The 72,089-nt window shown below is 42.2% G+C and overlaps 1 protein-coding gene and 1 long non-coding RNA gene across 3 annotated transcripts; one reads left to right on the plus strand and one right to left on the minus strand.

Moving 5' to 3' along the window:
* Positions 1 to 22,810: 22,810 nt before the first annotated feature.
* Positions 22,811 to 47,930, minus strand: TBX18 (T-box transcription factor 18). 2 transcript variants are annotated; one of them, XM_065056475.1, is made up of 8 exons: positions 47,240 to 47,930; positions 46,350 to 46,596; positions 44,715 to 44,816; positions 41,628 to 41,799; positions 35,009 to 35,176; positions 33,768 to 33,832; positions 29,903 to 29,997; positions 22,811 to 26,527 (listed from the first exon to the last, which is right to left on the minus strand). In XM_065056475.1, the coding sequence occupies exons 1-8, from the start codon at positions 47,922 to 47,924 to the stop codon at positions 25,803 to 25,805; spliced, it is 2,259 nt and encodes a 752-aa protein (XP_064912547.1). In that variant the 5' UTR covers positions 47,925 to 47,930; the 3' UTR covers positions 22,811 to 25,802. The 2 variants fall into 2 exon arrangements, with proteins under 2 accessions (XP_064912547.1, XP_064912546.1); XM_065056474.1 differs by having other exon boundaries at positions 46,350 to 46,533; positions 47,228 to 47,928.
* A 122-nt stretch (positions 47,931 to 48,052) lies between these two features.
* Positions 48,053 to 51,141, plus strand: LOC135579004 (uncharacterized). The gene is made up of 3 exons (XR_010471226.1): positions 48,053 to 48,629; positions 49,537 to 49,831; positions 50,209 to 51,141. It is a non-coding gene; the product is annotated as an uncharacterized LOC135579004 (long non-coding RNA).
* Positions 51,142 to 72,089: the final 20,948 nt, after the last annotated feature.

The raw sequence follows: 72,089 nt of genomic DNA on the forward strand, positions 1-72,089 counted from the left end.
GGGTTTTATGACATAGGGCAAACTGAATCACTAAAAATGGGAACCTGATGGCAATTCCTGCCTGTATTTCTTCTTGAAAAGCTGAAAAATTGGCAAATGGACTAAAACCACGCTTAGACAGTAATGAGGGAACTATAGCAAATAACTGCATGTGAAAATGATCCCCCAGTCATGCAGTGTGTACACACAATGAAAGCTGGGATTTATGTACATACATAGCCATTATATGACAACACTGTAAGTGCTGTAGAATTACAATGCTGGTCAATAAATTATTTGAATTTCTGGTAGAAGGCGGCAGAGTAGTGCTACTGTACTGCTTAACATTTTAGGATAAGGGTTGATGACCTAAAGGGGATAAAAACTGAATAGTGGACAGGACAAAACATTAGATCCACATAGTTAGCTGTAAATAGTAAATTTTTATGGTCTGACCTTTGAGTTTAATTCTTATGAAGTAAAATTGATTCTCAGAATAGATGTCTTCCCGGAAACAATTTTAGCAAGTGAGACCAAAAGAAAGATGAAAATAAGTTTGGGCTGTTTTAGTCATTTCCCTTGGTTCACCAGCAGATGCTCACAAAGGGTCCTTGGCCCTACCCAGCTGCTGATACATGGAGCTCTTAGACCAGTCTGAGCTGCTTTTCTCCCTCTTCATCAATAGATGTCAATAGCAAGCTTCCTACTCCCAGAGACTTCAGCCATTTCGGGGCTTACACCAGAACAGTGAGGCGGAAATAGTGACTGCCTTTCCAGCAAGGGTTTGGCTTGTTGTGTATTTTCAGTTTGTCCTTACAAGCCTGTTCCTGATATGACTAGGCATACTTAAATATTTCCTGTTCTGAGACTCTGAAACTAAGCCAACACTTGTGAGATTCAGTCATCTCATGACATGTAGAATCTTCAAATTCAGTGAATTCAAAAGCATTTTGCGAATTTGCAGAAACATGACTCCAAGTATCTTCTTCACTTTGATGAGTACTAAAGAAAACATAAGCGATGAAGCTGGGCAGGGCACACATTCATACCTCTTTCTGTTTCTCCTGACTTTCATTGGTTTTGGTTTTTTATTTCCATGCATGAAAAGTTCTGGCCAAGGATGGCAGCTACATGCAAAACAACCTTGCTGAAAACAAATGACTACATTCTCCAGTCATGTATACTGAATGTGAATGAAATGCACATAGATTTTGCTTATAGAATCATAGAATAATTTGTGTTGGAAAGGCAATTTAAAGGTCATTTAGTCAAAGCCCACTGCTATGAGCCCACCTTCAACTAAATCAGGTTGCTCAGAGCCTCATCCAGCCTGGCCTTGAATGTTTCCAGAGATGGGGCATCTACCACCTCTCTGGGCAACTTGTTCCATTGTTTCACCACTCTCATAACCCAAAAATTCTTCCTTATGTATAAGCTAAATCTCCCCTCTTTTAATTTAAAACTACTACACTTTGTCCTATTGGAATAGGCTCTAGTAAAATGTCTGCTCCCATCTTTCTTCTAAGCCCCTTTTAAGTACTGAAAGGCTGCAATAGGATCTCCCTGGAGCCTTCTCTCCTCCAGGCTGAACAACCCCAACTCTCTCAGCCTGTCCTCACAGGAGAGGTGTTTCATCCCTCTGATCATTTTTGTGGCCTGCTCTGGCTGCTCTCCAGCAGGTCCATGTCTTTCCTGTACTGAGGGCTCCACAGCTGGACACAGGACTCCAGGTGGGTTCTCACCAGAGCAGAGTAGAGGGGCAGAATCACCTTCCTTGACCTCCTGGCCACCTCTCTTTTGATCCAAACAAGATGCAATTGACCTTCTCATCTCCAAGCGCACATTGCAGGCTCACATAGAATCTTTCATCCACCAGTTCTCCTAAGTCCTTCTCAGCAGGGCTGCTCTCAGTTCCTTCATCCCCCAACTGATATTGATACTGGTGGTTGCCTTGACCCAGGTGCAGGACCTTGCACCTGGCTTTGGTGAACCTCATGAGGATCTCACAGTCCCACTTCTCAAGCTTATCCAGGCCCCTCTGGGTGGCATCCCATGTTAACCACACCACTCAGGTTGGTGTCATCTGCAGACTTGCTGAGGGTGCAGTCAGTGCCTCTGTTTATGTCACTGGTGGAGATTTTGAACCGTACTGGTCGCAACACAGACCCCTGAGTGACATCACTTGCCAACGGTGTCCATCCAGACCTTGTGCCGTTGACCACTATCCTCTGGAAGAAATTATCCAGCCAGTTCCTCATCTGCCAAAGAGTCCACTCATCAAATCCGCATCTCTTTAATTTAGAGAAAAAGATGTTGTGGGGGACTCTGACAAAGACTTTACAGAATACATAGTATTAGTGTAGCAGTGCAAAGAATCAGAAAATCCTCTTTCTGTCATTCCTCCCTTCCTGTCTTGCATTGCAAGACAGCAATCCACAGGCAATATCCGTCATGACAAACTCCAAGAAACAGTCTGGTAGCATACCAGATGTGAATCTGCTGGGTAACTTGCTTTGCCACTTTACTTTCAGTCTCAGCTAAAAATAAATAACTTGGTGGTGGTATCAGCAGCCAAGAGAGCATAAATGGTGATACACTGACACTCTTATATCAGCCAGGGATTTGGATCGTGAGGACAGGTGCCCACCCGCTAAGTGCACTGCCTGCGTTGGCCTGCCATTCACCTGCCCAAAGAGCAGATCACAAATCATCCCAGTTGTTCACAGAGGCATCAGCAAATGTCAGCATGCTTTAAATGCAACAACCAGTAACCCTGCTGAAGCTAGCACATAGCTGTGGTGGTAGGAAACCAGTGTCACAGCCTTCTTCTGAGAACATGTTTTTGGATTCTTTTTTAGATTGGAAGTTGAAGAGTGAATTCCTCAGAATTACAGAGGATCCGACTACTGACAATTGCTGAAGTACAAAGTGTTAATGTCTGGGAATGCAAGGAGCTCACATTAGAAGAGCTCTGTGCCATCTCCCAGTGCCCTCTTCAGATAAAATTGCTCTAATTTTTTTGTTCTTCAAGGCAAGAATTTAGCAATATATTCTCAATTCTCCTGTCTTCAAGAATTCTTTACAGAGAGGCAAGGAGAAGAGATATCTAAAGCCAGTTACAGCAGTTTATTATAATCAGGTATCCTTCTGGTACAGAACAGACAATACTTCAGTAAATTCACTTTGCATAGATCACCAAACTAAAGAGACACAATTTAGGACCATATGTACATCACTATTGTCTCCCATTTGGTCTTGCAACACAGAATTTGGAATTATTATCAATACAAACTTATTACATATTATTCTCTGATGTTGCTATGTGGCAAAACAGAGCTCTTCTAGAAGCCAAAGTAGGTTCTTGGAAATTGTAAACCAGAGATTGTCAGAAAAAAAAAAAAAAAAAAAAAAAGAAAAAGACACAAGAAAAAGACAAGCTCAAGAGCTTGCATTGAATCAAATGTGTGTTTTAGCTAAGTACTCAACCTTGGCTTAAAGTTTTCTGGAAGAAAATCTTTACTACATCAGCTATTTCAATGGTCAGTTAGGTTTCTCTCTTTCAGTTTGTTTTTCCTGAGCTTCCAGCCATTGAAGGATGCTGTATGTTTTTATCTTTCTCTTACCAGAGTTGTATTCCCGTAGATTGTAATTAAATGACTGCATTGTTGCTTTCTGATAAACTAGAGAGACAGAGCTCCAGGGGAATGTCACAGTTAACACATTATTCAGATCCTAAATAATTATTGTTAGAAATGAGAAGGAAGTAGTTACTGGTGGTATAATCTTTCTCTTCCTTCTCTCTTTCTTATATTGAAAGATACTAAGATCTTCAAATTAATTTCTGATTTTAAGACAGAAGAAAAAGCAAAATATTATATTTTTTTTTCTCCAAGAAACAATACAAATAAAGTGATATTGGATTATATTTAGCTTCAATAAAAGGCATTTGCACCTGAAAAAATAGTAAGTGCAGATGTCTCCCATTGATGACAATAAAATAAGAACTAGTGGAGTGGAACTTCATAACCCAGGATTTCCTAACAATTTTTGAGTTTTTCTGGGACTGACAACACAGCATAGACATGCAACATCAGAAATGTCGGGAACAGATTATGCTGCAGCAGACAAATTTGGCTAGGAAAAATTCCAGTACGGACTTCACAGTGGCACAAGGCTGTGTTACTTCTAAAAATTTCCATCACTGATGATGGTTTCTGCCACATGAGTTCTATCTTTCATTCCTGTTTCGCTTCACACTATCCCTTTGCATGCATTTTGTCTAACAGACATCCCCTGGCTTAAAGATGTTCTGTAGGGATGCATTCTGTCTGCCTGCCAGCTGAGAACTCCTTATCATCACAGCCTGTCAAAAATCCCCCTGTGTTTAGCAACAGTTGCTCTTGTTGCTTTTCTTTCTGGTTGGTAGCGTTGTTATCTCTTCTGCAAGGAAAACGTTCTCGTCTGTCATTTCAACGACTCTGAATTTCTTATTTTTGTCAGGACGGATGGCAGTGCTGCTATTCCTGTTTGTTGTACACTCTCCAGGACTGAGTCATTCCTGTGTGCTCTGTGATTGCCAGGTCAAGTTCTTTTTGTATAGGGGAAAGGCTGTAGAAAGATTGGATAAGGAATATTGCCCAACTAGTGCCTTAACGTAGCTTTCTGTGATGTGACTATATTTGTGACTTTCTGTGATTTGGCATATAAGATTAATTTATTTTAGTAAAAAATGGTAAATGGAAAGAAACAAAAGTTTTTACAGGGACCCAAGGAAGTATTCCTGTGGCTTTTCCAAGAGCATGATTAAAAACACTGGAGTGGTTTGATGCAGAAGAGAAATATGAAGATGAGTTTATTGGGCACGGAGGGAAGGATTCACAGTAGTTGTCTTTGTTTTTCCATGTGAAATCCAAATGCTCGAAGAAACACTTGTGACCATCAAACTATTTTATGATTGTAAATTGCTATCTAGCTGAACTTAGATAAGAATTATTCCAGAAACACTTGTTGGGGTTTTGTTGGTTCAGGGAGAGGGCAAGCATTTTTGTTTTTCCTAGTTAAAGGTTCACTTGTCATCTGAGATATAACCAAGCTAACATAGATCACGAATTGTGAATATAAGAATATAAGTATAGTCCAACTGGGCCACACCAGAGCTCCACCTGGCTGATTGTCCTGTCTCCAAGTGTCAGTGGCAGATGTCTAGAGAAGGCAGAAAGAACAGGGCAAGTCTGCAGTAATTTTTCCTCAAAATACAACCTCAGTCCCCAGTTGTTTGTAATTTAGGGAGTATTCTAGCCTGGAACTGCTTTGTGTGTGTGCGTTTACATACCTTCAATAGGGTTTTATTTCATTTATTTTTCCACTTGTTTTTTCAAACTAACTGTTAGCATCCAAATTATCTGTTTGCAAGGTGTTCCACAGTTTACCATTGATTTATGGAGGAAGTATCTCCTTTGTTTATTTCACACATGCCACCTCCTAGTTTCACATAAGGTCTCATTGTGTTGGAAGAGACAGTGAGTGTCTATTTCCAGGTTGCCTTCTGTAGGAGAAGCACAATTTTAGAGACCAGTACTGTACCTCTTGTCAGATATCTCCTGCTCTCCTCAGTCACTCTTCACAGAAGCTGTGCCTGATTTTGACAGCTATTTCTGCCTTTTGCAAGACCTTTTTCCAGCTCTGTTACATCCTTGTGGAGGCAGGGAGGCCAGAAATGCATGCACTGTTTCAGACACCACCACCACAGGCTGTATGGTGGCATAATTGTATGTACTTTTGGTCCTCTGTTTCCTACCAGTACCTGACATCTGCTTTATTTTATTTACTGCTTCTGCACACTGAAATGGTGTCTCCATGGAAGGGTGTCTTGCAAGACCAAGATCTCATTCATGAAAGACAGTGGCAACAGACCTTGGGGCCCACCACTGAATAGATAAAACTAGAATTGTTTTTTTCTTTTATTAATTATTTTACATTTACCTAGATCAAATATCTTTTGTTTACTTGGTTACTTAATCTTGTCAAGTCCTTCTTCAACCATTAAGAGGCCCTTGTCCTTACCACCTTAAATAACTTACTATCATCAGTGTACCTTGTCACCTCATTATTCACTCCTTTTTCCATATCGCTTATGAACATGTTGAACAGCACAGGCCAGAACACACATTCTGCAGGATTTCACTCACAACCTCCCTCCACCTTTCATTCCTAACCTCTTATTTCCAGCTTTTAATCAGTTATTTAGTCATGTCAGGGTTTTGGTTCTCATCCCATGGCAGCTCAGTTTCTCTAGCAGGCATTGGTGAGGAAACCTTGCTGAAAGCTTTCTGGATTTTCAAGAAGGACAAAACAGCTAATCCTTCCTGATTTGTGTGCTTCAAAGAAGTAATATGAAGGCTCATATCTGTAATCACATATTAAACAAAATACAGATATTTTTTTAAATCAAGATCACTTCTCACACAATTCTCCTTCCAGTGATCAGCTCTGCCATGTCTGCTGTGTCTACTTAGCTGACAGAAGACTGTTACTTATTCAGCCTTGGCAGTACCCTTTCTGCTCATCCAAATGGTATCAGAAGCTTGACTGTTTTTAAACTGTGACTTTTTTTGTATAAGGCAATTGATAGCACGATTGACCCAAGGCCAAGAAGTGTGTGGTTTGGTTGTTTGAATGATACCTCCTGGCAAATAATCATCTCTTCTACTTGTTATTTTGAACATAAAACACACCCTGCATAAAAATCCTCAGTCCTGAACTCAGTTTGAAAATACACATTCCATGTTAAAAACGTGTACTAGGCTAAAATATTTTTGACACGTATATCCACTCAAAAAGTTATTAAGAAATATTCAGCTTGATATTACTTGAAATGAGGGAAACACTGAAGTATGAATATCAGGAGTTTTCATCAAAATTCCATTTGGATTTCAATTTGAGATTGAAGCTATACAAAATATTTGCATCTGAAGCAAAATCCACAAATATTTGGATTTTCATCAGTTCTGCTTGGATGCAAAACTGTCAGACACTGCGGTTTTGGCAGTCAAAAATTGCTTTTCCTAAATGTTAACTGCGTTTCCCACCCATTGGAAAAATTACAGAAGACCCAGGGGGGCTTCAAACTCATATAAAGCCAAGTGCCAAAGAAAAGAACTTCTCCAGGGGTTCCTTGTTTCTCCCCAGGGGTAGTCTGTCACCTCCAAACCTATGCTTCATTTTCGCTGAGGAATAATTCCTTATGGCAACTTTCCACAATTCTGCCTAGGAACAGGGAAATTCCCAGCAGCCATGGATGCTGCAGTCATACAACTTTTTTTTAAACATATGCTTATATTAAGAAAATATTAGCACAATACTGGGCACAATGGTCTTTCCATAAAAGGACTTTAAAATGTCTCTGCTCACAAAGTGTTGTTTTCCCCAGCACACAGGGGAGGGAACTGATGGCAGGTGTAAAATTTCAATGTTCCTATGTATTTTCCCAAAATCCTTATGAAAAAAATGTCACAGACTTATGTGATAGCTTCAGAGATACAAAAACCTAATTCCTGATGATGGATGTTTTGAAACCTTATTGCATGACAGAGACACTGACTCATTCTCCCTTCTCAACTTTTCTCACATATAAGATCTATCAGCAAAGTCATCCTACTTTTATGTGGTTTTATTAGCTTGAGAGACTTTTTTAATAACAATAAATTATTTAACTAATACTGTTAAGCAATTAACAAGGGAAAACCCACCTGCTTTTCCTCTTTCTGTTTTACATCTTTCTAAGAACTACTCTGTTTATATCCACTTCATGTTTTTAGATATCTAGAAAGTACATTCCACTTAGAAATAAAGTTAAGAAATGAATTTGTTATTTGTAGTTGATTCCTCCAGTAAAATATTGTGTAAATGTATGTTGGTAGTGAGATTTGCTGATGTTAACTGTGTGCTGAGACTATTATTGCAAGAACTTCTTTTCTTGTCATTGACAACTCGGGCTCTGCAGGTGACTAAAATAGGAAGCATCCCTGTGTCCTGCCTGAGGAGATGAGTCCTGAAACTGCAGAGTTATTAATATTTCCAAGATGATTATTCAGAAACTTGGTACAACTGTGTGCTCACTAACACTCCTCCTTCTTTGAAAACTTTCTCATTGGCACAAACACACATGGGAAAGGAGGGAACATGCAGAATCTAACCACACCAACACTTCTATCTAAAGAAATACTCCTGGCTACTGCATGGATGAGCTATTTCACACCCACATTTCCCCTGCAATGTTATTAGAAGAATAAAGTAGTGAGATTGTGCAGTGGAAGAAACAACATGAAGAAATAAACATATAGATCCTTCCTATATACACAGCAGATCAAGGCAAATCCAAAGTTGTTGCACTGACTTTAGTAAGGTTACATTCTCACCAATAAACAGACTTTTTTTCTATTTTTTTTTCCTTTTTTTTGGGGGGGGGAGGGCGCGGGGAACTTCTCAGCAATGTGAAATGTTTGTGTTGAAAATCAAACCTTACTCTAACTTGCAACCGTAAGATCATCCCTTCTACTAAAAATAAATTGACCCTGGCCTGAGCAAAGTATTGGACTGAGTTTTGAGTTAGCAATGAAATCTTATAGCCAGCAAAGATTTAAGTTTCATTGTAAACCTTTCACTCTGTTCTAACTTCATTATTCTTTGAAAACCTAATGCTGAAATATTTTTCCTTATCAGTTTATGTGTTTGTGTATATATGTGTAAATATGTATATGTACTCACATAAAATAATAACAAGTTATATATGTAAACATAATATATATAATGTGAAGGCAAGATTGTGTGGATATTGGTATGAAATAGAAAGGACTAGATTACTCATGACTGATAAAACTATGAATGCTTTGCCCAAATGAGTGCAAATACAATGTTTCAGCCAAGCAAAGTTTGTATGAGATTAAGAACATTATAATTAGATATAAAAGTCAGAGTTGTAATGGAAAGTTTCACTTCAGTCATAACTGTAACAGTCACAACTGCTGCAATGTGTTTAGTTCAGCACAGATAAGTAAATATACAGGCCTGCTTTACTGCTGAGTGAAATAACCAAGTGAAATAACGACTCTCCACTTGATGTTAATTACCACGATATTGATAACAACACAACTTGGTGTCAGTACAGAGGGGGGAATAGCTCAATTTTTTTGTCAAAAAAAAAAGGCAAGGGAGAAAGAGACTGGCCCACATGTAATTCTTCATTATACTAGTGCTCTTTGCGGTCTTTGACAAAGGAAAAGGATTTTAACTTTGCTGAAATTAGGGACCTCATCTCCTCTCAGGTCTGTAAAAAGGTAGTGAGTACCAGCAACAGTCAAGGACTGTTTTAAGAACAGAGATAGCAGCTAAGTTGTGTTGTTAGCGTTATTTTCCAGTGACATGCCTGAACAATCAACCCTCAGCTGATGTTCAGAACACTAAAGTTTTCAATTTCTGAACAGGCTGTTGTGCACCTCCAACACTGAAAGCATAATGGTCCTGAGCATTACTTTAGGGAGAGAAACAGAAAGGGCTCATGTTTGGTCCAGCCAAGTGTAGGCGGTGTCAGTCTGAGCTGGAAGGAACAAATCTTGGACAAATGACAAGCAGTTACAGTGCACAAAGACTCCCAGGTGTCTAACGTGGCTGTGCATACGCAAGGAGATCCAGGGGAGGTTAGAATCATTAGCCCAGTGATTTTAAATAAGATTCACCCCACCTAATTACAGACATCTTGCTACTTATGAGCTGGGATCCCTAGGCAACCTTTGCAACTCTGGGAGAGTTAGCTGTGCTTGTAGAAAATAATTTATCTCACCTGATTTACATGCCTTCTTCTGGGAAAAAAGAGGAGTGGAAACCTAGAAGTTCCACTTTTCTGCCATGGGCTCCAACATAGTAATTAGACCACCAGTTCATGCATTGTAGGTATCTATGAAGAATATGTACGAAGCCTGTGTACACACACAGAATCCAGTCTTTGGCAAACAGTGGCTGCTCAGGTCATGGTTCCCAGCCTGCCTTCTTGGTAGAGCTTCCACTGCACAAAATGACATGACTCAGGCATGATATGCATGAATGTATGATACATTCACATTTCACTCTATTTCTGCATTGTTCCATCCTCATTCCAGCCTTCCCTCTGCTGAATTCTGCCCTAGAGGTATCCTAGAAGGTTTAGGAAAGGCAATGACAGCGAAGCAGCTGAGCCTAACCTTGGTTGTTCAGAGAACCACTTTTGTGTGTCCCTTTGATCTCCAGTTTAGGCACCTTGTTAACTAGAAAGGACAGGAAGAGAAGCAAAGGTGGTTTCTGCTCAAGAATTTTGCATGAGAACAATGTCTCCTTCTACTCCTGACTACTTTTCCATTCATGCTTGCCTCTTATATTGATTCTTAGTTAAACATGGGATCCTGGATTAATGCTTTTGCATTTTAAATCTGAAGTTTTGCAAGCATCATGATTGTCAGTCATATTCTTATGAAAAACACAGCATGGTTCTAATTACTTTTTTCAAACATCAATATCTCAAGTCTTTAAAATATTTTTCTTTAACAATGGTAATCACCAAAATAATAAAAAAAAAAATCTCTGTGTTCACTGAAGCCTTATGGTCAGAAAAGATTGAAAATCACCACCAGTTAGAAATCTGTCTTTTAGTAGTTTTTTAAAAAGTTCTTTGTTTCCTTTTTTTGCCGCTTTTTATTTGTGGGAGAAGGTATATGGAAGTAATGAACAGCATGTTAAAGAAAAAAAAGCAACAAGGCTGACAGTTTTTTGGGCAAGTTTCAGCTCAACGGGATTTCAAGTGGTAAAGATTTAGAAACCCTCCCAAATCATGGCTGAAAAGGGAAGACAAAGCAGTATCTGCTGAAACACATTCACTTTCCCAAAACCTTTGTGCCTGACATTGCAAAAGATTGCAAAGTTCAGTGTTATGCAAAATTTTTCTATTTTACCTCACTAGGGTAAGACACCAGCTAATAATATACCATATCAAATATACTTCTTTAATATGAAACCCCTTTAGCATAATTTGGTCTTAACACCTGGTGCATAGAAAGAGCAAACCCAAGAGCAACAAGATCTTAAGAACATGTGGACAAAATCTGTTCATGTGCTGGCATTTTAATTATGTTTGCCCTGACCCTTTTCCCATGTTCTATAAAACAGACCAGCAGTACAGAGGGGGGGAACCCACCTCAGTAGCACCACCTCAGCTAAACCAGATGAGTGCCTTGCTCAGGATATTATTACCAAATAAAACCAAACCAAAAGAAAAATATTCTGGAAATGAATAAGGAAGCTGAAACTGACACTTAATAGTGTAAAGAGCTGTCACATAGTTCTTCTTAATAGCTTCAAGGACACCTTCCTCAGAGTTTAAAGCGGGGTCACAAACAGTGTTACATGTTTTTATGGAGTCAGACCATTTCTCTTCTCATCCTCCATGCAAAAGGCGAATGGGGTGAACTGGATTACAGGGATTACAGATGCTTGTGATCGAAAACACCACTGAATTGAGGGAAGCAGCCTCCGAGGTGATGAATTCCAGCCCCCCAAATTGAAACCTGAAAACAACTGGGCTGGAATTATCTCATGTGGAGCCTGAATGAAAGAGCCAAGATTCAGAGTAGCCAAACCCTTCTGACGACCAGGGCACCTCCCCAGGCATGAGCACTGTACAAGGAACCCTGCTAGTAATGTGCCAAGGAGGGGTCGACATCATTTTTTTAATGGAGAGATTGTACTGCACACAAAATGATACCACACTGCAAATTCTCCAGAGAGCCAGCTGAAGTTGCCAAAATGAAGGTGTTTTTTCTTAATGTTCAAGTATTCAAGTATCATAGTTAAAGCTTAATCTTATCACTGAGAGCACTGCTGTCTTCTGTTGGCAATCTATTTCCAAAAACTAATTAAAAGAAGCTGGTAGCAAGTACATCCAGGCCACACTTTTCTCTCTTGAATTCTGTCATTTAGTGGCTGAATGAAGTCACGCAGATTGCATCTAGGAATATGAAAATCAGTAACCAAAATAGCAGCACAGGGAAAGCTTATTTCCTCTGATGGTAACTGGTCACAACAAGGGGCTGAGCAGATTCACTGCTCTGAGCCTCCAAACAGCAAGAAAACGAGAAAGTTAGCTGCACCCCAGTTACCCAGGACACAACTGTCCATAACGCTGTCCAGAGCAGCAGAGAAGAAAGGGTAAATGCTGGGAGATGGTCTGGGGTACCTGTAGGCTCCTCAGGGATGATCGAAGCCTCTTCCACAAGGATGGGCTACTGCAGACCATTGTAACCACAGTTTGCTCTCAGGCAGATCTTACTGCAATATCCACACTCTCTCTGCTCCCTACCCTGTGTCAGCAGGAGCAAGGCAACACCTCATGGTCTGATAGTCAGAGAAAGTGGTTACCTGCCCTTACCCCTCTATTGCACCTCGCTTGGAGAGTGAATCCACAGCTGCTCTAGTACTAACATAAAACACATAAGTCTGAGCGGAGGAAGGAAGCTGAAGTGGCAGAGACTATGACAGATGTTGTGAAATGTCGACTTATTCATAACAGAAATTCAGGCAAATCTTTTGAAAGCTTTTTTTCTTTTTTTCCCTGACCCCCCCTCCATTATTTTTTTTTTAATGTGCAGACTTCAAAGCAATGAATTGTGGCATCTGTAACAGCTACCAAACCATGCCACTTGAAGCCAGTGGAGCACAGTCTACAGTGATAGAATGCAAGTCATGCAATTATTCAAGTTTGCAGTCCTGGCTTTTGAAACAACATATGGTCTGCAGCAAGGAAGCCAGGATATTTTAAAAGAGCTCCTACAGGGTTTCAAACTTTGATTTTACAGAGGTGTGGGAAAAGAAGCAGACTCCATTCAGGCTCTGATATTTAAATACATGTGTTGCCGTTTTGCTTATTGAAGAGAGTTGTGCTGCGCTTTTACATATACAGAGTGTATTCTGGGTTTCTAAGGAGCAGACGGTAACATACAGGTATTTCACACACTTCCTCCTTTTTGTTGACAATTAGGGAAACAGAGTGCAGTATGGGACCCTTAGTGAATAGCAAGTGGCTTGAACAGCTTTAAAAAAAACGGTCTAACATATCAACATGAGAAAATTCCTGCTGATTGTCATAATGAGACTGTCCATCAGAGTATTCTCAGTCACTGATTATTTTACACTGAAACACTGTTGTCAGTGCAAAGTGAGGATCTATGAGATCCCACCAAGACCTATGGGCATAAATCCCTATGACTGAATGGCGTGAAACACTCTTGTTGCAACATGTGCCTACCAGGTCAAAACGCGTGATGTGCAATGTCTTTAACTGTTCACTCAACACTGAAGGCTGCCAGAGACAACAGGCAACACTAGCACAGTTGTGATACCATGAGGTCTGATTTGTGTGTATCAACGTTTTATATGTGCAGATATCCCTTCAGTCTACTCATTCCCTCTCAAACATGAAGGCTTCTTAGCCCAAGCTCCACCTTTTAAAAGATGTGGAATTCCAAATCAAGCTTCTGTGTCCATGCCTATCTCCAGGATACTGTCTTTCTCAGTTTTGGTAGCTATGTTTGCTTTAATGAAAAGAAATCTAGTAGCTGCTCTATATATTTATCTTATGGCTAGCTACCTACATCCCTTCAAAAGCTCTTATCACTGCTGGATGTTGAAAAGCTAATCCTGAACATAAAGCAAGCCTTACAGAAAGCATAAAAAACTCAACACTATGCACCACCACAACCATGGTATAAGATGTTTCTGTTTATTAGATGAATTATAACTCACTTTCTAAAGTCACTTTTTTATTGTCTGCTTTTCAAATCTGGTTTTTCAGTATACACTGCCTAAGGCTAAGCTCCCAGGAAGTGTGGGACACCTTTCTTAGCTTTCAACACCAGAAAGTATCCTTGTCACATCTGGTTTGAGCCTACACCTGACACAAATCAGAGCTCAGGTCTGGAACAGGTCTGGATTATTTATCTGAGCTGCAGTTGCAGCAAAGCCCTTTGACCTTAAATACAACAAAATATATTAAACCTATTCTGAAAAGTTGACTGGGTTAGCTTCAGAGTGTGAGACTTAAGGATATATTTTTCAGGAAGAAGAAAGAAGCATCAGTCAGCTCAGAAAACTGGATTTGTTCTCATCAGCAACCAGGTGCTGATGCTCTATCGAACTACCCAAACCCATTACCCCAAGGTTGAGTAGGCTTTCACCAAGCGTCCCTACTTGCCATGCTCCATCTCCACACAGTCAGTCTCCTACATGCATCATATTGGTCATTGAACTTCAGTTTAGCAGGACTCATCTTTTATGAAACTTCAGCAATCTTCTATACCATGCCCATCGTTTGAGTAAGTCAGAAAAAGTCACGTCAGAGGAGAGGAGCAAGCAGAGCAGTTTTCTCTATAGCCCTTCTTTTGAGAGTCTGAGAGGGCCCAACCCCTCTGCTTTCTGTTGTATCCTCACTCAGACATTCAAAATTTCTTCTGGTGTCCCTGACATATCACAAGGGAAGGCTGAAGGAATTAAATACATATGGCTTCACTAGAGGATCACTGAGGAAGGCTATGATAATGTTTTCTAATATCTGAAATGTATAAAAATCTATGAGCCATAAAATTGTTTTGGTTGGAAAAGACCTTTAAGGTCATCAAGTCCAACACTAGCACTGCCAAGTCCACCCCTAAACCGTGTTGCTAAGAACCTCATCTGTACATCTTTTAAACACCTCCTGGGATGGTGACTCAACCACTTCCCTGGGCAGCCTGTTCCAATGCCTCACAGTCCTTTCTGTGAAGAATTTTTTCCTAATATCCAACCTAAACCTCCCCTGGCACAACTTGAGGCCGTTTCCTCTCAAAATAGTGGAATTATTTAGACTCATAGAGAATGTATAGATATCAAGAATAGGATGGTAATTATTGAAGCATGCAATGCAGGAATTTTTCATAACAGGAAGATCTACAGCTTATAAATCAACCCTAAAAGACATTTATCAGCAGCAAGGTCTCAATCAACTGTAAAGCAGAGTATGCCCCCATTTTGCAGCCTCAGAAAAGACTGGCAAAGGATTCATTTATGCTTGATTTGGTTTTATGCAGTTGACAGTGGTAAGTGTAGAACCTACTTCACCGGTCATTATGTGCTTAAGAGAGATTTTAAACTCCTGGGGCAATGATGCTAGTTGAATGAGGTAGTTGAGTGCATCCTTTTTCTAAAGGCATATATGGAATGTGTAGTGTACAGATAGATTTGCAGGACAGAAATAAGCTATTTGCTCATGCGTGTAGACAATCTGCATGTAGCAGATCCTGTGTTTATACAAACTCTCAAGTAGCAAAACCCCCCAAAACTACAGCAACAAAAGCTACTAAAACACAGTCTTTCAATACACAAATTTGGTGTGCAGAAGCACACATGTAGTAGTGGAAATCAACCCCTCATGGCTCTTTTTAAGTTTCTTTGAAGTCAGTAGCAAAATTCCCATTGAGTTCAATAAGAACATGAGGCAGCCCTTGATCTAGTAAAAACTCCTTATGAGGTTTTATAAGCTCTTTATACAAAACTTTATTCCAGTTGTATATGAAATAAATGTTGACCATATATCCACCCGCAAGATGTTGTGGCTGGCTGAGAATAATATGACACCTCCACTCTGCCCAGCCAGAGACTGTCACCCAAAGCCCTGGTTGTGCAGATGCAGGAGGGATTCCAGGATATCTCAGAGAGTTTTACTTTTCAGAGAAGAGCTATTAAAGAGAGGATGACAGCTCAAGTAACTTGTGTCCAGCTATTCAGAAGCAGGTTAGGTCAAGGCCACTTCTGGTCACTGATCCAGCCACCCTCATGACAATGGACACATGACAAATGTCCCTGCTAATTCTGCTCAGCCTTGTGGTAACAGATGTGATACATCTCATCATGGAGGATTAATACCAAGACTGGAGAACCTGGCACGAGGAGGTTTGAATTGTATTAGAGCAGTTTTGTTTCACTCCTTTCTGATCAAGTCCAGAGAGTGGTGATGGGCAACTATTCCTTCTGCTTGAGAGTGTTCAGCTGTGAATTCCCTAGGGGATCACTCATGTTGCTTCAGCTGTTCTACATTTATATGAAGTCTCTGGAAATTTGTGAGACAATTTGGGAAAATTGTTATACTTGGTACTTTGTCTGCTTTCCAACTGACTCAGAAACCATGGTCACTGGGATTAACCAGTACTGACAGGAATCATGTTTTAGGCAAAACCAGCTGGCTGAAAGTCTACCCAGAAAATATGGAAAATATGGTGATCAGCAAATATAAACACTGGTGGACCCAACAACAGCAGGAACCTCAAGATGGCGATTTACCCCTTTGTTATCTTTCAGTTTTGTGGGCCAATTAGGACAAACTCCAGAGATTCCAGGTAGTTCCATAAAACTGCTGCTCACAACCAGGGTAGTCTGCTCTAGAAGAAGGAACCCACTAACCCACTGATGCATGAATGCCAGCGTCATGAATGTGCAATACACAAGCAAGTCAGCTCAGTCTAGACTATGCGGCCCTGCACCTCAGCCCTAGGAAAACAACAACAACAACAACAACAACAAAACACAAAACAAAACATTAAAAAAAACCAAACAAAAAACAAAAAACAAAAACTGAAAGCTCAGACTCTGATCCATGTTTCGTGTTCTGGGCTTGAAAACATGAGCATTATCTACCTCATGGGAACTTCACTGCATAATGTACAGTGGGATAGAGACCAGGAAGAAATGTCTGGTTTACAGTTGATTCATATACAAAAATATGGATATTTCATGGTTTAAAATATTTATATGAAAATATATTTTCTCAGATCTTTGAAAACTTTCACATTAAATTGTACCCAAATACTGAACAACCTACTACAGGAAGACAGATATTATCATGTTAGACATTGAAGTCCTTTGACTATCTGGAACAAATGCAAACTTTTTGTGGAAAAGTACACATTAGTAGGCTGGATTCATTAAATGCTAGTAATTTTAGCTCAGGTTAAAACATCTGAGCCCTTAACGGGTTCAAGGGCACAGTATTAATCAACAAAGTTTCTAATTGAATTTGGCCTTGGGAAATTCTCTTACATATTCTTGCTGGGTGATGTTATTGTTTTTGGGGAGCTTATCTACTATCTTGCTGGGAACAACTATCCACTTTAATAAAGTGCCTAAAATATTGGAATAAACACACAGCTTATATCAATAGCATCATATTTCCTCATATAGTATTTGTGTGTGGTTTAATTAGATGGAAGGATTACAGGAAAAGTTTGTGTCATAGCGATTCTTTAAAGCGAAACCATAGATCAAAGTTCATAGCTGCCAAATATACAACTTTCAAAACAAGCTCAAGTGCTGCTATTAATCATGGCTGCTGGGGGATTTGATGACAAAGATTAAACTGCTGTAAAGGATACTGCTGTGCATCAGATTCTTGCAACTGTCATCAAATAGTCTGCCGACTATTAACAGGTCAGAAGTGTTGTCCAGCATTTACCATGGGTGGCTCCGTCACTGCAGCTGGTGAGGCTGTCTGTGCCATGGTGACAACCAGTAACACCCTCCCAGATAGACTTTTGTGGGTTGTTATTTTTTACAGTGTGGCTGAAGACTGAAGGTCTGCCTGTAGATCAAACAAGAAGGAAACTGTGGGACCTCAGCCCCACAGCACTGTATCCTCATGGGAACATGGCTTGCGTGGCATACTTTCTCTCTTATTTTCCACACAAAGTACCTTCCCTGTGCTTACTGCATGTTAAGAGTGCCCACCTGTGGAGCTGAGGTGTTGTAAACTCACCTCCTAGTTTATTTCTCAGCAACCACTCTGTATAGATAAGACCTCAGAGAGTGCCTCAAGGGCCAGCTTTCATCCCATTTGCAATTATGCAAACCCTCTCTCCTTCCACACAGGATCACGTAATATCCCTGTGGGAAGCTATAGCGTTCGCTTACACAGAAACTTAATATGAAGGAAGTATGTAAGGCATACTTTGCAGGGTGGGAGCCAACAACCTGTGACCCACCAGTCAGTGTTCTTTGGTGGGTCACTGATGGCCATTAGATGGCATGTAGAGAGTTGTTAACCTACGGACCTGCAATATGCTGCTGTCGCTCCCCATATGTAACTGCGTTCTTGAGAAGTGGCCTTGCTGAGGTTCAGCTTTGCAGAGTCTGAAACTGGTACTGGAGTTTTGCACTGAGCTGTGAGTGTAACAGATGGGAATGACAAGTCTGATGCAACAACCAACTGGAGATTCAAATCCAAAACCACAGATTTGACTACAGTCTTCAAAGTTTATGGGAGTTACAGATCTGAATCCAAACTTCACAGCTGTGGCTAGCTATGAAATAAGCTTATCTATATAATGAGTTGAATCCAACCTACATTTGAGTATCTTTAATCTCTGGGAATGTTTGTAGATACATGTGGCTGGAAATTTTTAAGCATCATCTTTATTTATAGAGAAAAGGAAGAAAGGAAGGAAGGAAGGAAGGAAGGAAGGAAGGAAGGAAGGAAGGAAGGAAGGAAGGAAGGAAGGAAGGAAGGAAGGTTAAAGACTTAAAATGACAGACATTCAACCTTAGATTATTTTAAATAGTTCAACATTTAACTTACAAAGGCCTTCATTCTACCCAGCATTTCATAAGCTAAAGGTATAACAGATCACTCCTTAATGTAACAGTTCTGTCCTCTGCTGAATGCAAGGATATGGCACCAGACAGACCACTTTTAGATATTTGCAATGGGGTATTTCGATGTCTAAAGGTTCCTTGCTCATAAACCAGCCTTCATTTGCCAATTTTGTTTTCCAAGGATCTCCTCTTTCCACAAAAAGAAATTCCTATGTGGCAAACATTCAGTCCCCTTCCCCTTCCAAAATCTTGAGGAAATGAATATATCCTTTTCATTTTTAGCAAAGTGAAATAAATTACTGCTTAGATTAATTGCTTTTATATTCATTGTAAGATCCTATTTAATTACTACCATGAGGATAACTGGATTGCGTGGGCTTGGCATGTAGCTAGTTCTCCCCGAGAACTGGTCTCTTAACATAGCTTCGGGGTCTGTTTAACACTTGTGAAGACACATTTCTGTGTAGGATTACTAGAACTGCACAAATGGCATTTGCTTGCACGCCTTTGTGTGGCACTGACAACGCCATGCCTGTGTATGGGGCAGGTAGTCTGCAGTGCACACTGTGTCACCAAGGCATTTGTCACGCACAAACAGCTGTCTATTTGGGGATACATCAAAGTGTCTTTGAGGATGTCTCTACAAGTACTAGTGTCCATATTGCACTTCAAAGAATAAAAAGACTATATGGGAACATTTCCCTGAATTGGAACCCATTTTTCTGGTTTTCTGGTTTCTGCCATCTTACATTTAAATATGGCATCTGGTTTTCTTCTTCCTGAGAACCATATACTGAGCATAGTAACCAGGAAAGGGTGGGGAGGTGTTTTCCTTTGGGTTAGTGAAAAATATTGCCTGAGGAATGGAAACACAGCTTTGATTGGGATACAGCCTCTATTTTTATTACTTTTCTCTGTAAAATACAATAAAAACATTGTGAGAAATATATAGTCAATTATCTGCAGTGGAAGGGAATACACTACCCATCGGCAACGTTTTTGGGGAAGGGAGCTCTAAGTTCCAGCCTTGTCTTAACTTTCAGTGTGAGATAAACTATGGCTTAAAAAGAAGAAAGAAGATGGAAACAAAATATGAGTATGCGAAACACAAAAAGAGAGTTACCTACCTGAAAAACACCCCAAAGGGCCAGAAAAATGTCAGACTATAGCTGCTGTGTGGCTAAAGCACTCAGCAACAGGAAGAGGGATGGTTTATAGTCTGAAAAATGTGGTATCCATAAAGCTCAGGTCAATGGCAATGTTACCACTGGTGACAGCCGAGTCCAGGTTTCCTCCAATGTGCTCTAAATTTACTCCTGGCTCTATATAGTAGCATCCAAATAAAACCCAGTGGTGTGCAAATGAACATAAGGGCATAGCATATTGTGCTGTGGCTACAGTTCGCATTCACTGCAATAGCCCAGCTTTCGTGTAACACGAAAGGCCATTCCCTGCCACAGAACTGAAGCCTAAGTGCTTGTCTGGAAACCTGGGCGTTACCTCCAGCATTTTCTCATTGTGCTTTATCCTTCTTGACCAGACTTTGATGTCAGTCCTCATTTTAGGCTACAGGCTCCTTTGTCAGGTGCACGAAGATATATTTGGATGGAGGTATACATTATGGCTATCCTATGTGCCATCACAGTACCTGGAATATTTCAAAAGTGTATGGTGGGATTGCAGGGTCCATTTGTGCTGTCTCCACTCCTCTTACCATTCTCTGCCACAGAACTGAAGCCTAAGTGCTTGTCTGGAAACCCGGGCGTTACCTCCAACATTTAGAAAGGCCACAGAGGAAAAAACTGCAAATATGTCTAGCTCTTGAAGGTTTAACATCCATTCTGGTGGAGTGGAAGATGTGAGATATTAACTATTTAATGGTCATTCACCCTTGAACAGAAGGTCATGGGCAAATAAATTTCAGAAGACTGTTTCTATTTGCCCACCGGTTTTGTATTTTCCTAGTAGCAGCACTGATCTTTTGATTTACTGATGCTTCTTAAAAATGTTAAGTGCTTACTTTACGGACTCCAAATTCTAGAATTGAGACAAACATCATGGCTGATATTTAGTAGGGTTACTTACTTCACCACGGGTAATGAACCTTGGCTGTAGAAGTATACTCTAGTGTAATGATTGGGAGTGTAGCAGGTACTGACCTCTATCCCTACAAACCTGTCTGGTGTGTTTGCAGGCACAGAGCCTAAAGGAGGGAAACAAATGGAACAGCGATGGTATTTCAAGAAGGGACAGGCTTTCAGCCAGTCTGCAACAGATTATGTTTGGCAAGGAAAGACCTAGAAAAGCCCTGTACAAAGCTTCAGTTTTACCCTTCTCAGATGAAGAAGATTCAAATTCAGTATAAACACTACATAAAATTGTCACTAATTCAGGCTTGTATTTTTTCTCCAGTTATGCTCGGAAGATTCAGATTCTCATTTGCTGGAACTGCTCTACCTGAGCTCTGGGCACCAAAGTATCTGAGGCAGGTTTATGACCAATTGTCATCATTGCTTTGCAAGAATAAGTGTTGACTGCGAAGGATTTTTTCTTTTTTGGGAAACAAACACCTTTTCAGTCCATGAACAGAACAACACTGGCAAAAAGCATTTAAAGCAAGTTGAATTCTCTAGGAATGTTTTTTCCTAGTCAATCAAGTCATCACCTCTTAAAAGCATGTGTCATCTTGGCATATCACTATTTTGAATTAACTGGCTAACTGAGGAATATGGTGGAAAATAAGGCGAAACATGAATCTTCCTGTAGTTTTGCATATACTCAATTACCATATCAACAAGTATGTGTTAAATACAAGGTGAAATATTGAATTTGAGGATCACATTAATGAAGAGGTCAACTGACAAGTCAGTGTATTTTGTTAGCTGAAGTGCAGAGTCAGCCCACAAAGACAAACCATTACCTCATTGTGACAAATTGCAGTTAGTAATATTAAAACTTGGACTTCAAAGTAAACTTAAACATTAATATCATGAAAGTTTGACAGCATATTCAGAAGTGAGCAACAAAATTGTAATTTCATATGTGAAGCTGGTAGACAAACCTCTAAAAGTAGCTGCTCTTCAGCCTTTTTAAACACACTTCTATATAGACTAACTAGATATATTATCTTTACAGGAAAAATATACCCACACAACCTGTGAGCTACTCCTCATATTATTTAAGTTCCTTCTGTTGAACTGCTCGTGGCATAGACTCGCTAGCTTTAATGCCAACACTGTCCATGCTTTTAAAGTTTCTCCTGTTGTCCTCTGTTGAAGCAGAAATGAGCCCTCTCAGAGTCTGATTGTGATATTCCAAAAAAAGGCTCCTCTCTTATTGAAAACAGCAGCTTTCATTCTCTCTCGAGGCCTGATATTTATGATCAAGCATTTAATGCCTGCTTCTCTTGCCCTAATTCTGGTCGTTTGCAACAATGCTGGTGTTAAGCGACTAGGAAACCCCAGTCTCTAAAGTAACCAGATTTTCAGGCCCGGTGCCCTCAGTCACATGGAATCATTTATTGCAGTACAATAGGAAATAAGGCCATTACACAGGACAGTATTTCTAGGGGGAGAAACGTTGCTCACTGCTGAGTAACAGTATACCCAGCTAAATATAGGTTGTAAATTGTGCCTTAGGAATTGGTGGATTGTTGCATTTAGAACAAGCAGAGCAGAGAGGGAATTACCCAAGCAAGAGCACAGAGAGAAAATATGTGGGGTACCAAGCCCTGGCTCAAGCACCTGGTCACATGGAAGTGCTAACTTCCCAAATCTGGCTGATATGGGGCAGCTCACCTGGTCTTGGCAGTAGGGATGAGCTGGGCTATGAGGAACCAGCAACGCTCCATCTCTGGCTGATGTGCTCTGCAAGCTGCTCTGTCCCTTCTTCCCGCGTAAAACCGGCATCTCCTTGTAACCAACAACTGTCGTGACTTTTGCATACCAATAACAGAGAGGTTCAACAGCAAATGATTAACATGGAGCGTGAAAGAATCGCAGACTAGTTGGATCGCTGCAGTTTGCTGTATTAAGTCTTTGAATTTCAGAGCTCACCTTAAAGTCTTTTCCTTTGGTCTTGCTAATGTTGTAGATAAAAAAAAAAAAAAAAGGCCCAAGCCCCTCAATTTTCCAAATGTAGTAAAAAGTGTTTGAATACACACTTTAATATATTTTCTGTGGCATTTTTGTAAAATACAGATATAGAATTATAGATATAATGCATATATAGCATTTACTATATTGATAAAAAGCTAGTCTTTTCATAATGACACACCAGCAAGTATTTACAATATGATTCCAAATTTTAAGGAACAAATGTTTCAAACAATATTGTGTGGTTATATGATTAGAACAATTTGAGGAAAATCAAGAGACCAGTTCTAAAAAATTCCCAGACCATAAAGTACATACTCTTGCCAGGAGCACCTCCATGAACATCCATACACTATATTTTTCTTTTTTTTTCCCCCTTGTAGGAACATGCATGATTTAGCTCTTCCACATTTCTACCTGGTCACAGCCCTTAAAATGACATGGATAATTATATTTAACTTTTTTCAAGTACAGATTAATTGTATCATTCTTCCCATTTAAAGATTTGTCCAACTGCAACATTTCAAAGTTTTGACTACAGCAGGAATTGCTATACACAAGTTCCTTGCTAATTTAAACCAATAAATCTAGGACAATTTCCATAAGTGAAAATTCGCCCATCTGCATGTTAGAAGCATTTCACAAATTCTTAGTGTGAGGTTTTGAACAACGTCTTTCCTAGGAGGTCTGCCTCAAAGGACACTGCAATGCCAAAACTACTGACAGACCTGAAGTACATGAATGCTCTTTGTTATCCTTATATATGAACAGTATTTTGCCATTCATCTGTAAGGTACTGTCCATAGTACAGTATATATAAGGATGATCTTCATCTTCAGTGTGCTGTCACTGTTTACTGTGAGGCAATGAAGTGCTATTATCACATTTTACAGAAGAAAAAAAAAATACATATAGAAAGGCTGAGTGAATTGCCCAAGGTCACTTGGGAAGTTTGTGACAGCAAAGAAGCAAACCCACATCTCCTCAACTGCATGCTCATCCTCTTGTCTTTGAATGAGAATTTTCAATGTGTGTTCTTTAACATAAACAAATACGTAACTAATAGAAATAAAGCCTTCTCCAGGCATGGGCTTAAAGACTGCTGTGGTTTCCCTTCTATTCACAAATAATAAGAAAATATATTGATAGGGCTGTTTCTGCATGAATTGTCTCCAACCCACTGAAGAAATTTTATCTACATTGAGTTTTCCTTGAAGTAGGAGCAGTAGACTTTACTTGAAGTCTACTGTTTGCCAGAAAAGATGTAGGAACTCAAGAAACACAACAATCCACATTCACTGAAAAATCTAACAGAGAAAAATGCAAAATCTGAAAGATCTTACTCTCCTTCAATGCTGACCAGGGAAGCATTTTCAGCTACATTTGTACCCACTTCGTAATGCCTTTATATCACCTGCGCAATATGGAGGAGGCTTAGCATACTGTTGAAGATGACCCATACTCTCAAGCATTAAAATCTGTTTTACAGCTTCGCTGGTTCAGCTCTGACAGGCAGGCAGCTGAGAGGCAGCTTTTGCAGCTGATACACGCCAGGGCTGTGCAGGTGCAGATGAGGGCAGAAATTTCACCATGACAAGTGTCTCCCCATGTATTCGCCACTCTGGAGAAGTCTGGCCAGGAGCAGGTTGTGATCTGTGTTCTTGCAAGCTCCAGTTAAAACCAGAGCCGGGAAAGAAGGGAACCTCTCCAATTCCAGGGCAAAAACTGACTGAGAAAGAGAGCAGCAGTAACCTCGTGACAGAAAGGAATAAAAGGAAGACAGATGGCTCCCTGGAGGGAGAGACATAGGCTGTAGGTGTTGTGCTGGAGTATTCAAAGTAAGCTACTAAAGGAATTTTGCCTATTGTAATCCTGATCCCAGTTTGGCCATGTTACAGGGAGGCAGCTACAATAAAGTTCTGCTTCCCGCAACACTTGTGGGCAAACTAAGTCATCTGCCTAATTGCTACAGGCAATGTATTTATGAGAGACTGAGGATGGAGGACTTTTTGCCCTTATTTAAACAAAAACGAAAAACCAAACAGACACCCTCCCCCCCAACCCCCCCCCCCACACAAAAAACCCACAACCACAAAAGGGTAAAACCAATAATGGAATTTCTCATCCTGATCACTTTTTTTTTTTTTCTCCTAAATCAAACCTGTATTTTCCTTTAAAAAAATAAAAATACAAAACCAAAGATACATTAGAATATCCTGCTGTCCAGTAAATGTCTTACAGGCAATATTTATGGAGGAAAAAATGCATCGAGCCCCAAGGCACCCCAAAGTTCATTCTGTACCAAAGAATTCCATTTCTTCTGCTGTTGGTTTAAATTACTCCTATCACTGAAATTTGAATATGCATTATTTGTATTCAAATACCTAAACATAAATCTAGACTAATGCTGAAAAAAAAAATCCTATTAAAAATACTGTGCTGTTGATAAGCTAAAACCAGCATATCATGAGAAGGCAAACTAATCTTTCCATTTACTCTGTACATAATCCGTTAGTTAAACTTCTATTTTAGGCAGGATGCTTGATGCTTAACACTTAAAAGTCCAAATATCCTTCATATCCCTTATAACAGAGAAGAAACTTGTAAAATGCCTTTGGTGCATCAGCTTATCATTGTATGAATGTTTTAAAGAAACTCACTAGTACTATAGGAAATGTAAGCGGGCTTGTTTGTGTTGTTTAATACTCCAAGTGTCATTTCATTCTTTAAAAGAGTTAGAGCAGAGGAGGGGGAAAGGGGAGGAAGTCTTACTTAATTTGTTGCATATGTCCCAAAGTGTTACACAACTAAGTGTATTCTACCAGAAAACTAAAGCAGTCTGCACTGCAGCAAATTCTCTGTAACACAAAATAGGAGAAAATTCTGGCCACAAACAAGTCAAAAATTCAGTCAAACTTCCTCTCATATTATATATATACACACACTTTACAAGCTACACGGAGTGTCCTTTCATATTCCAAAAGAAATACGTTGTAGACACCAAGCATACTGTACTTTTACTTAAAGGCTTCATCAAACCATATGTGCAGACACTTGAGAAGATGAGAGTGTTAAGCTTCCTAGGGTCCTGGAGTCAAAGAAATTCTGCTGCCCCCCACTGCTAAGTAAGTGCACTCCTTCCACAGGGGGCAACATCTGCCGATCCGTCATGGTTCCACTTGGCGAGGACCCCAAGAAACTTCCTTGGGAAGAAACGATTTTCTCAGGACTGGCAGCCAGTTTAGGGGATGTGGAAAAGTTATATCCATAGAGTGCACAGGGACTGTGCAGTCTAAACGTGTTGTAGGAGCCTTGGTGGGTTTGATTAGTGGTAAAAGCATTGGTGGATGGGGATGGCATGATGTACTGGAGCTGTGGAGACATCCCTGAAATCTGCATGGACAAGCCAGTCTGTGGGCAGCTGAACGCATCCCCGTCATTGCCACTCATAGACATATTCACAGTTGTGCTACTTGAGACACCAACATAGGAGGGAGTCCTCGGGGGTGCAAACGTCTCACCAGTTTGGTTTGTGAGCCTGTTGTAGGTTTCAGCCAAAGAAGTGCTGTATCTGTTCAGGGTCAAGCCTGAGCGGGCACAAGCTGTGTAGTCAGCTGGAGCAAGGCTACAGAGCTGGCTAGTGTTGGGACTGAGGTGGAAGGCTGGAGATGAGCAAGGGGAACCCGGCAAAAGGTGAGGGTGGGTAGATGGCACTCCACTGCCAGATCCCTGGAGTAAAGTAGAGGAACCTGCATTTCCTGGAAAAGAATATTACAGTGTAAGAAGCATGTTGGGAAAGGTTCCCTTCCTAGGTGATAGATCAAGACCTTTGTCTTTTATAATAACCCTTGACATAAAACACAATGCAAATTCATTCAAAAAATGACATATATATACATGTGCAGGGGTGTGTGTGGGACAGGTATTTTTGAAGAAACAACCTGTCTAAGACAGAGAATGTAAGTTATGCTTTTGCAACCATCACTCAATACTTAGAGTTCCTGCCTGAAAGGTTAGCTCATCTTTATTTGGTGTAGGAAGCAAGCTGCATGGCAGCTAAGATGTAGACAGGCAAGTACTACTTCACAGGAAGCCTTCTTCAAAGTTATGAATTTTGTATTGTCTGTGCTGTTGCTCCAGCCCTAAGTGTCTTTCAAGCACTCTGTACCTGACTCACTGTCACAGCACCAGCTGAGGCACCAGCTCCTTAGCTCAAATGATAAAGGTTCCCACAGTTCAACAACTTCAGGAAAGTTCGCCACTTCAGAACAAAACTTCGGAACGACTTTGGGAAAATTGTAGGCTAAGTACCATGCATGGCCGCTTCATTTCTTGAATGGTTACGTGGAGGTTTAGGTTTGTAGCAAAATGTTCACAAACTCTTCATTTGCTGATCTCAGAACTTTTTACATGACCAATACCAGTGTGGAGTGCTCCTGAAAATGCACTGCTTGCTACAGGTGAAGGCTTTTCTCAGGACTGAAAGTTTCCCGGATGTAAGAAACATTTCTTTTTCTTACAGATTATATTTCCTCAAAAAGTGAGCACAGAAAAATTGATCTGGGCCTTTCACAGTCTTGCAGGCTGAAGGTAGTTAGCATGGAAGAGTCTCCTATTTGGGAATCACATTAACTATCAAACAGCTTGATGCTGCAAAGGTATGCCTGCTGTCAACAAGTTAACGGGGTTTTGTGATAGGCGAACTAGTGGAAAGAAAAAGACATTATCAGTGAAGTCTGCCTGCTTCTTCTTGTTCTTTTGTCACAAAAGGCACAAAGCACTATGAGAAACTGCCACATTCAAGAAATTCTAGTATAAGGCATACTTATTTTTCTTCCAATCTATGCAAAGCCTCTGCTATCCAAAGGTGGGCACTTCCAGCACTAACAACCAGGACAAATTTCTAATGGGGTCTTTCAGCATGTCTCTAAAGCACCCTATTGGCCAAGGTACAGTTGACTAAAGATTTTCCAAGGATCCCAGTTTCCATTCTGTGGACATCAACAGTTACTTCCACAAGCTCCTTAACCTACAACAACTGAAAAGGAAGCATGAAGTTCGTGGCAGCAGTTTCTCTGTTCTAAAACAGTGCTGCTATATACAAACAGGGCAATACGGCCATCCTGTCTCCTAGACATGTTAACTTCATAGCAGGTTACCTTTCAGTTTTACACAGTCTGACAAGGTATTTCAGGTCTGATGCTGGCTTCTCATTATAGGCCTTTTTTAAGAGGATGTTCCCCCACCCCCACCCTCCACCGAAAACTCTGCTGACCCTCATCCAACGTATCTGTGACTTGGCACAAAAACTCCTTTTTATTTGCACGCATCAGGCACGAATGCTCAAGATATCTCAAAGGAGTGGGCTAAGCAGAAGTTGACGAAAGTGACTTTTGTGAATTTCTGTATTTCCTGTGGTTTTGCGCTGAAGACACTTACTGGTTTTAGAATACATTATCAGGAAAGCAGGAAGAATGTTTGTGAATTTGGTAGCAGGAAATCAAGAGTAATATGTCTCATTTAGTTGGGAAACCTCTGAAAGATTTTTTATATGCATTGGAGTACTTTGGAAGTAAAGGAACTCAGAAAGGAGTACAGAGACTCGCCTCTCTGTCCAAACAGGCCATTTAAATATCCCTCCCTTCCACATAGCACTACGTCTATGATGGAGAAAGTGGGAGCCAAGAGGTTATGGACTGGGGAGCAAGAAAAACAAAAATGGAGAGGACCGCTGTTGATTTCAAGGTCTATGATGCAGACAAAGTTTATTCACAGAGACCCTGCAGAGGGATCAGAGAGGCTCTGCAGAGGGATCTGGACAAAATGGAGAACCAGGCAATCACCAGCCACATGAAGTTCCACAAGGGCAAGTGCCGGATTTTGCACTTGGGACACGGCAACCCTGGCTGTACATACAGACTGGGGGACAAGATGCTGGAAAGCAGCTCTGCAGAGGGATCTGGGGGTTCTGGTCAATGGCAAGTTGAACATGAACCAACAGTGTCCCTGGCAGCCAAGAGGACAACCATGTCCTGGGTGCATCAAGCACAGCATTGCCAGCCGGGCAGGGAGGTGATTGTCCCGCTCTGCTCCGCAGCCTCACCTGAAGCACTGGGTGCAGTTCTGGGAGCCACAGGATGAAAAAGATATTGAGCTACTGGGAAGTATCCAGAAGAGAGGTATGAAGTTGGTGAAGGGTTTGGAGGAGAAGCTGTATGAGGAGTGGGTGAAGTCACTTCGTTTGTTCAGCTTGGAGAAGAGGAGACTGAGGGGAGACCTCATCACAGTCTACAGCTTCCCCCAAAGGGGAGGGGGAATGGTAGGAGCTGATCTCTTCTCTTTGGCAGCCACTGACAGAACCCAACGGAATGGCAGGAAGATGTCCCAGGGATGGTTTCGGTTGGACATTAAGAAAAGGTTCTTCACCCAGAGGTGCTGGAGCACTGGAACAGGCTCCCCAGGGGGGCAGTCGCAGCCTCAAGCCTGACAGTGTTCAAGAAGAGACTGGACAATATCCTCAGACACACGGTGTGAACTGTGGGGTTGTCATATGCAGGGACAGGAGTTGGACTTGATGATCCTTGCAGATCGTTCCAACTCACATTCCAACTCAAAACATTCTATGATTCTACTGAACCATTTTTAGGTATTAAGAATCAAGGAGGCTTTCCAAGGAGGAAACCAAATTAAGCTTACTCCTATTTATTATTTACCTAGAGGGCATTTCTTCTCCCATTCTTTTTTTTTTTTTTTTTTTTTTTTCTCTCTTAAACACATAAGTAGCTCCTATATTGGTCTCCGGATGTGTACAACAGAAGTCATCAAACTAACTCTGTGTATCTAGCCAGAGCATAACACTAAAGAAGAGGTCATTGCATCCTGAAATAACTGTCGTCTTCCAAATGTGATCTGATTTATCTTTACAATCTAACATTTTTACTGCCACCATGGTTAAGCTAGCATTAGCTTTCTAACTTAAAATGGCTCTGATGAGAGGCAATGGCCTGCACTGTGGTTGGTCAGTTGCTTTTTCTCCAAAAGTGTCACACTCACCTAGATTTTTGTAAAGATTGATGGTCAAAGTTTTATCTTCACATGTTTTTGTTTTGAAAGAACTCAAAGAAGACCAATACCTTGTTTGGGTATCCCAGGTATATCTTCAAATGTAAGTGTCCTCAGTGAAGGTCTCCAGAAGGCATAAGACTCTACCAGAGCTTCTAGTCCCATTCTGTGTAGAACAAGAACATCAGTGTCGTGAAAACAAACTGTATTTTGTCGCATTTCTCTGCATAATTTACCTCAGAAATATATAAAAATTAGTGACATTTCAGGATTGTTTTAAGTTTATTTTTGCTTTTAGAAAAGAGCCCTACATCCTAATCCATGAGATCACTGTGATCTGAGGTCACTGACTGGGTTGGCAGCATGCAAAGAGTTTCCAGTTTTGACAATCTAGCTCTCTATGTCAGTTTTGGCATTTGTTTTGTTTGTTTTGATTTTGTTTTGGTTTGTTTTGTTGGGGGCGGGGAGGGAGGGGAGACACAACTTGGCTAAAATTATATGAAATGTTTTCCTAGTACGACATTTCCTTAAAAGTAATGCTCCAAGTGACAGAGGGATGATCTCCTATTTCTGCCTAGAATAAGGTGATCCAGTGTCAACTTCTATTAAAACAGGATTCCTAATCATTACCAATGAATTGGAAAATCATATTTACAACATGAGCAATCCATGAGTGTACACCTCTTTGGCTACTAAAATGTACGAAGGAATGTTGCGTCTTGGTTATTATGTGCTGAGCAAAATGAAGACTTCCAGTTCCTGAAGGCAATCATTTCTTTCAACAGTGTCATGACAAAACAGAAATAACCAGGTAGACAGCTGTGGCAGACAATAACTAGCAGAATCTCTGTCTCCTGCAGGTAAAGGCTCCTTTTTTTTCTGACAGAATTCTGTGAATAATGTACCTCAGTTGTATCATTTTGCTGTTATTTTTGGCTACTGGGCCTCAAAGGCCTGCTACGTGTCAGCATAAGGCACATACCAAATACAAGCACTTGCCTTTGAGCAGCAGCACTCTGTAAATTCTAATTATGCAAATAGCCTAATTTGAAGCTACCTACATGTTCTTCTGATACTGCTTCTTCCCTATTGCATTTCCAGCAGGATCACAATGTATTTCAGGAAACAGTTATAAAGCATTTATTAGCTGAGCCTGGACTAAAAAGATAGCCTTCATTTGCCACAGTAATGGTGAAGTTTCATTTCTAGTTAAAGCGGAGATAAAAGCCACCTCCTGGAGGAATGTAGCTAAGGTGATAATTTATACAAGATGCCTTCGAACAATTTCCACATTTCATCACCACCCTAATTTACACTATCAAATGGCCAAGTTTATTTAACAAAACAGTTATGTTTTTCCTGAAGTATTTAAAGAGAGAAATTCTGGTCCTTTCCTGAGTAAAAGTTTTTATAGGGTCAAAATTAAAGCCGAACCGAAGAATGAAACTATTCTCAGCACATAAATTCTGTTGCACTTTGCAAATGCACAGGGAATGCTTTTAAGAGGTGAAGCTACTGATTTCTGTAAAATAGCCTGTGAGACTCAACAGGAATGACCTGAAACTGAATATTTCTAATTAAACAGAATTATTGCATGCAGCAGTGCAGAGTTAGATAGCAGCAATAATTAAAACAATGTTGAAAAGTTGGGTATAAAGGTACCACAGTGGGTTTTTTACCCTTTTGTCACAGACTAAAATGCCTCTTTGATAATAACACCAGCTAGAGCAATGATGATAGCAGAATCTTAATGTTTAATCTCAATATTTAGCAACTGAGTAAAGCAGTAATTTAAATTAAAAAATAATTTTTCCTTGACAATTACAAATCTGAGCAGCATTCTCCAACATACTTTTTCAGTACCATGGAGTCTATCAAAGAAAACAGCAATACTGACTTGAGTAAACCAATATCAATTTGCAATGGCAAAGATTTTTTCAGAGTTACTCTGTAACAAGTGTGCTTGTTACAGTAAAAGCATTCAGACCTCATCTAAAGCAAATCCTGAAACATTTCTACGAAGGCTGGTCCTTCCTACAAGCTGGCCTCCTAATCCATTTCTATAAACTATAAATGTCTTTCAATTAAAATATCTTGTTTAGTTTGGGGGTTTGTTTTGTTTTGTCTTTCTTTTGTTTTTTTTGTTGGTTGGTTGGTTGGTTGGTTTGGTTTGGTTTGGTTTTTTCCAATGCCAAACCCAAACTTATTCCTAGCAGCCAAACAAAACAAAAAACCCTCTCTGGATAGCCCCAGTCCCACAACCGGATTCGCACAGTTGCAGATGCAGTACTCTAACTGCACCTACGTCATCCTCGGGTAATAATAGGGCTGTCCAGCAAGTTAAATCCAGTACAAGACTGGTTTCTGAATGATTCTTTCCTGTCTGTTTTCAAGGGCATCTTCTCTTGTTTCATAGAACATTATGGAAAAATTTCTAACTCCACTTAAACTCAGAAATTTCAGAGAAGCCAGGGTTTCTCACTTCTTAAGAGGCTCCTTAATACTTATTTTACAGCTCTGCAAAAAGCATGCACAACAGAGATGCTGCCTATGGAGAGCTGTCAAATAGCGCATGTATGGCAACATTTTTCTTCCCCGAGTACACACAGCATGTTTTGCTTCTTCAGTCACCACATTTATCTGGAAGTCACTGTTCACTTAATTTCAAACTAGAAGGCTGCAAAGAAGGACAAAACTCTATTTATGTCAATGCCTGAGGCATCCCTTCCAGGCCCCAGGACAGAGCATGGCTAATTGTTTCTTGCTAGAAGATGAAAATCTTAGAGAGCAGCAAATGCAAACTGAAAGGATTTCTGTAAATCTTTACAACTAACCCGTCCCTTCTATAACAATATTCTAAAAACTACTCTCACTTGCTGTCCAGTCTCAGCACTTATGTAACTCAGGTGGAAGCAAAAAACAGGCTTTAATGCTGTAGCCTCTGCTAAAAGAGAAGCTCAATAGAGCAGCTGCCAAAAGAAACTCTGAGTGTTCCTGCAAGCACAGCCTGCTCCCTTCTCTACAAGGCTTGATCATAAATATAGCAGCTGTAGACACCAAATGCAATGTGGTCACTGGAACTGGTGTATAAAATGTACCATAATTAAATGCTGCTTTTTTTAGCTGAAATGGTTTAACATACAATTCATAACAGGCTTAAGTATTTTGCATTAAACAGTCTTTGGATAAAATACCTCATCAGTACTGGCAGCAGGGACTAGACCCAAGTCTCCACTTTGTACTACTCAGATTCCCCATTGCTATTTTGAAAGATTCATAGATCAAGACAGAACAAGCAATTAATCAGTCCAACCGCAACAGAGGAATTGGAAACCAGGCTCGTTTCAAGGTCATCTATAGCCAATAGAAACAGCATTCACCTAGGAAGTGGATTTAAAACTTCTTAGGCTAAAGAGACATTTAATCACAGGTCTCCCACCTCCCAGTCAAGTGTACTAAACATAAGGTTACCACAAGAGGCAACTTAGTTTCTCCCCCTTTAAGAGAAACAATAACAGATTCATCCATACTAAATGCCACTTATACACAAGAGAACCTGGTCTTATAGTTTGACACCGGTATCTCCAATTTGTGTCTCCAGCCAGGAGAAAAAGGAGATTCCAGGAGCAGCCTGAAATCACAGACCTGAGTATGCATCACTTCCATCTGCAGCCTTCATGGTATGCCACTGTTCCCACCAAAAGAAAACCTGAGTACCTGAGTCAAACTGTGTGCCAACCCGTTCTTGACCTAGATGGTCTGAGGAGCAGGAGCAGGAACCCACTACAGAGGATATTACTGGGAAACCTAAGTGGTCCTTTAGGAAGTCTGAGTCCTCAAAATAATTTGTCTGTAAATACAGGTGTTTTCCCCTACCAGCCTTCACAAACTGATTCTGTCAGCAGTAGCAAGCCTACCTCCTCCCCCAACACCTACCTGTTACGTCCTGAATCTCTAAACCCTTTGGCAAATGGATTCCTATCGATCTTCAGGCGAGTTATCTGTGAAGATGATTTAAAAAATTATTACTTGCAAATTCAGCTAAGTACTGCACAAAATTACTATCCTGACAGAATTAAGCTGACAGTGGACTCGAAACATCTTCACATTTGCATGGTTTAAGATGGTCATCCTGAAACACAGCAAATTAACGGCCAGTCTTCTGATCATTATTTTTGCAAATCCCCAGAGAAGCTAATAGGTATTTAATGCTACCAAATGACAGGTTGGAATTCTTGTGAAAAATCTTCTGGCAAATGTCATTCTTCACCTAAGAGAGTACACTGCCTAACCGCAATAAAATTTAAATTAAATTTTATTCCTGTACGGCTCAAGAAGGAAATGTGAAAATAGAGATTATCTCTAGGCTATTATTCTCTATAAAAAACCCAGCACCTTCCCCTCAAATACTTGTAATTAATTTAAATAAATAGGTACCGAATAATTTTATTTTGGTATTTACATGCCTTTCCTGCTCTTTTATTTGTAAAGATAGCAAGGTATACATAATTTCCCAAAATATAGCTATGACAACTGACATGGAACTAATAAAATGTGACAACACTAACTATGGTGCCACTATGTATGCTATAACTTAAAGAAGTGGTAATAAGAGGCAAACATTGGAGTCAAGCAACCTGCAGTTTACTTTTGACTTTTAATCTGTGTAGACCTAGATAAATTCCAGTTAATAAAAACCACTGAATGCAGTTAATAAAAACAACTGCAACCTTCTTTAGACCTCAGTTTCTCTGTTAAGGTTCTGGGAGTTTTGAAATCACTGGAGTTAGGACCAAAAATGCTTTAAAAATCCTATCCAGATGTGCATCTACACTTAAACGTACAAAAATACCTTTAAAAATTAGACTGCTCTTTGCCTTGTGCTTCAATGTTGTATCTATAATTAAGACACCACGAACTATGTTAATTAGATTGTGTCATCTCAATAATAAGAATGACTTTTTACATGCAGCGTTTAGCCCACATGGCCTGAAGTCTCAGCTATAGCCTCCGGGCGCTGCTGCAATACTACTAGTGAAAGCTACTTGCAATCCAAAAAGGGTTTAGACAATGTTTTTTTTTTTTTTAATAATAAAAGTATCCTCTTTTCTTCTACTCTTACTTCCCTGGTCTAGTCTGAAAAGCTTGCAAAGTGCTAAGCAGAAAGCACAAGTTACCTGTTGATTTTGATATGCTGTGACAGTCGTGAAAACTGTTTCTGGAAAGGAGAAGGCTTTCACCCCTTCTCCTGAAGGGATGGGCTTGATGGGGGACAGATCATCTCCACAGTCTTTCCGGATGACATGGACACGAGGCTGATATTTATGCATGGAGTGAAGGATAATCTAGGCAGTCATGAAAGGAAAAAGATAACATTTATTAGAAAGGACACCGTGCTGTTTCAGGCCTAATAGCTTTTTGGAACAGATTATGGTATGCGTTTACCATGCCACTTACTGGAAATCAAATGTGTTCTCTAACCTCTGAAGGTTCTTATTACAGTAGTCTAATCCATGTGCATTTATGCTATTACCAGCACTAAGCATTTAAAAATTACAACTCAGGAGATCCAAATTCAGAGACTGACTCAATTGAAACTGGCTAAATAAATAAATAAATAAAAATAAATAAAAATGGAGCAAGGTCCTGGTCTCGCTGGAATTAGGGAAGTTTTGTCACTTTTTTTCCACTGGAGCCTGGATTTGATCTAACAAGATTAACAGCAGCACCATTTGCTTTTTGGTTTTGCAACCTTCAGTATATGCTTGGAGCAATTTTTTCCTGATATCCCAAAGGCTGCAAACATCGCTTGTTCTGAACACAAGCTGAGACTCTCATGCTCGGAAGGAGCAGAAACTTAAAGTAAAATAATACTAAAATCCAAAACGTTAAAGTGTTAATAACCCAAAAATTAGAATACATATAAATAATATCAATAAACAAACCCCTCTCAGCATGCAGTAGCTCAACTAAGAAAAAAGGATAGACAAATATATGATTTTATAGTGCCTAAAATTAAATACAAAAATACCTCTTGGTATTGCTCTCAAATTTTAGAGGAGATTTAAAATACAGAATTTTCCTTCTATTTTACTCCACTTCAGCTAACCACCACTAAAATAGAAGATTTCAATTAAAAAAAAAAAAAAGGAAACTCAACTATTATTGTTGGAAGGCCTCAGAAATTAGTAACTTGATAAATAAATAGTCCTATGGCTATTGGCCTGTGGAATCCCTAATCAACGTTCAGGGAGAGCTTTTTAATTTCCTGCTCCTTGAGTAGCCTCAGTATGTGTATGTGCACTCAGCAGAGCCCCTGTGCCAGACATCATGGAAGTTCATTCATCCAAATGACATAGAGGACATTACACTCATTTGGATAGAGTTTGGCTAGTTTAATACACTTGGTCCTGGCCAGATGACACAACCCCCTTTTGGATAAGCCAAGTTTCTGGATAATAAGGAGTTTTATTAGCCTGTAAATAAGGTTTTGACAATGATATCATAGGTTTCAATTAATTTGCTCATATAGTGCCCTATGGATGTTCTCATACAAAGCTTTTCCCCAGTTTCCGAAATATTGCACAGGGCAAGATTTTTATAATGCAAATGTGTATTCTCATTTACAACACTCCTTTCAGTTCTCCGCTGGCAAAGATCTACAAAACAAAGATGCAAAGAAGACAGCACATTCCTGACCCTGTTTTCCTGTGAACACCCAGTGATACCAAGGGAGATAATCGCGCAACAGAAAAAAACATAATCAAGGAGAGGTCTGTTCCACTGTTCAAACCCATCACTACTCTGCGCTTTGCCATTTCCCTGGGTGTCACTGAACGTGCCGCATTCTGCTCCCACCCCAATTACTTCAACCCATCAGCTCTGCAATTGCCTACACGTCAGACTTGACCGTACATAATTATAACCCAGGCAGCCATGAACAGCTCTGCTCGTGTATCAGAGCAAGTGAAGTCACAGCAGCATGGAGGCAACCACCTCCCTTATCTGGGTGGCTATTGCTGATTCTGGTCATCTCTTAAGAGCAACCTGACTCAGCTCCGTGCTCGACTGAAATTTTCTGCACTGATGTGCTGTTGGATGATTAGTGAATCCACAGCAGGAAATTTTTTCTTGATTTTGTATTGTGCCTTGCACAATGGGATCTTTGTTAACAATCAGGACTCTGAATTCTAAATAAGTAATACATAACTGCAGAACCCTAGAAAAAGCAACACTATAAAGACAGGACAAAAAAAGACAGGCAGATGCAATATCCACTTGAAAAATGGTTTACCTCTATTATTTTAAGCATCACCTAAAGCTATTGTGAAGAAAAAGCTAAGGAAATGGAGGTTCCAGCTTTGCATTTTCCATTGCTTGCACAGTTAATAGCAGAAACGGGACCTAATGCTTATCTGCAGAAGCAGCAACTTTACTTTTGTACCCTTAAAAGCCACCAATAAAAAAACCCAGCCAGAACAAACCGCACCAAATGCCAAACACAAATTGGCATTACTTTCAACTCACAGCTGAAGACCCTGCCTCTCTCTGCAAATCCCTCACAAGGCATCACCAAAACACTACGTGGGGGAATAAATCTCTCCCATCAAATGTAAAATTACACTTTGATCACTGCAGCTGTCAAGACGTCATTATCAGATGGAAGACATGGCAGCCAGCAGCCCACAGGCAGGCAGCAGGGCAAGGCAACAGCCTGGCAGGACAAAGACAACCAGGGTACCTGCAGACACACAAGGCTGGGATCACTTTTAGGATTACCTTTGCAATAAGTTTTTTGAGTGATGCTGCTGTGATGAGGCCTCAGCGCTGACCCTGAGTTTGGGTACCACTGTGGCACCAGTGTCACAGTCAGCACAAGCAAGAGCCCAATTCTCTTTTGTGGGGGAGATGCCAATCCTCCAGCAGCTTGACAGGGCACAGATTAACCAGCCACCTCCCCACCAGTGGCATGGTCCTCACCTTGATGCTGTTTTCACCAAAAATCCTCCTTCATCCTCTCTGCAAAGCCCAGGCTTTCAGCAGTCAAGGAAGTGTTTGGGGCCAAGGAGCATGGATTCCCTCTTCACAAAGACAAAAACTGCAAGTGTAAATGCTGATGTTTCCCAGCTTTTCATTGTGACAAGAACATATAACTACCCATTGACTGTAAGCAGAGCTTGCTACTTGGAGCCAAGTCTGAGCACAGTAACAGTCTGCTTCCAGCCTCACCCCACTTTCAAATGGGGGGAAAAAAAAAGCAACCACCAAGGACCAATTAACACACTAACAGCCTCATTTTCACTAAAAGTTAAAAGATGTTCCTCTGCATTAAAAAATACTCAGTTGAAAAGCATAGAAAACAGCATAAAAAATATTGACTTTTCCCCTCTACTGAAATTCAGATTAAAAACTGCACAATAAATAAATAAATAAATAAATAAATAAATAAAGTCAGCCAGCTCTAACCAGCCAGAGGGAGAAACTGCTTTTACAATGCAGCACTTGCTCTACAGCCAGGAGAAGGATGAGATTCATTAACCAAAAGCAGCCAGACCATGCACTTCTCAGTGTCAACTGCAAAATCCAGGTTTACTTTTCCCTACCACTACAACACAGATGAAAGACACAAAGGCCACAAATGTGTCTTTAATGATGCCACTGGGCCTTAATGCCTCTGTAAGAACACAACCTTTCCAAAGTAGGGAATTTACCTTGGGACTTCTTTTTGATGTCAAAAATACAGAAGGAAAACGTATCGTTACAAATTTTGCTTGATCTCCTCAGTTTGTAAGTAGAACCCATGTATCAGAGAGTGTCCTACATGCAGATGTACTTCAACATCTCTCTGCAGAACCGCAATACAAAATCACGTCGTCACAAACTACCACTCAAAACATTGATGAAAATAGAAGCAGGCAGCAAGGAGCCTGGAAAGCATTTGAGCAGCAGAGCAAGTTGTCTTAGAGATAGCAGATCTCCTTTCACAAAAAGCTAATCCCAGACCAACGCAATGCAAGGGGAGCCGTGAGCTAGGACCACAATATAAATACTACACAGCAATACTACCTTAGCATCTGTTTGCAAATTCCCATGGATGTGGGTCACTTCTCTCACTGATTCTGAGAACTAATACCCTGGAACGGGTAAAAGGGCTCCCTTCCTCAATGCCTGCAAGATCAAAACCTAGCCTAGATTTGAACACAAAAACTCTGCAAAAGCTGACACCTCTGAGGACCAGGGGAAGAATAAATGAACAACACTGACAAGGATTAAAGCCCCCAAAACAGACAGCATGGAAAGCACGCCCAAAGAACAACAGCCAAAGCCTGACACTGCTTGAACTACCGGAGGAATGATGGTAAAGGGTAGAGACCCCCACGGAGGTTTTTCTGAGCCATTCTGCCTAAGCAGGAGGGAGGAAAAAAAACTCAACTTTCTAATAATCTGACATATACCACATCTCCCATACAGGGGTGGGAAAGTCAGAACACTTGATATAAAAACAAATATTTGAGGGATAATACAGCCTTGACCCCTAGCTCTTCCAATCCCCCATCCCTCCCCTGGTGCCCTCTTGAGCAAAATGGTTCCTTCCTGCTTATGAGAAACAATTGTTTTTTATATTCATCACAAAATATGATTATTCGTTTTCCATTATTGCTGGAGGCATTCAGAGGCTACATAGCTTTTTCAATACAGCATTCCACACTACCATAGCTTTAAAAGAAAAAAAATTACCCATTGGAAGAGACACTTTTCTGCTTTCTGCTTTTGCCTTTTCTGGTAATTATGAATGACATGTTTGCAATTTCCCAGATTTGAGAAATATGAAATTATTTTACAGTCATCCTTCTTTTGTCCTTTTATTTTAATACTTAAATTTCCATTTTGGGGAGGAGAGGCATTGCCATAGCTCCGAATCAGTTCAATGTGTCTCGAATCACAAAAGCTGAAGCTTTTCTTCACTGTTTCCAAATCGGAACACTTAACTAAAGACCAGAAAATTTATATCCCCCTACATTGTGAGTGATGGTGTGCTGTGTACACTACACAGATTTCAGTTCAGAATAAAAACAAAGCTAAGATCTAGGATGGAAAAATACAGCAACACAATTCTCTACATAGCTGAGATTTTATCACAGGGCAGTTTGCAACTCCAAGCGCACGGCTGGACCACGGTACTCACGTCTCACCCCTCTGAAATTACTGAGTACAAAAACCAGCCAGCCTGCCCTCTGTTAGAGAAGGGACATTTTACCCATTCCCATGCACTTCACTTTTTAAAGCCCTCACCATAGACGTGGCACACAGAGAAAGCAACTCCCACTCGAGAAAAGCCGCAAATATACAAACATCGGGGAAACTAAGGGAACTAGCTGCGCTAACCTTAACTCAAAAACGCACTGCCAAATGAGACCCTATCACTGCAATTCTGAAAATCGACAATGTAAAATGCCTTTCTTATGATCCTAAACAAAAGCACTGATAACTCAAGAGATGTCAATACCCCCACATACTTTTTAAAGAAGAGCATGATAAAATTATGAACAGTGCTATACAAAAGGGAGGCTTTTAATTCTTGATATCATATTTGCTATCTCAGTCCAGCCAGTCTCCTGTATTCTTGCCTCCATAACATAAAAGCTGTAGCTCCCACACAATTTGACCAGACTCTCATGTTATTCTCCTCTGCAAACACAAATGGGGAAAAAAAAATCTCAAACTTGGACTCTGTATTGTCAAAATGCCTGGCTTATTGTCACGGAGTTACAACTATACTAAAAGATGCATGTAGTATCTTTGTACTCTGTGCCAGGTACATTTTCTTTCTCTCCCTTCCGTGAAGGCAAAAGTATCCTGCTCTAATAAATCGGGCTATGCTAAGGACAATGGAATCCACACCCTGACTCCAACATCTTAAAACTCTACCACTTGGAACTTAAGGCTCCTTCTGAAAGGAAGTCAACATTTGCCATTTATTACAGGATTTTGCAAAATTAAAGACTTCATCCTGACTAAAAACTATTCTCATTTTTTAATTATTTCCTAAGGTGTCAAGTAAAACTATTTTAGGGATTGCTGGAAAGATACTGGCTTACATCTGTCATGTTTCAACAGTTTTGAATAGAAAAGGAAATATTAACATAACACATTTTGTCACATTAGATAATGTCATAACTAAACAATTTAGAACTTGCAAACAGAACACTCACACTGCATACGTCTTCGCCAGTTTTTTCAGAAGTAATGAGCCTCAGCTGTGAAAGGGTCTTACTTCATAAGGTATGTAATAAATCATTATCAGAGCGAACCCAGCTCCCATGTTGTTCGGTTTTGACTGCAATTATTAACACCTCATGGGATTTCACGCAAATGTTTAGGTTAAGAAAATAGTTAAGTGTATTTTTATTCACATGAAGTTATTACACACTATTAATGTTTCTCCTAGCCGCTTGTGAATTTAAGCGTCCCTTTTGATCGGAGCAGAATTTGCGAGTAGCACACTTGGTGGGAAAACATGAGAGCAATTCTGCCCCTTCATATTAGGCAATTTGGCCTTGTAAAGCCTTACTTTGCAGAAGGAGTTCTGTCTTTGAGCGGGGAGTAAAACAGCAGGCTCTAATAAGCAGTTAATTATCGAAGCAGAAAGCAAGCAGATTTTAGATCTGGACGGTAAAGTTCCAAAACAGCTTTGAAAAGTCAAGCCTATTTCTGGCACCCTGAAGCTGTACATCAGAGCCTGTCAGGGCTGAGCAATGCGCCTACACGTAACACTGCAGAAGAGCAAGTACTCACATGCCCTTGGTCATCCAGCTCATTATTGGTAAGCTTCAGTTTGTCAAAGCTGATCACTTGTCTCATCCACGTCTCCCCGGAAGCGGGTGAATCGGGGTGAATATAAACACGAGGTGGTACCGGGGAGTCAGCGTTACCAGCCACCATCCACTTGGAGCTATGATAAACATACCTATAAAAAGAAAACAAATACCTATAACCACAAAACCCAAATTAATTTATCAGACTCATTCAGTATTAATAAGTTCCAGCAGGAACCCACCAATTAACAGAACATGAAAGGATGATTTTAAAACTCTATTTTTTTGTTTCAAAACACAGCTCTGGTGTCTGCAAAAGTAAGGCTAAAAGACACACTCTGATCTGACTTTAGTCTTCTTATAATAAGTAACAGTCTTAACACCATGCTCCACACTGAGCTTTAAGCTGGTGTCAGTTCATCAATTGTTACAGCTCTGCTGTGAATAGGCATCAGCAAATGGGAGAATCTGGTCCTTCATTTATCAAATCAAATAGTAATTCTATATTTGGAAGATTCAGTATGTTGAGTCTAATATAAGAGTCTATAAATAAAGCTATTGAGGGGAAAGAACGTTATGATTGGGAAAATAATGAAACTATGTCAAATTATGCTCCTGCTATTTCTGCAAGACCATATTAATTGTCTTGAATAGCATGCAGAAAGGCATAAAAGTGAAAAAAAAAAATACCAAAACACAGCCCATATTTCATTTGATAGGCCAATGATGACAAAGCCATTTTCTAATAAAAATAGTGCCTGCTTTGGTGGAAAAGTTATTTTGAAGGCAGATACTTTACAGGACAATTTAAAAAGCACTAATTGAAAATGTCAAAGTATTTTCTTCAAGTACAGTAAAATCCCAGTAATTCCACTCTATTTTTTCATAAATACAAGAAAGACTTTATCAAATTATATGCTTGTACAATTCAGTTCCTTATTAGAAAAAGACAAACAACATAACAACAACAAAATGATCCAATACATGCATTGCTCTGTTCAGTTCATATCAAACTGTAAAACTAAGATCTAGAATGATGATGAAATTCTCTCCTGGAGACAAATTCTCAGCCCTAGATCACACAGTCAACTGTTGTAACATTTTTAATTTATTTTATATTTTTTGTTTTCTACTATATACATGCTTTCCCTACAAAAGTAAATAAGGTCATAAATACACAAAATATGTTGAGCAACAACTTCAGCTTCCAAATATTTACAAGGTCAAATTTTGCAAGAAATCTAGACCTAGATGTAATTTTCTTCATTTTCACTTAGTTTTGCTACTTGCTATGACAGCTAAAACCTAGACTCCATGCAACTGCTGTAGTATGTTTCACATCTAAAGATCTGCAAGACCATTTGAAAAGCCACATGGACAGCCAAAGTTAAAATAACAGCAATTAAAAAAAAAAGATCATAGCTCGCACAGCAAAGAATGAAAGTGAAATCAAGTAAAACACATAGAACATTAATATTTAGCAGGAAGGTTAATGGTGTGGTACTGATATGTGATTACAGAAATCTTAGTTTGCCAACTGAGAAAACACTGCCCTTCCTAAAACTTTTGTTAAGTTACTTCTGTTTTCTGGGCATCAGGTATCACACCAGGCAGACAGTGCAGCTCAGTATGACTGTATTTTAAATGAAAGAAGGTTTAAACAACTCATATTTAATATACCTGGTTTTAATTTTTAATACTAACATTTTTATTCATTTGGTAATAATTTCCTCACATTTTCTATGAATTAAGGAATGGCTCAGACCTTATAGGAATGATGTGTTTAGATTGCTAAGTAAATGCACGTGCGAAACACAAAGCAAGAAAAGGGTTTTCATTTGAGCTGCACTGCACTTGTCCAAAATTAAAAAGTGTTTTTTCCTCTATTGTATTGACAGAAAATCCTCCCCTAGCTGTATGTACTAGAGATCCTCAGCACTGGTATCTGCACCTTGTTGAAAAACACATAATCTAAAACGGTCCTAAGCAATGCCATATACCACACAAGAAAAGGATAAAATTGCAGTGAATGAAGCAAGGACACACAAAAAACATAAGGCAGTGTTTGCTTAGGACATGAGGCAGCATTCCCGCTGAACCAAATTTTTAGTCTCAGTCTGAAATATTCCTCGTTCTACAATTAAATCTGCAGCGGTTTTCCCTACATTATACTAAGTATGGGGTTGAAACAATCCAACCAGTAATTGGTAAGGGCCTGATCCTGCCTCCACTGAACTACTTGCCCAGGCTTCTCCTGACCACTACGGAACAGGACATGGCATCCATAAAGCAAGACCTACAAAACGTCCACAACTCACAATCACAACTGCTGCGGGCCCAACCCTATGAACATTTCTACAGGACCAGTGGTTTCAGCAGAGTCCAACTAGCTCCCTTGAAACACGACTGCCCTCACCACAGTGAGAGTTTCAGCACATAATCCCTACTCCTAAATGTCCGAAGAACAACCACTTTTGTTCCTCTCATTAGTCGTCAGACAATAATGCCACCAATTCTGTAAAAAAAACAGTAATTAGAAACATTACTCTTTGTAAATCTATGTAAGCAAATATCTGAGTGAACAGATTTAAATTAAATTATATAATCAATTTGAAGCGTGACCAAGAAAGCTTATATGTCATTAAATCAGACACTGATGCTAGTAATGTTAGTAATGAATGTTACTGCCATTCAGAACTAGAAAAATGTGCATTTTCATATTTATTTAATAGAAAAATAATTCCCACCGACACGATGAGGAATAAAATATTATAATATTTCCTGATCACACTAGAACTGCACTCTCTGAAAGTCAAAACCTGAATGTCTGCCCACAGCACATACACAACTTAAGGCAAATGTATAAAGGGCTTCAACAGAAATTTTAGTTAGTTTTGCCTACTTGGCACAATCTTTTCTCTTTTTTTAATGCACTGGGATGAAAATAGGAATTTGAAGGAGGGTTAAACACGACTTTCTGCTAATTGATACAGTGTTAATGTTTTCTCCCAGTCCCCAAGCTCCCTATGGCCCGCATCGTATGTTTTTCACCTTAAAATCACCATACCTGTATCTTTTGTTATCCACTGGCACAATATCCATAGCAATATAATACTGCTGATGTGGGTCTAAACCTGAGATCTTCACTCTCATTGCGGGAAACATCCGCCTGAACATGGAAAGAGAGAGGTCATTTTTAATATGAAACAGACTCGGGAATGGTTGTTTAGGAAAAGTAACCAGTTCGTGGTATTTTTCTCGTTCTTCCTTTTAACCTACAGAGTCCTTTTGGACGATTATAGTTACATAGCCATGAAATGGCCCATTCGATATGTCAAAACAGATTTCTAAAGTGCATTTACTCGAACAATGCTTCGTATGTTTTGGGATACGCTTTGGGAGTACAGTTATTACCACATCATTTCAACTTTATTGTTAGACAGTAAATCATTTGGTTTTGAGACTTTACTTTAGCAGTACACGCATTTTAAAGTCGTTTGAGATATTAGCTAGAAATATTATTCTGGAGATGTGCAAACACCACCTCCACCCGGGAAGACCAGTACTTATAGAATCGCAAATTGCCACTGCAGTTCCAACTTACAACACCAAATGGTGTATCGGTTCTGTAGCAGCAAATTAGAAAGCTAAAACCACGGTGATACAATTATCACACCGCAAGGATGCAGTTATAAAAGCCAACGTGCCGTGCTGTAACTCAACAATATGGTCTTTATTGAGACGGGACTTCCTGTCTGCAGCTTACTAAAGGTGAAGTGCAAGAGCTACTCTGTCTTTGAAAGGTATAGTAAAACTTCTTTATTGAAAGCAGAAACGAATCTACGAGGTAATTTAAAAAGAAACAAACAAAAAAAAGTTCACCGTGTAGATCGTTCTGTGAAGAAAACGGAGTAATTAACTGATGTAGTGGTTTTAACAGAAAAATGCATTTTGTAGCTCACGTTTGGTATGCCTTTTAAAAAGAAAGTTCATTCTTGAAGCCAAAAAAAAAGAAGTCCTAGTGACGATCTGACTGCAAAGCTAATGAAAGGTACTTTTCGTATTTTATAAACCTGAAAGCCATTCCAGTTTATTCAGTATCTGCTGCTGTTGTAAAAAAAAATATATATATAAATCAATTAAAGTCGTTATTGGAAAGAAAAATCCTATCTCCGTTATTTCTGAATAAGCAGGAGGGTAAACCTGACTGCGGTTAACTATTTTTTGCTGTTTTTTCAGTGCACCTGTAAGATAAAACAGAAATTCCCCGACTGGACTCTCGTAAGACAAATGTTGCTTTGTGCTGTTTAAGAGTGCTTTTCAATCATTAACAAAGCCTCTCTGAAAATGTAGAAGGTAGCATATGGATTCAATAAAATATGTTTTTGTAATTTCTAATAAGTTCAGATACTTTTATACTACGCAGGTTTTTACCATGTGTATCCACTGGAAAGGGAAAAAGTTTCCCCTCAGAAAGACACAGCACTCCCAGATCTCGCCCTAATGAACAGGAAACCCGAAACGCCACATGTGCCCGTGCCCACCTAAAATTATCGCCATCTACCTGCCTCGTAAATCTGGGGGGTTTCCCCCGGTTTTTTACCCACTTTGATGTGCCCGCCCGCCCCGGGCTCTGCCCGCAGCCCCTCGACCCGCCGAGCCCGAGCCAGAGCCCCGGAGCGGCCCCGCGGGCGCCCGTTACCTTCCCGCCTTGGTGATGATCATCTCGGTGCCGATTTCGTGGAAGCGCTTCCAGAGCTCGGCGCCCTGCAGGTCCACCCGCGGCGCCTGCGGCGTCGGCAGCGGCGAGCAGGGCCTCGAACCCTTGGGGGAGCCTCCGGGGGAAGCGGGCGGGGAGGCCGCCAGGAAGGTCTCCTCGCAGCCGCCTGCGGAGAGAGCGGAGGAAGCCAGGGGGGCAGGGGGAGCGCGGACATCCCGACCGGGGGGTGCTCCTTCAGCTCCAGCCGGGTCCCGGCGCCGGGCCCGGGCCGTGGCCTTGCGACGGGGCGACCCGTGTCCCCATCGGTCCGGGCGGCGAGAGGGGCGCCGAGGAGCCCGGAGACGAGCTGCCCCCAACGCCGGGCCGGGCGGCAGCGGGTTTGCGCTGTGTGGCCAGCGGCACATTTCGTTTGGAGACGTTTAGCGTGACCGCCGCCGGCCGCAGCGTGAAAACGCACTCGCCTCCATATACAATAAATGTACAGACACATATATATATGTATATGCTGTGTGTATATAAATATATGTACACATAGTTGCATATACACCTCCAGCATATACATATGTATTGTATAAGCGCTTTTCCCCCTTCTCGGAAACAAACACCCAGCTGTTGCCCCACCGAAAACGCCGCCGGCCGGGGCCCGGTCCGCCGTCCCGGGGAGCGCTGCGCGTTTTAGCCCGCAGCGCCGGCAGCAGGGGCTGCCCGTGCAGTGTGGAAAGACAGAAGGAATAACGGAGAAACAGAATGCCGGCTGCGTCGGGGGAAAAGGGGAGCCGGAGCCCTGCCGGAGCAGCGGGCCTCCCGCCCGACAGTTACGGAGCGGGCAGCGACGCGGCGGGTCGCGGGGCGGCACTCACCGGCGGGGGCGCGGGCGGCGCAGCCCATCTCCATGTCGCCGCAGGTCCTGCCGGCGGCGGCGGCAGCGGGGGAGCTCTTGGCGCAACAGCCGTTGCCCCCTTCGTCCTCCGCCGCCTCGTCCTCGCCGCCCAGCTTCCGCCGCTTGGGTTGCCGCGGCGGCGGCGGCTGTTGCTGCTGCTGTTGCTGCTTCTCGGCCCCGATGAGCGCCTCCACGGAGAAGGCGTGAGCCTTGAGGCTCATGGTGGTGCCGGGCGAGGACCTCCGCTTGTCGGCCATGCCCGCCCCCCTACAGCCCGCGCATCCAGGCGCGCCGCGGCCGCCGGCACAGGCACCCACGCACGGCCCGCCGCGCCGGCCGCCCTCCCGTCCTCCCGACCGTGCAGGCAAGGGGCTGGGGCTTTTCCTCGCCTTTCTTTTTAAATCCGAGTTATCAGCCAAGTTTTTTTTTTTTTTTTTGGTGGGGGGTGTTGTTTGTTTTTTTTTTTTTTTTAGGAGGAAAAAAAAATCTATTCCTTTCTGCAGATGCGCTCCTTCTCTCCCCCTCCTCCTCCACGTTCTGCCCCGTCTGATGGGCCAGGCAGGACTGACATGGGTAACAAACGCTCTGCGGACACAAATTAGGGCTTGTAATTGAAATTTGTTGCCTTGATCTGTCAGCACTTCCAGGCAGGAGACCGGTGGGAAGAACTTGCTCATTAGTGTCACTGCGGCGGCGGGGGCAGGGCGGAGCCTCGGGGCGGGGGCTGCCACGGCTCGGCCGCCCGCAGCCCAATCAGCACCGGTCCGGACCCACCGCCCCGGCCCCGCCGACACGGCCCTGGCCCCGCCGCCCTACCAGGGGGCCCCCGCCGCGGCTGCCGGGATCGGGGAGACCCGCCCCGCCGTCCCGCCCCCGCCCCCGGCCCCGCCGCACCTAGACCGAAACAGCGCCGCACCCCAGAGCCAGCGGCAGATGAACCCCGCAATAAACGTTAATGAGACTCCCACCCCCTTCGCATCTCTCCCCGCGGGGAGCAGGCTGGCCGGGAGCCCCAGCTCCCTCCGAAAGGCAGGGGGGACAGGGGGCCCTCCCGGGGCGCTGAGTTTCGCTCGGGAAAACCGTTCGGACTTAAAAAACATGACGTTGTGCTTTTTCTTGCTGTTAGGGATTAGCCATTATTAGTATTATTCGGCTGGTGGACTCAGAGATTCACCGTGTTGTTATTCAAACACTGGCTGCAGAGAGGTTTAAGCATCCGTAGCCCCCTTTAAACCCTGCCCATTAAGCACTGAAGCAGCAATAAAAAGAGAATTAAACTGAACCTTGCATGGACATGGATGCATCCAGCCGCAGCAACTTTAATAATAATCATGTTCAGGTGCATAAAATAGTTACGGGGTAAATCCTTTCGCATCTTGCCAGTGAGTATAAGTATTAAAAGTTACAAATTTGGAGGCAGATATCCTTTATTTGCATGCCCAGGGAAATGAAAAAGCTATTGAGATTTTTGTTGTGTTTTCTTTCTTTTTTTACCCTTCTTGTTGGGGGATTTTTTTTTTTTCGCAGAACTGAATGGATTGACATGCTCCGTTGAAGGAAACGGAATAGAAACCATCTTTCTGTAAATAATCATGGGGCAAATCTCTCGGTTTCAGGGAAAGGGATCTCGGCTTCATTTCGCTGTTCCGGGCAACAGAGAGAGACGAACTTGTAGTGTGATTCGTCTCTGTCACAGTTTCGGAGGTTCTGTTCGGGCCGTCGAGTGGCACAGCTGAAATTTTTGATCTTAATCTAAAAAGGAAATAGCTGCCATTTAGGAGACGTAACCGTTTCCACTATAGCATTTTACTTATCCTTAAAATGCAAATTTATCCCCAGTTTCAATGGCTGCTTCGTCAGAGGGTCTGAGGAAGAGCTGTGTAATAAATATACCCTAGAGACAAATCATCCGTTCAAATAAGGTTATCAGCATTCAAATTGTAGTAGTGCTTTCCAGACGTGAAAATACAGATATGTGACAGATAGATAATGTATTAAATTAAAAAAAAAAAAGAAAAAAAAAAAAGAAAAACAAACACGAAACCGTCTCACGAGCACGAAACTTTGCACATTGGAAAAAATCGCAACTTGTCTGAGAAAAATTCACCACTACAGAAAAAAAAAAAAAAATCCCCTGCAGTGGCTGTCGCTGTGAATCGATAGGAGAGCAGAAAATTCCTAGTGCCTCTCACCGACGAACAGTGCTGTGGAGTTAGTTTATCTTTACATTAAATCTGGGACATATTAACTGTACCGTGGTCTAAAGTCTGTCTGCTCTGCCTATTCCAGCCGTGATTGAATCTGAAGGAAATCAGATGTGCGAGAGTGCTCGAAACGTGCTAAGCTAGAGGATCTTGCAAGAGTTTAAACGCCATCGCGGTGGGGATGAGATCGATGGGGAGAGGAAGGAAGGAAGGAAGGAAATGGATGTTATCTGTCCGAGGGCGCTCCGGCAGCCTCCCCACCCGCCCATCTCCGACAGCACCTTCCGCGGCCTCGCTTCGCGCTCCCTCCGCCCGCGGCCGCCGGGCCACCCGCTCCACCGCCACCGGTGCGACGGCCCCGGCGGGGCCCGGGGGAGCAGGTACTGAACCCCGCCGCGGGTGCCCGGGGTTGGGGGCGCGGAGGAGGGCGGGAAGAGAAGAGTGCGCTCCGCGGCGGCGGGGCCCGGAGTGCGAGCGGCGGGGGCGCGGGGGCTTTAGGCCGAGGCTGCGCTTCTGGCGGAGCGTGGCGCGGGCGGGGAGAGCGGAGTCTGACCCGAGTGGCCGCCGGGACCTGCCGGGGGGAGAACACCTCCCCCTCCGTCCCCGGGCTCTCCGCGGCGCAGCACCGGAGGAGCGCAGCTTCGGCGCACGGGCGAGGAGGGAGCCGGAGCGGTGGGGTGCCGCGGGGGTCTCGGAGAAGCCTCTGAGCACAGGGTTGCTGGTCCTGCCCAATTTTTGTTCCTTTCCATCCCTCTAGAGCCAACCAACCCGCTTTTCCGCGGAGGAGCCCCTGACCCCTTGCTCTGCACCGCTCCGCACGGCGGGGTGCGCCCAGCTTGCCCGTCCTACGGCAGATGGACGAATCGCTAGGATTATATTGTTCTGGGAGGGTGGGTGCTTCTTGTTGTTGTTGATTTTTTTTCCTTGCCACATTTCTGTAGGTTGATCTGTGGCATGTTGTTTTCATTCATTGCCTTTTTAAAATAAATGGGTGGAATTAAATTTATCGAACAACCTGTGATCCATATGTCTGTCCGATTAATTTTTTTATGGGATGATGAAAGAGAGAAGAATCTCTCTATATAGTGATCTGCTAAAGGAATAATATCTATATTCAAAACACCTTTCTGGGGTTACATTTACTTCCGGACGTTAAAATGCAGTCCGGGTTTTTAGGCAGTTGGGTGAGGCGCTACTTATTTGATGTAGGAGAATCGCATATTTACACTTCCCGAAAAAAAATAGTAATTAAAAAAAAAAAGGTGTTTAAACTGTTTTCCACCAGAAGGGTATTTTCCTTCGCTGTCTTCGAAAATCTCGAGTGACATTTAGGGGATGGTTATGACCGTATTTTGCCATCCACGGTGTGATTTTCGCAAATGTTTTCGAACGTTAAAGCCGAGTGCCATTAGAAAGTCAAATATCCACAGCGTCCTTTTCTCCTTAAAAACACGATTTTCTGTAACTTCCCAGCAGGGGACCATAGGAACGGTCACCAATGAAAACATCTTTATATCATTATACGCTTTTTCCCCCAGTGAAATCGCTTCACCCTAAGGAGACACGGTGTATAAAACTGACAGCAGGTAGCTGACGGCGACTGGTCAGTGAAACATGACCAATTAAAGAAAAATTATGGACGCCGGTGAGAAAATCGTATGTAAACTCTGTTTCTGTGCATCCCAATTGCACCTTCACCGCCGTCTCTCTTCCTTGCTCTCCTCCTTTGGGGCTGAACGGGGGGACTGGGTGGTCTCGGGGACGAATTAGCACTTCCAATTTTCCTACAACAGGGTGCAAGCCCGGAGCGACTCTCCCCAAGAAAATCACCTTCAAAACAGGCTTGAGAGAAGGTTAAACGCGGCTTGAATTTAAAAGGCGCAGGGAAGTCCCACTCAGCCCCCCTGGCCACGGCGGGGTATTACAGCCTGCTCGTCTCGCTCTGCCGGGGACCCTCTGGCCAGGCTGTTCTGTCCGCTTCCAAGCGGGCTTCAGCCCGGCGGAGGGGGTGGCATCAGGGAGCGGGCCGGAGCGGCAGGAGGGCTTTCCTTCCCTTTCCGACGAGAGCGGCCCGGACCCTGCCCCCGCTTGTGTGCGTCGCCTTCCGCGGACGCGGACCGAGCGCAGCTCACAGCGAGGGGCGCCGGCCTGGCCGCGGCTCACCCCGCGCCTCGCCGGGCCCAGGCCCGAGGAGCCCCGACGAGGCCGGACTCGGTGCCAGGGACCGGCTTCTCAAACACCTGAGACTCCTCGGGCTCGAACCTGACTGGTGGCTCCCAAAACAAGGGCACAGCGAAGCCGATCCGGCCCCAGCCTCCAGGAACAGGTTGCATGCAGCATCCCATTCGATGCTCTTAGCTCAGGAGCCGAGGAATGGGAAGCGGGCCGGGGAGATGAGGGGAAACCTGGCGCCCTCACGTCTTACAGGGCTGGGTGTTGCCTGAGGTGACCCAGGACTAACACGGACCGCGGGGAGCCTCACTGCGGATGTCGCCAGTGGCCCCGAAGCTAAGCCTAACCTGCCAGGAGCGCGGCCGCGGCGGCACGACGGCGGCCCTCAAACAGCCGCCGTGAGTGCTGTTAGAGGAGGGCTTATCGGTGCTATGTGGCACGTTTTGTTCCCGCTTCAGCACCGTGGCGCACTGCGCCGTGGCGACAGCGCACCGAGGAGGCGAACGGGTCGGGGCCAGCCAACCGAGCCCACCGGCGGGGCGCGCGGGCCGCCCGCAGACGCGCGTCTTCCCCCGCGCCGCGGCCACCGGACTTTCTGCTCTCACTCCACTGAGCCCCTCGGCCCGGTCGTCCTCACCAGCCGGTGCCCCCGCAGCCTCAGGTCTCGTTTTAAAACACCGGGAAAAAGAATATTCGCCTTCCTGCGGGGCAATACGAATAAGATCAGCGTACGGAAGTCAATGCGCTGCCAACCGACCGGCTTTTAGGCGGGTGAAAATGCTGAGGAATAGCACTAAAGAGTTGAAAACACAGTTTAAAGGCACTTATGTTAAAATTATAAATATTCTGGTGATTGCGTTTTATAGTGCTTGAATTGCTACCTTAATCTGAAATTACAGAGCCAAGAGTATGCATCATTTTTTAAGGAAATCTCCGGTCTTTAATATGACGCTCCCACTTACAGTTCTTGTTCGTTTCAGACAAACGATTTTTAAAAATAGACTTTTCATTACTCCAGTCACAAAACAAACGTTTGCAAACGCTGAACGAGGGTTGAAGAAACTTTTGGCTTTATTTTTTTATTGCTTTCCTATAAATTTAACTCATATTTTCACTATTGTCTCATGAAGAATATGAAAACATGTATGGAATTAAATTAAATTAGGTAGTCACTAATTGGCAATATTTATGTTTGCAAGGCTGAGATATCAGCAGCAAAAAGACACGGTATATCCCCGTTTCATAATAACGTCGATCTACGGGAACATTTATATCATACCATTGTAAGAAATGATGTGTAATTCAACAACACTTTTTAAGCAAGACTTGTGTCTTTTTATGGTAACCCTCGCTCTTTCGTCAGGGCTAGTTCTCATATTACATGAAATGTACTTTAAGAAGTACTACCTGCTCCAGCTGTCCAGGAAAAACTGAATTATGGAACTAGGAAACATATGGTAGTTGCATATTGCACGAGTAAGGTACATATGAAAGTTATAAATTTCTTTTTTAAGTAACCATTGTAAACGCATTTTTATAGGTTTCACAGTATGTATTACATTTGTAATTTTAATTTTTGCAATATACCTTTTTAAAGATACCTATGTTTTCTGTACTCTAGGGAAGGAAATGCAAAGAGACGTTTATGCCAAAAAAAAAAAAATTGCTGCCAGCAGAACAAACAAGCAAGGTAAATAAACGGGGAAGCTGAACTTCCTCACAATGGAAAGGACACTATGCCATCTATTGGCAAAGCAGTTATTTACAAAGCCAAGGGTACCCAAGCGAGTATTTTCCGTTCTTTGAATGCTGCGTAGCAAAGTGTCGCAGTCATAGTTTCGGTATATTGCAAACAAATGAATAAAGAGTTTTCCATGGAGGTCCGGGAAAAAAAGAAAAAAAAATAAAGGGCAAAGTCAGTGAATTTATACCTCACAAATTAAGTCATTAACTCACAAGGGGATTTTGCAGCTAATTGCAAACTCCCTTCTTGGAGAGCCCGAGTGGGAGAGGTTTAGCGTTTTCGATTGTTTTATTACTGAACCGTGTCAAAGAAGGATTTCTTTTTCCTTTAAATGCGAGGTTACTTAAGGACTTTACGGTCACAAAACAACCCAGTAGGCTGCTTTAGAAGCCGACCTTACAGTCTCTGCTTAGTTAAGACTTCCTCTGGACATTACGCGAGTCTGACTGTAGGATCGTCGTGTCGTGTGTCCCCCCCCCCCTCCACTTCCCTCCTTTTTCCATGCCTCGCAGAGCTATCCCGAAACACGACTCTGATCTGCAAGGCGGTGTATAAGCTTCCCTGGAAAGGCAGCAGCGAGGGAGCCCGCGGGCCGGGGGCGGCGGGGCCGGCTGGGGCAGGGGGTGCGCGGCTCCGCAACCAGCCCTGACCGGCCGCCGCCGGGTCTCGCAAAAGACGCTGGTTCTCAGCGGCGGAAAAAGCTCATCCCGCAGGAGAGAGCTGCTAGTGCTTTTCCCCTTTCCAGGGAGGGGAAGGAAAAGATGATATTTCCCCATCAACTATAAATAAACCGAAATAATTGAACAGACGTGAAGGGAATAGTCAATTTTTCCCGTTGCAAGCGCAGATCAATTTCTGAACGAAAGTCCCTGCCTCTCTGCCTTGAACTGGCTTTTTTTCCTGCGACTCTCACTTGCTGAGGGATTGGCTTCTTCCCTGCCATGACTAGCTCGGTACTGCTCAGTGGAAAACACGAAAGCCTTTTGGTTTAGCTTTCAACGTTGTAATCTCTCTTTCGCTGTCCCGCGGAAGGCGGCTCTGCGTTTCTTGCCTAGATGTGTGCATTGGGGTGGGGGAGAAATTCCTGGGAGCACCTGTATTTCTCGGCTTGAAAGGTTAATCTTTACCCACACAGGAAAATTAAAGAAAAAAATAAATAAAATCCCTAAAGAAACCCCCAAACCAGTCCCCTCCGTCTAAAACCAGACCCCAGAGGACAGGAAAATATAAAATCCAGACCCTACACTCATACGCTTTTACTACTCTTCTCGGTGTGAACGTGTGAGTAGATGGTGTTTTACAAAGTTGTCTGAATTTCTTGAAAGGCCGTTCCTGTGTTTATATGCGAGGGGAATTGAAATGTCTCGCTGACTGAAAGGCACCTTCGCCGATTGGTTTTTACCCCAGCAGCTGTTGCGGGGCTGGGACCCCGAAGGCTTCTCCTCGAAGCCTCACGCCTGGATTTTCGGATCAGCCTCGCGCGTCCCTCTCACACAGAGAAGCCCAAACCCACGCACCCGGGATCGCAGGCCCTCAATTTCGCTTTTTTTTTTTTTTTTTTTTTTTTTGTTGTTTGTTTGTTTGTTTGTTTTTCTTTTTCTTTTTTTCTTTTTCCCCGCAGACACCCCCGAAGCCCGGGCGAGCCGCTGGCTGGCTGCGGAGCTCCACGCCGGCCGAGGTGATGAGGCTTCGCGCACCCCGGAATGTCGCCGAGACTCTTCGCAGTCTCGCGTCTGTGCCGGGGCATCAACATCGCCCGCAGCCGCGCTCCCTCTGCTCCACCTGCCCGCTTTGGGGGGAACTTGGTGTGGGAACGGGGCCGTCACTCCATGACGCCCGGCCAGGAGACCTCGGCGGTGGCGGACGAGTGGGTTTGCGAAGAGCCGTCGGAGAAAAGAGCAGGCAGGCAGGCTTTACGGGTAGAAAGGCATTTATCGAGGATAAAGCTGAACTCCATCTGGGCAGATATTTTTGAAGAAGCCATCAGAGGCTTCTCTATCGCGCAGCCCCCGCACACCGGCCCTGGCTGTCGTCCGCCGCAGCAAGGGCTCCGGCCGAGCCCCTTAGCATGGCCCGATTCCCCCCATCACCTGAAAGAAGGGATTTAGCTCGTCAAAATTAAATTCCTCTGCAATCAGCCAGACCAAAATATTTTCAGACTAACATCCAGGATATCATTTCCCTCGAGCTCCCTATCAAGTGTTGCATACATAATATATCTTTTAAATATATTGCTTTTTCGATGTGCTGAAAGGGAAGCAGTTATTAAAAACTGTGCGAGCACTCTGCTTGTAATTACCCGGGAGCGGGGCGAGGGCGAGGCACTTGTGGAGACTCCAGCTACGTGTCGCAAAGCGGGGCTTCAAAGTCGCTCTCCTTTCAGGTTTGCGTATCTAAAGCCCCTCGGTGCCTGTTTAAAAATAAACAAATGCGTGTGTGTGTATACATAGACATATACATAATAATACAAATCTATATGTATGTATAAACATACATGCACGCACACACATATATCCATTAAAGTCTCCCTATTAACTATACAGGCACGCCCTGCGGTCGGGATTATTTCACTCGTTGATTTCTGTAGATGAATGCAATCCTTTCCTTTGTTGTTATTGTTTGTTTGTTTTGGTTTTTGTTGTTGTTGTATTTCTCCCTCCCTTACTTCGTCCCTGCCCCTCCCCACATATTTATTTTTTTTTTTAAATTTCTCTCTCTTTCTCTTTTCTAAGTGGAAAGTGCACAGTAAGTGTGAAGTATACATCATCGCCCGAGGAATTTGTCTTGAAAAGTTCTCTCAGCCCCCTGGTGTTCAAAGACTGAAGGATGGTTATTGATTATTGCACTAGATCAGAGCCCGCATTAAGCGCCAGGGAAATGAAACAGACGGTCTGGGAGGGCCCGGCTCCCGCTCCCGGTTCCTCTCGGCTCCCCACTGCTAGCCGCTGTCGGGTCTCCGCAGGTCCGCACCCCTCCCCGTCACAGCGCTGTGCTGCGCACCCGCGCATGGCGGGACAAGCCGCCCGAAGCAGTGCAGCGAAACGGCTTCGAGCCCGGCTGGTCGGCGCCGCGCCCGACTACGCGCCCGCGCAGCTGCCGCTGTCCGGTGGGCAGGGTGGGGGGCTTTGTTGTCCCCAGCCCCTCTCCCACCGTTTTCTTTCGTCCCGGTCCGGCACCAAAGCGCCCGGTGCGTCCTGCCACAGTGCCTGGGTTGTACAGTCGGTGCACAGGTTGGGAATACCTGTGCGGGACAGACTGCAGAAACAGACCTCACACATATGTGTAAGTGTATACACACAAATATGCACACAGGCATACACAAGACTTCAGCGCGGCAAAAGGGGCCATGTATTTAGACAGACGAGCTCTTGGGTAAGCTTGTCAGTTCTCACCACTCTCATGCATCCCTAAATACATCACTTGATCCATGAAAGAAGTCACTAAAGGGGCAGCAGGGGTGGGGTGGGGTGGGGGCTGAGGGCAAACAGGGCAAAACAGTAACCGCAGTGCCAGGACATGGTGCAGCACAAGGTGAAGTCTTCGGTTAGCATCTGTCCCAAGTACCCCAGTCCCGTGGACGGGGGCGGGGGGGGGGCGGTACACGGTGTCCCTACTCCCCTGCCTGACCATGACTGTGTGACTACGGCTGCGGACATACACGTGGCCTTCACCACCAGGATCAGCGACGTTGTAGGCACACATTTCCCTACATGCCTTGGGAAGTGTGGGGGGGTATTAGCTAATAACTGTCAGCTCTCTGGGTCTGTTGCTTCTTCGGCCAGTGTAAAACAGAGAGAGCATATTTTGCCCTTACAAACTTGACCAGCAGTGAGAGAAGACTGTGCTGAGCTTGCTCCCTTCACCTGGGGAACAATAGTACTGTTTAGGAAGGGGTGGGGAGCAAATAAAAGAGAGACTTTGGAAGGCTCTGTGACCTCAGGCTTTAATTTATAGCAATTTTTGTTTTGTATATAAAGAGAAGATAGAATGTGGAAAACTTCAAAATGCATTTTAAATTTTATTATTTTTCCTTTGAGCTGCAGACACTTGAACTCATGATAACTGAGATGGTTTGCTTTATGAGTAAGAACATCAACTACCCTATTGTGTCCTGTCACAGTATCCTGGTATTTCTACATCCTCTCTAAGGTCCACTTTCAGACTTCAAGGAATGTGATCTGGGAATTAGGTTTTGGACCATTTTGTTTCCATTTCGCAAATGCAAAGATGCTACAGTGAAACACACAGTGGTTTCTATTTCTTCCTCTCCATAGGCATGTTTAACTCCCATTGACACTGATGTGAGTTATGCACATGTCTAAAGAGGAGAAGGGAGTCTTAGATCTTTTTCTCATCTTTTACATGAGATCAAAGGAAATCAAATAGAGCTAATGAAGGACCAGATGGTGCTTTATTTGTGCTCTGGAAGACAGCACAAGAGAATGAGAAGGAATATTTGTAGTTTAACCTGGCAAAGAGGAGGAAAACTTACTATCTCATTTAGTGGGCACTGAAGCAAGTATGCCATATCTTCAGAAGTGGGAAAGTTTTGCTTGCTTTCTATCCCTCAGTAGATTTTGGATGCAGAGCTAGAGTTGCTTTTGGAAGGTGTTGATTGAAGGGATTCCAGACTCTGAAATCATTCACATTTCGTCTTTTTTTGAAACACAAATTTATTTGGACCCAGTCAATTCTTTAGTTTTTTTCTTTTAAGCCGTAGGACATGGCCGCTCCTGTAGTCCATGGAAAATATGTAATCTAAGCTGCTACGGGGAGGCAGGGCTGTAGAGGCAGGAGAGCCTTTGATTTGGATCCTCACTGTGAGCGAGAGTTTGGCAAGAGAGGCACAGGATGCAGTAAACTTTACCAACTGTGCACACAGAGCGACTCATATCCCAAAGGATGCAGACAGGGTTGGGACCATCCTGTCCTGTGCCTCTGTGCCAGCTCTGAGCCCTTTTCCCCCGACTGCCAGGCTTTGTCAGCTCCAGCTGCACCCCGGATATTCAGAGGGGAGATTGTAGCCTTGGGCATAGGTAATGACAAGTTACTTTTACCCTCACTTCTGGCAGGATTATCTGAAAAGAGGCAAAAATATTTGTTTCTCTGTAGACCTTAGAGTGATCCTGCCAGGCTCTTTCTGATATGGTGTATCTAAAAGCATCATATTTTGGAATTAATAGGACAAAATGGAGCAGTTTTTGAGGAGGATTATGCCTGCCCGTGCTGATCTTGCAGGGATGAGTCTGTGGGGGCAGTAGAGGACATCTTATTGCTGTTCCTGTGTGTATCCCACCAGTATTTTAATGTACGACATGCTTATTTGAGGATAACTTAGCACCAGGCCTCAGATTTCCCAATAGCTTGATGTCATGTGTTGGCCCTGCATGGTATGGTAATGCCAGTTGACAAAAAAGTCACTTTAGGGATGTTCCTCAAGGCTCCCTCTGTTGACAAAGTAGCTCTCTGGATTTGGAAGGCTTTGCGGTTGAGCTGAAGGCCTGGAGGCTTTCCTGTTTTAAAAGCAATGAGAAGAGATGCAACTAACATCTGTACATTTGTTTAAAGATGCAAGAAATTGTTTGTGTTTATGATTTCTTTTCAGAAAATTGTATCAGGAGTACTTTAATAGCCACATCTACTCTTTGCCCCCGATACAAACCTAACATTACAGCTCCAGCTGACATTATTTCCACCTGCTTTAAATGTGTTCATGTGCCTCTAATCCTGTGTGCAGCTTCACATTTGTACCCATTTCCTGTATTTTATAGGCACATGTGGTATGTCGAGGTTTGGAGGTTTGGAAATGTAAGCGCTCATTTTGTTCTGCTTGTTTTTTACCATTCATTTTCCCCGGCTGTACTCCTTGTTAAAAAAAAACAACCAACCAAAACCAAAAACAACGAAACAAAAACCAAACCAAATCAAACCAAAACAACAACAACAACAAAAATAAACAAAACGAACCCCAAACAATTATTATTTCCCCCCCGGTTAGGTTTAAGAAAAACCTTGAGAACTTCCTTGCTCTTTTATATATCTAGCACTTTTATTGAGTGAGTGTGCAGTAATTTGGTGGGTTTACTAAGTAACTTGACAGTTAATGGGATACATCTGCAAGAGATTCCAAAATAACAGGCTGCTTAGAAATACAGAAAATATAGCATTCTCACTCCTTTCTGTTCTTTTGAAAAATTTCTATCTGTTTTAGCTCCACGGAAGTCGAGATTCCATTAAAAGTCCATATACTCTGAGGGTTGCTACCAACCATAATAAAACTCATTGGAGCCAACTCTTCCAAAACTGCTATTATGTTAGAAAAGTGTTATGGATTTTAATCTAAAGGATCTGAGAAACTACATTAAAAACACACAAAACCATACATACACCTGGATCTACACAGTGGCGTTACGAGATTTGAGAACTTAAAAGAAACCTCAACCACGGAAGAAAGAGTCCAGGCTTCATTTTCCACAGATAAATTGGCTGCCTTGCATCAGTGACCCACAGTCATGTTACTCACTCCTATGAGAAGGAAAATAATAGCAACATCAACAATCTTTTGGCTGATGTACCATGACCCAGAAGGGTTAGGAACCCTTTGGTGTTAGGGGATGGAGATGGAAATCTCTAAGAGGAAAACCTGAATCAGCAATCCCGTATCCCTGAGAAAATTTCTCAGTTTCTTAAACTGACTTCTTTACAGCACAACAGCCAAGAGCTACTCCACTCTTTACATTAAGGTCGATTTTTCGGGCTAGCCCCCACTAGAGGGAAGCCCATGGTAGTGTGAATCCATAGGAATGCACAAGATGGGAAAGGAAAAACAACATTCGTGCTGCAGATGCAGACCCTGAGTGGATGTATCTATAGTGTCCTGCAGTTCCTGAGTGAAAAAAAAAATAAAGAAAAAAAAGATTAAGGAAATAGAGTGGGGCTTTCCTGTGCCTGCGTAACTTCCCATACAAAGGGGTCAGTTGATCTAATAACTCCACTGCAGCCCAATTCACTTTCTTTTGCCAAATTTTAAATGGCCTCAGATAGGTATTTCATGGTGACCAAGACAAATGTTTTCAGCAAGCAGCTGACATGTCACAATGCCCTTTGTGACACCATTGTGTCTAGCCTTGCAACATATGGGTCACTTTTCACTGGTTGGGGTCAAAAAGTTGGTAGTGGGAAGACCTTCATCAGATTCCTTCTGCAATTCGTGAACAAACTCCTTGTACTTCCTTGCCAAATATAGTTTAAAGCCCTAACATGCATCTGTTTATTCATTAGAATGAACGGAAGGGTAGACACATAGTGTTAATGTTCATGTTTCAATTTAGAAATTCATTTATGTTGTCTCACTTAAAAATATTCTCCTCAGAGAAAATATGAGCCCAAAGCTGATTTATCAGGTTTAAATTTAAGAAAACTATATTGTCAGAATAACCACACATTCCTTTTTGCACCACTTTTGAAATCTGTTTCCTATTACCATCTCTGCATCAGACAAATACAACCAAGTTATTTACAGGCTGTGAAAGATACTAAATCTTTTCAGAGTAATATTACATTGGATCACAAATTCTCACTTTTAATAATAATTGACAACAAACTAAAGTGAAGGATATTCACAATTAGTAACAACAACACAATGCTCTCTCAGTGCCTTGTATCTTCAAGACCTTGTGCAGGCATAAGCTGCTGAAGTCTTATTAACATTTACTTTGGAAGGATGTTAAATATTGTTATCTCCTTTTTAAAGATGGTGAAAGAGGCTCAGTAGGATTGTGACTTGCCTAAAAGCCTCAGAACAGTTTAATTGCAGAAGCAAGACCAGAACTTGCAAGCTTTTGGCTCCTTTTTGTGTGTGAGAGTGAAACATATTTTTAAAAGCATCCTGTGACTTGGGAATCCCAGTTCCAGTCCACATCAGGGCTTGAGCGGCACTGGGGCAGTACAGCTCCTCAGAGGCACTTTGGGCTCCCAGGTCCCATTAACTTTGAGTGATTTTGGAGCTCTTGAAAACTCCTTTCAGTCCTTCAAGGGAAATGCACAACACCTGTGATTCATAGAAGCAGCACACTGAGGGGTAGAGCAAAGGCTAGGAGCGATGGCCAACTCCACGTGCAGCTCAGCTGCGATTCAGAAGCTGTAGGCCTGAGCACTGAGCAGGTCTTCCAGGGCTGAGGAGCGGGGGGAGCCAGCAGTGTTGCCAGCTCTTCTTGCTGACATGATTTTCTCAGGAGCGGAGCCAGGAAAGATCTGAAGGCAGAGCTCCAGCCCTCTTATAAATTTCAGCTCTGCCTTCGGGAGGAAGACATCTTTGTCTGGCCCCTTGCACCTGGCCCTCTATCTCAAGGAAAAAGGAGAAGCTCAGGTGGACACACATCCCTGGGCTCTCTGCACCTCTCTTCCCAGCCAGCCCTAGTTGCCAGGCTGGGAACAGGAGAACTGGGAGGAGGATGGCAGGCGGAGAGCTGCTGAATATGGGGTGGGTGGAAAGGGTCTGGCAGCAGCATCAGTTGCTGTCAGATGGAGGGATGCACCAATGCAAGGCATTCAGGTCCTCAAATAAAGCAAAGTCCATCAGGAGCCATCCACACCTTAATGTTCAAAGAGCTGCAACAGCTCTCTGTGTTGGGGCTGGGACTGAAGCAAACTGGTGAAGGATTGGAGGGGAAGCCATATGAGGAGCAGGTAAAGTCACTTGGTTTATTCAGCCTGGAGGAGACTGAGAGGAGACCTCATCACAGTCTACAGCTTCCTCACAAGGGGAGGAAGAGGGGCAGGTGCCAAATGACAGAACTTGAGAGAATGGCAGGAAGATGTGCCAGGGGAGGCTGGACATTAGGAAAAGGTCCTTCACTCAGAGGGTGATGAAGCACTGGAACAGGCTCCCCGGGAAGTTAATCACAGTCCCAAGCCTGACAGTGTTCAAGAAGCAATTGGACAATACCCTCAGACACATGGCGTGAATTTCTGAGTTGTCCTATGCAGGGACAGGAGTTGGACTTGATGATCTTCGTGGGTCCTTTCCAACGCAGGACATTCTCTGATTCTGTGATTCGAACTGGGCAGCTCTTACCCACCCCCATGAAGCCTTGCATCACCATACCCACCACAACCTTTGGAGACAAGGAAGCAAAGCAGTTCAAGATCAAAGGAGGGATCAAAGACAGTCCACATATATGTAAATGTCTGGTGGTGTCTGTGTCTTGCTGTTGCCCAAATTGTTCTTTTTACTTTAGCAATACCAGGGCGCAACTAACCGTGAGCCTGGAATAAGAGTGATTAGAGTCACACAGGCAAATTTCTTCATCAGCAGGAAAGAGAATAGAACGGATGTTGCACGGAATAGGACTGGCTTCTCCAAAATAGTGCTGAGGAGGGAATGAAAACCTTGGATGGGAGAGAGGATGCTGAGGCATGTACAGAGAACTGGGTGAGAGGCAGCTCTGGAGAAGGCAAAGCATCACTGCAGCCTCAGCAGAGGTGCAGCCCTCCTTTGAGGATGAGGTGTCAAGCCCTGATTTTCATGTCAAGGTTTTAAACTTGATTTCTTGGCTGTCAGTTTTGGCCTTAGACAATGCTCAAAGGGATGTAGAAACCTCTTACAGTACAGTCATAAATATTTGCATCCATATTCAGAAATGCTCAGTGGCTTCCTCACATTAAAATATTTTGGGGAGGTGTATGGTTAACTGAGTGCTTACTGCTGAGAAGACCTCAAGGTAATTCTGAATAATGAAGGAAGAAAAAGGCCTCCCTTATGTGGGAAAAACCATCAAGCCAAAGGACCAACCCTCTAGGCCAAAAACCGTTAAATTCAAGGGAAACCCAACTTTCAGATGGCCTTGTGCCTACACTTAAACATTTTATTGAATTTGGAGTAAGATTTCTAGGATGAGGGACTCACAACATGAGATTAATTATTCATTGCAGCGATGGCAAACACAAGCAGTAAACTGACCAGTTGATTCTATCTGGGGTATAAAAAAATCTAGTGGAAGTGTTCAGGATAAGTCAGGTAACATCTCAGGATGGTAGAATGTCACCCCAGGGGCAGGATGGGGAAAGATTAAGGGTCTCTGAGAAAAAAGTTGCTTTTTAATATTCTTTTTGCTTTAATGTGCTAATGTCCCAAAGGCCTGTTCTTTACATAATTCTGTTTGCACAGGATGAAGGGGGTACCAGAGCTTTGCCAGCTTCATGTTACTCATTGCAAAATCCTTGAAAATACTGTTTAAAAATATTTATGCAGCAAAAAAAAGTTATTTCACGCATTTTTAGTCAGCAGCCAGATTTTAAAATAAACCAATCTGTCCTCAGAAATAAAAAGAAGAAAAAGAAATAAAGATCCAAATTCGCAGTTGGTGTAAATTACCAGGCTTCCACTGAAGTCAATGCAGGGTTGCCAATCTAAACTAACAGAGGATCCAGTCCAGAAACCATAGACATAATTTTAAAAGTCTTTGAAACAGGGTCTGTGAAACATTGTGTGCCTGTACAGTACCTTGCAGAATAGTGAAGTGTAGGGACAGCCTCCAGGTACTCCAGGACAGGCAGCAAACAGCAGCAGTAGGGCTGAAATTTTGCTTGAGGAATATTACATACATTGACACCTAGTGTTTAGAGAGTACTGATGGACAGCATGTGTCAATGGATAATTGCTTCTCTAGTAAACTGACTGGCACAGTTTTCTCATGCTAGCATAGTTAAATATTTAACTAATCATATTAGAGCTAATGAAATATGTATTTTTTGAATTCTTGACATAAACAAACAAACAAAGAGTGGACTCCCATGTTTCTCCAGCAGATCATGTATCTAAACCATGGAAAACTCCCTTCAGACAGAATCTGTTTGGTGGCGCCCCGCTGTCACCCTCTTGCTTGCAGGCCACTGTACAAATTTTGAAGGCATGTCCAAGAGCCAGAAGCTGTGAACCTGTACCTTGCCTCCTCCTTTTTGATGTGAGAGGGTGATCTTAGAACCCTAGGAGGGAGTGTAAGCTGATTATTGGCTACCCTCAGCCATCAAAAGTGTCTCTGGAAGGGCTAGTTCATGACTGGAATATTTATCTTGAAAAAAGTCAATTAAGCCTGTGGTGGTGCACAGATCAGATATTCTCTTATTTCTTCTGTAAGAGTCATGATGACCTCCCTGCCTTACCCACTGTCTTATCTTGCATCTTGTAAGTTTCCTTTTCGGGAGGTTTCTTGAGGCTGTGAAAAGGAGGGTGAAAACCCACCCTCAGGGCATGGAGGGGTGCATATTTGGAGACAGACACTGCTGGTGTGCACCCACCTGGCAACCGCTGGGGTCTCCTCTTGCTCAGTACCTCCAGCTCCTCCATGGGCATGCAGTGGTGATTGCTGCCATGGCAGAGCTGACACCTTGGTCAAGACCCATGGCCATGTTTGTTCAGTGTATAATGTGATGAGATCTTGTTCCAGGCCTCTGAGTACAACTATAATACTAGTGTTTCTGTCCCATTATAATAACAAGAGTATACGTTTTATGAGAACTCTGCTCTCAGTGCTGGAAAAAGCAGCCACTATTGGAAATGGAATGTGAAGTTTTTTGGCTGAAAATCTCCTGGTGAACTTCAAGACAGGCTCCTGAGACCATGAGCCAGATCCTCAGGTGACATAACCTGGCTTCACTGTGTTGCCCTGGCTCCTGCCGGCTGGAGCCTGGCCTTCTGACACATAAGGATAAAGCAAGAACCAACCATGTCAATTTTTCTCTTTGTTTATTGCCGTGGTCACCACCAGGCAGCCAAGTGAGGCTTTGCAAATTCTGAGGGCATGGGAAAATCGATGCACTTAGCTTTCCTGCACTGAGGTTAGTCTTACAACATTGGAGGTGGGCATGGAAACCTACCCCTGCCTTCTTCCAGAGATATATTTAAAACCCTGATGGCTTAAGTGAGTTCTGTGGGGACAAAGCAACGGTTTGAAAGTGAATGAGGAAAAGCAAACCAAATGAACACAAAAACCCCCAAACAAACACTGCCTCCAGCCATAAAAACCCAAAACCCAAAGAAAACCAAAACAAACAAAAAAAATCCCCAAAATCAAACTTGAAACCGAAACAGGGAGAAACAGCTATAGAGCTTTGACATGGCAAAAATGGAGAAAACAAGGCCTATTTGTGAGTAGCAGTTAAGGATACAGTCTAGAGGGGAATCTCCTTGCTCCCAGCTGGGACACACCTGCTCAGCTTTGGTGAGGAGCTTGCAATGGCCATCACTGGCTGGATGAGGAGAAAATTACTTTCTTGAGACTGTGAACAGTTCAGGGCAGGAACAATTTTGCTCTTACGTGTCTCTGAAGCATCTGGAAGAGCCTGGTCCTGATCACTAATAGAGATCCCTAAGTGCCAGCACTTCAGCTGATGCTGAAGACCCTTTTCCAAATGTCAAGGTCTAACTTGGCCAGTTGTGCCAGTCAACAGCAAGTGAGTTCTGTCTTTTTTCTGCAGTGAGAGTGCTGAGTGACATAAGCTTTGCTACTATACATTATAGGAAAACATCCACAGGGAAAGTTTCTATTTGACATGATAAAAAAGAAACATCTCTTGTATCAGATGAACTTTGGGATATTAAATGGTCGAACGCTCCACATTACAGAAGTAGATGCTTCAGTCATGGAAGAAAAGGGTAAATGTTTGCATTATTTATATGTCATCCAAATATCTGGCTGCATACATGTGGTATATTTAACGCATGCTTTACAGTGAGACATTTGTTGCATGCTGCCGTATAAGATACACCTAATAATTATACAAAACATCTGTGTCCCAACTACTCTCGAAGGAGTTTATTATACGTATTTTCACATTTCAAAACTCTGTACTGATAGCTTGCTAGTTTCATGGGGGAAAGAAAAAAAAAAATAAAAAGGAGAAAAAGGACAGCTCTCCTGCCAAAATAAATCAATTAGCTCATGGATTAAATGTGTCTTCAGAAACCCATAAAGATGTGGAGTAATGTTCTCCCTTTTCTTGGAATAAGTTTTAGGACACAAATTCTGTTTCTTGAAGCACAGATAGTATTTGTTCTTTGGCTGCAGTTCTTTCAAAAGAGTTCCTGGCATGGTTTGAGTGTGGATGGTAGATTCAGGCTTTAACAGCACCTAGGAACTATAATGTGTTATTTCCTATTTTCACAAATGAAAAGTACCTACAGTATTACAGAAGATGGGACTAAAAATAGATTTTTTTTTCTATCTTTTTCTTTCACTGACCCATTATTTTTCTTTTACTGTTATCTCTTACCTCCTAGGATCGAATAACACAAGAGAAATGGTGAATAAAAAGCTAATCGTGAAGAGCATTCCCAGGAATCTTTGCCTAAACATTGAAAACAAAACGCAAGATATAATACTGAAAAAAAACCTGAATGGTTTGGTAGGATACTTAAAATTTTCTTGCTACATCTATTTTAGTAATATTTAAAATTATAAAATATCTGAATAGTAAGCTTTTAATTGAAAGTTTACTTTCTGATATGATTTAATTTCTCATTTTCTTACGATTATTATTGTCAGATAGATGCAATACTTGTTCTTAGAATTTGTCTGTTACTATTAGTGTTATTTGCATGATTCTGTGTTTTATTATGGTGACTGAATTGCTCTAAGGCTCATTAAGTTTATTGTAATGTTGAAGACAATTTTATTGTGTTACACTCATTTCAGGATTCAAATGCTATTAATTTGGAAGGGGATTTCTATGCAGTCATCCCAACCCCCTCATGAAATCAGTAGTCTTGAGCGGTTCCAGAATTTTTTTTCTGGTAATTCTTTACAGTCACTGGTCTGAGTAACAAAAAGTCTTTGATAAGGTACAATAAGATGAATCTTGCAAAGCAAAAGGAATGAATTTTGCTGATTTTGGTGGAGATATCACACATGTCATCATGATTGAATGAATCTTCTAACGGGAACCAGCTGATTTTATAGACAAAAGTCCTGATCCTCACTTTGATAAATATCATCTTATTTGAATGAAGATTGCAGATTAGACCCACATGGAACTTGGTCGGAGGCCAACAATGGGAAAGAGAACAGAATATTTTTTCACCCTCCAATGTGCTGAGAAGGGAGACATTAGTTTATGATTAGAAATCTGACTATTGTTGTGAAGATTTACTCTAACTATTGTCCTACAAGAGTGAAAAGGGGCAAGTGAGGTAAAATCCCTTTCCCCTTAATGAGAATTACTTTTCACCCATGCTCACAAGACCCCCACATGCCTTTTTACTCCAGCGTCCCGTTGTACGTGAGTGGCTGTACGCCTGCGTTTGCTCAAAGATGGTAGCAATAGAAACACATCTGAAAGTGCACATGACACTCCTGTAAAGTCCTCCAGGAGGCTGGGAATCTGGCTCAGATGCTGTCATCAAAATGTGCTTGTGTATGGCAGTTTGTGGTAGGTATGCCGAAAGCACCCTGGTGATCTCTGCAAGGAGGAGAATGCTCAGCTGGAGGATGGTGGAACTTCCACTGCTGCACCTCAGAAGGTTGCTCTCAGCCACAGAGTGACTTTCTTCTGTTTTAGCAGGATTTTGGGTCAAAGTTAAAGAAGACAAAATGCCATTAGCTGTTCTCCTGAGATTTACGTGCCAAGCATTAAATATTGTGCAAGACTGTCAGCCCACAAGCATTCTCTGCTATACGGAGATCTAGGAGAAACAGCTCAACTCATGACATTTCTGAGGAAATGTGAATTTTTCAATTCTTTGTCTCCCTTGGAACCAAAACTAGGAGCAGATTCAATGCTGTATCTCTTCCCAAAACTTAGCTTTCTGAGTTAAATGAGCTCTTGATCTGTGTTGCAACAATTTTCATTGACAAAGAATGATCAGATATGTCTACTCCACAACCTTACAGGAATTGCAGTCATTACTCATCTTGGAACATGAATCATATAGAAATCATATACATGTGGAAATACCACCAGCTATATTTACTGAGTATACTGTACCATCAAGACTGCAAATAGGCATTTTGGTAGTTTGTCAAAGCCTATCAGTATGGTGGGATAATCGTTGAATTCCATCCAAATCACTAGTTTTGGACTTCGGAAAGCATGCTGCACTCATTAACGGGCAGTTAATTAATAGCAGTGGTGAGTTTGTGGAAAAGATACTGATGTTTAATAAGTTGGTTTTTTTTTCTCTGTCTTCTGTAATGTCATGTATTAGCAGAATCGTGATACATCAGATTTAGATAGCCATGCATTACATGTGTTCCTTACTAAATGGCTACTGTTGAAATGGAACCTACCTTTATCAAGAAAGAACACATTTGTGCTTCAAAGCACAAATTGCAGGATTCAAAGTTCCAAAGCTCCAAAGCTTCAAAGCTCCATTGCAGGATTAGCATTTACCACTGTGTTTTTAGATGTGTGCTGTGAAGAAACGTATGCCTTGGTACATACAAGATCCAAGAGGGAAAAATAAGCTGTGATCTGTGGAGCCCCTAGAGTGAAGGCTGCATTTGGTGACATCCCAAAGAAAAGTCAACTGGGTCAAACTACTCTCTGGCTTATTCTCAAGCAGGTGAGTAACGACTTGTATTTCACTTATGTCCCTTCTCCCTCCCCATTCCCAAACTTCATTATGGCCAAACTATTAAGAGCACTTCATTGTCCCGCTCAAAAGAACATGGATGCACCTGCATGAGGGAACAGGTTTAGCTTTCTATGGGCATTAAACGTGAATTCTGAGCTGTCCTCAAGGAAGGACAGGTGCAAAGTACACACATGCAAACACCCTGGGAAGCAGAAAGGAAAACTTTACATCATTATTCCATATTTCCCTACTACCTGGACTCATGGGAAGTTGACTTATGGGAACTCAGCTCTTACAACTTTAAGTATTTATTTCTGCTGCTTATGTACAGTCTAAATTTTAGGTTGTCCTTTTAAGCATATTTACTTCCTACAGAAGCTTTTGGAAGTTATATTATTGTTATCATTTAATTATTCTCCAAAATGAATAAAGTTGGAATATGGAACAAAACTTCTGGACCAGGAATGTTAACAAATTACGGAGTTGTTGACTGGTTCAACTATTCTGTTTTTCAAGCTGCCTTCCTAAAACTGCTTGACTCCAAACACATTTATATACATTTTCATGTAAGATGACAGTGTCTTCCAGCTTTCTGTAGGTCAACACAATGCCAGGAAGATTATTTTGCCTTCCATATGTGGTGCTGATCTTTTTTCCCCTTCAATTTTCACTCTGCTTAATATTACAAGAGCTAAAACTTTTCCTGAGAGCACTGTTCAAGCTAAAGAATAGCTGTACTTCCAACAAAATTATTACGGGCAGATAAAAGAGGGGAAAGGTGGCAGTTGTGAAGAGCAATAAAGGCCTGCTAAAAAATCTTTGTACCTAAAGGTGATCTACATTATCAAAATCCCTGGGAACTCTGCTTTATGGTTTAATATATTTAACAAAATTTATATATATATATATAAACATTTATATTTCAAGCTTTTGTTAGTCTCCTTGCAACCTTAACTGTAATAGAGTTTTATGTTTTAATTTCCTTAAACGAAAGTCTTCTTTGGAAGCTATGAATGTTTCAGTGTTCTGGAAAGATCTAAATATCTGTTAAATATCTATTGAGACCCATGATTTTTTTTCATCCACTGAGTGATTGTTTTGTGTGTTATTTTGAGAAACAGGACTATATGTACTGTAAATAATGCAGAAAAAAAATACATATCTATGTATTATCTGATAAGCTGAAATAGCTCTGTCTGTGGGTTAATTATCCAAATACTAAAGAAAAGTTAGGCTAATGATTTCCAGACAGTTGTTATGCCATATCATGTTAAAGCAGCTGTTAACCATATGCACTACTGTAGTTCTGCTTATATTAACTATTATGAAATTTTCCTTAGGGAAAAATGCTCACGTGCTAGCAGAGAACCTCTCTGCCCTCTTTTTAAATGAAATAAGTTGGTTATTCTTAGAGCATGGTGAATAATTTGTAACAAATCACTTGGTGATTTTCTTCCGCATGTGCATAGAGATTGTGTTTTTCCAAAGCCACCACACACCCAAGGAGCTGAAATCTCACCAGCAGTCTGGGACATGTCTGTATGTAGGAACCGAGCAGGCGGAGCACTGGGAGAGCCCTCCAAAAGTGGCACTGATGTAGCTGTACCAGTGCAGTGCTGAGCTCTGGTGGCCACATGGTTTGGGATGCAAGATCACATTTCTTCATGGCTCTGCACTCTGCAGCACTGACCTGTCAGCTTGCCTGAGGTTGATGTGGCAACGCTTGACACCGCTGTTTTGCACAGGAATACAGTCCTGCAGCAGGACAGGGTTTCTCTGCCCTTTTTCTTTCTGTCTTTTTGAGAGAGGGAAACAGAGAGTGAGCTGTGAATTCCTAGGGGCTTATGGCAGCAAATATTATAGTGATAACCAACAGAGAAACATGATTTATGGACAGAAGCTGTCTCTTTTATTAGGCTGACTAATATAGTTGGAAAAATGAGACAAGAATTTGGATCAAAACTCCCTTCTTCAGGTCCAAGATGCAGGCATGTCTTGAGGATAGCTTGTGTGGATGAGAGTTTGTTTGTTTGTTTATTTTGATTTGTTTTGTTTTTCCACAGAGTATAAAAAATACTGTGTTTTCTTTATAAGCGTTGCCTTATTTTTCTTAAATCATTATAGCTATAACATGATGTACAACTATTACCAGTTAAATGAGTATCCAACATTATTCTCATCAAGCTTGCAGAATAATTTATCATCTTCGTTTGTCATAAGGAAGGGTATCTTTGTTAGCTCAGAATGAGACTACTCTTACTCTTATTTTAGGAAGATTTGTCTGAATTTGTTACAGCTGCCTTTGTGTCCTCAGTTGCATTCACCTTCTCTGAGTACTCAAACAAATGTTAATGAAAATTAATGAACTTTAAGATGAAAATTATTTTAGTGGATAATGGTCACAGAAATATTTTTTCTTAAAATATGAATACCTACAGTGATCATAGTGTGAAAGATACCCATTTCTTCTCTCTGCCTCCCAATTCCAGAGCTCAGGAGAAGATAGTTGTACAGGAATATCACTGGTAAGTCTAAAGACATGTTCCATTCTATTCAGTATGAGTAAACCCTGGGTGTTGCACACCAAAAAGACATGGTTGATGGAGATCAGAGGAGGGCATCAACAGTGGTCAAAGGTCTAAAATTACATCTTACAATAATGGCTGAAGGAATTTAGATTGTTTAGTCTGCAGAAGAGAAATTTTCAGTGGTTTTCATCCTACACCTGACTGTCGTGATAAAGTGAAGTTGTACTAGGACAATGCAGCCACCCCCACAATGATATGTAACTTTATTTCATGAGCGTGTTATTAGATTATAATATTATTGCTGAACAGAACAAGCCCACTGACTAGGTGCAGAGAAACATCCAGATGATACGAGCTTGCACTGTGTCCTAGTAGACATTTTTGAGCCCAAAAATCTCCCCTCAGCAACCCAACCACTTGCTCAAAAGCCTGTCGCTGCTTGTGACAGATCTGAAAAATCACATTTTGCAAAGAGGGCAAACCTGCTTAGACAATGACAAACAATTTGAAAATAACTGGTCTGACCGGGTGTTCGAATTGTTGACAGAAAGGAAATATTCATGTGTGCAATGAGCATGAAAGATGAAAGCCCTTCCCTGGTGCTCTTCTTCTGCTGAAGCCCT

The sequence above is a fragment of the Columba livia genome, chromosome 3, assembly GCF_036013475.1.
Source record: "Columba livia isolate bColLiv1 breed racing homer chromosome 3, bColLiv1.pat.W.v2, whole genome shotgun sequence".
Classification (NCBI taxonomy): Eukaryota; Metazoa; Chordata; class Aves; order Columbiformes; family Columbidae; genus Columba; species Columba livia.

What these genes read in the sequence shown, in the direction of transcription:
- TBX18 (XM_065056475.1), bottom strand. Translation starts at nt 47,924, where the DNA reads ATGAGCAAGTTCTTCCCACCGGTCTCCTGCCTGGAAGTGCTGACAGAT. An exon ending in GGAGATGGGCTGCGCCGCCC is followed by an intron (nt 46,597 to 47,239) that starts GCGCCCCCGCCG and finishes GAGCTGAAGGAG; the next exon opens with CACCCCCCGGTCGGGATGTC. An exon ending in CAGCATATCAAAATCAACAG is followed by an intron (nt 33,833 to 35,008) that starts GTAACTTGTGCT and finishes TCATCTTCACAG; the next exon opens with ATAACTCGCCTGAAGATCGA.